Source organism: Sphaerodactylus townsendi, linkage group LG11 (genome assembly GCF_021028975.2).
Source record: "Sphaerodactylus townsendi isolate TG3544 linkage group LG11, MPM_Stown_v2.3, whole genome shotgun sequence".
NCBI classification, from domain to species: Eukaryota; Metazoa; Chordata; class Lepidosauria; order Squamata; family Sphaerodactylidae; genus Sphaerodactylus; species Sphaerodactylus townsendi.
The window spans coordinates 11,515,311-11,587,399 of NC_059435.1; the positions used below are offsets into that span (position 1 = coordinate 11,515,311).

Sequence of the window (72,089 nt, forward strand, 5' to 3'; positions counted from 1 at the left end):
CCTAACATTTTTCCTTTCTCCATTTATTTTCTAAAGAATTCTAATTTGATGTGTTTTTTATGCACTTCCCCATCAATAGATACTAATACTGTGCCTAGTACCATGTGGGAAGGGTGGGTGCATTTCTCACATTAAAACTATTTGGGAACCAGAGTATTAGTTCCTAGGCAAAATAAAAAGTGGTATTAATCTCTGATTGTTTCATCATCTAGAAAAAAGGTTTTTAGCAACAAAGTGAAATTTACTTGTTCAAAAGGAGGGGGATATTATTCACACTCTTTTCAGCGTTTTGGAGTGAATCTTTTCTTTTCTTTGTCTTTTGTAGTGAAATGCAGTTTTACATCTCTGGTCCCTTCTGCACACGCAAAATAATGCATTTTCAAACCACTTTCACAACTGTTTGCAAGTGGATTTTGCCATTTTGCACAGCTTCAAAGAGCACTGAAAGCAGTTTGAAAGTGCATTATTCTTCATGTGCGGAATGAGCCTCTGTCTTTCTTCTGAAAAGTTGCTCTTTACCTTTCTTGTGATTTTCTGTTAAAGTGCAGAGTCTATTTCTAAAGAAGAGCAGACAGCTCATACATGTCCCATCACTTGCTGTAAACAGAAGAACAAGACTTGGGGAATCTGTTAACTGTTGAACTTAATATACTATGCAGAGCAGCTTAAAAGGGACCCATACAAAGTTGCTGGTTTTATATCAATGATTGTACTAGCTATTAGAGTGGGTTACATGGAAGAAAATAAAGAACAACTTAACTATTCTAACTAGCACTAACTTGGTTACATGCTTCTACCTTGTGGTCACATTGTGATGGAATAGGATCAAAGAAACAGACTTTATAACTTTCTGTCTATGTGACTAGTTCCATATAGGCAATGCCAGAGTTAACTGACCAATAGATTAATCAGTGGACTGGCCATAAAACCCTGACCTCAGTAACTAATTAGTATGCACACAGTTAATCCCTTCATGTCTCATGTGTGGCAGACTCTTGGAAAATACCACCAGAATCACTATTGCAAACTAAGGCTCATTCCGCACATGCAGAATAATGCACTTTCAAACTGCTTTCAGTGCTCTTTGAAGCTGTGCGGAATAGCAAAATCCACTTGCAAACAGTTGTGAAAGTGGTTTGAAAGCGCATTATTTTGCGTGTGTGGAAGGGGCCTAAGTGACTATTTTGTTGTGCTATGAGAGAGATCCAGCTGACTTTATAAGATGTCTTACATTTAAGAAGTTTTGGTCTTTTTCATAAAATAGAGTCTGTTCTAAAGTGTCTTATGCAATAAACATTCACTACAAGGAAATATAAATGTATCAATTAAATACAACATAATTCAGGACTAGGGTTGGAGATTCGGACAGTCCAAATCCGAATTTTTACCGAATCTGCACGGATTCGGATGGATTCGGACGAGCAGGGGCCGAATCTGAGCTGTCCGAATCCTAACAGATCCGAATCCATGGGATTCGGATTACCAGCCGAATTGCGTTTTTATTTTTTGGTGTTTTTTCACATTTCGGCCTGCAGAGGAGACATTTTTAAACATATCAGCACCACATTTTCAGGGTATCATCAGGAGACTGTCCTGATGATACCCTCCAAGTTTGGTGCATTTTGGTTTAGGGGGACCAAAGTTATGGACCCCCAAGAGTGGTGTCCCTATCCCCCATTCTTTCCAATGGGAACTAAGGAGATGAGGGCTACCCTTTTGAGGGTCCATAACTTTGGCCCCCCTAAACCAAACTGCACCAAACTTGGAGGGTATCATCAGGACAGTCTCCTGATGATACACTGAAATATTGGTACCGATCCATCTGATGCACCCCCTGCAGGCACTTTTAGAAATTTGCACAAGATTCTTTGTTCTGCAGTGACTTGGCTGCATTGCTGTCAATAGGGAATTTCTGAGGGGGCTGTGGAGTGCACATTTTTCATGGTAAACCCACAAAACTTTCGGGGGTATCTTCAGAAGAGTCTCTGGATGACACCATCCAGGTTTTGGGCAGTTTACATCAGGGGGGAGTGGTGGATGGACCCTAACCTTTTTGGATCCCATAGAATTAAACCCCCTCAAGCAAAATTCACCAAACCTGAATGGTGTCATCCAGAGACTCTCCTGAAGATACCACAAGTTTTGTGACCATACCTTCAGAAATGTGCACCTCACGGCCCTCTACCAGAAATTCCCCATTGACAGCAATACAGCTAAGAAGTCACTGCAGAACAAATGAGCTTGGGCAGAAACCCTGGAAGTGCACCTACAGAGGACGCATTTTGAGATGTATTGGCACCAAATTATCGGGGGGGTAATCATCAGGTGACTGTTCTGATATTTGCCCACCTGGTTTGATGCAGTTTGGTTCGAGTATGGACCCTCAAAAGGGGTGCAACTATCCACCATTGTTTCCAATGGGAGCTGATAGAGGGATGGGGGCTACACCTTTGAGGGTCCATACCTTTGCCTCCCCTGAAGCAAACTGCACCAAACGTTGGGGGTATCATCAAGACAGTCTCCTGATGTTACCCTGAAAGTTTGGTGTCACTAGCTTTAAAAATGCTGGTTTGCGTGTTTCACCGCTCACTCACTCCAGCTTGAGCTTTATGTGCAGGAGGCGATTGAAACATGAAAACCGGAATTTTTAAAGCGAGTGGCACCAGAATTCAGAGGTATCATCGGGAGACTGTCCTGATGACACCCCCAAAGTTTGATGCAGTTTGGTTCGGGGGGGCCAAAGATATGGACCCTCAAAGAGAGGCCTCTATCCCCCATTGTTTCCAATGACAACTAAGGAGAGATGGTGGCTACCATTTTGAGGGTCCATAACTTTGGCCCAACTAAACCAAACTGCGCAAGCGTGGGGGTGTCATCGAGGATAGTCTACTGATGATACCCTGATATTTTGGTACTGAAATGAATAAAAATGTGCCACTGCAGGAACCCACAAAAATTTGCCCAAAGATCTTTTTTCTGCAGTGACATCTCCATTGCTGTCAATGTGGAATTTCTGGAGTGGAGGGCTGTGGGGTGCACATTTATCAAGGTACAGTCACAAAATGTTCGGGGTATCTTCAGGAGAGTCTTTGGATGACACCAGCCAGGTTTGAGGAACTTTGCTTATGGGGGGCAATGGGGAGATGGACCCTACCCATAACATTGAACCCCTTGAAGCAGCGGTCGCAAACCTGGATGGTGTTATGAAGAAGACTCTCCTACGAAGACACCCTGAAAGTTTTGTGGGTTTACCATGAGAAATGTGCTCCCCAACTCCCTCCCACAGAGAGCTCCCATTAATACAATGGAGACTTCCAGCTTACTACAGAGCACAGGAATCTGGGGAAATTTCTTTTGAATTGACCTATTGAGGGGTGCAGTTTTAGAGCTACTGTCACCAAAATTTCGGGGTATCATAAATGTACTGTCCCTATGATACTCCCCAAGTTTGGTGAAGTTTGGTTCAGTGGTCCAACGTTATGGACCTTCAAAAGTGTAGCCCCCATCTCCTGTTAGCTTCCATTGGAAACAATAGGGGAAGGGTCACCCCTTTTGAGGGTCAATAACTTTGCCCCCCCTGAACCAAACTGCACCAAACTTGGGGAGAATCATCAGGACAGTCTCCAGATGATATCCTGAAATTTTGGTGCCGCTAGCTTCAAAATTGCGTCCCCTGCAGGCCAAAACGTGTAAAAACACCCAAAATTCAAAAAAATAATAAAACGGACCCAAATTTTTCGGATTTACCCGAATTTTCGGGTATATCCGAATTGGCTATGATTCGGATTCGGGCATACAAATCATTTTATGCCCCAAAATACCCAAATCCGAATTTTACCGATTTTTTTTAGTATTGACCAACCCTATTCAGGACTCAACAAAATGAATTCGTCACAATAGAAGATGAATCATGCGTTATTTTGTTGAATCGATCAAATAAGCTTAGAGGTACTTTGCAACGTGGAGTTACAGGGAAAAAAACCCTCATTTATTCAGTGCCTTTCAATGGCTCATAGGCACAAGGCAGACTGCAAATGCATGGAACAAAACCAAGTAAAACAAAGAAACACACAAACTATGTATCTGAACCTGTTTGAAAACTGGCTGTCCTTATCTGAATGGTGATCCTTTGTCCATCCTCCTTCATGCCGATGACGCAGTCTTGCTATCGAGAACAAGGTTAGGTCTCAAAAAATCCCTGATCAAATGTGAAGAGTATTGCCGAAATAACAGGTTGGTTATAAATCCTGTGAAATCTAAAATAATGGTCTTTTCCAACATCCTTAGACCCATGAGATGGTCCATCCAAGGGGTTGACATAGAGCAAGTCAAATTGTTCAAATACCTTGGGATAACATTTCACCATAAGTTAAGCTGGACCACTCATAGGAGCAATACTATTAAAGGTTGCAAGAATCTGTCCACTGCAGTTCTGAAATTTGTTAACATCCATGGTGGGAGGTTTATTCCAGCAGCACTGAAGGTGTTTAATGCCAAGGTGGTCCAGTACCTATTGTGTGGTATTCCTGTCTGGATCCAAGCTTGGCACAAGAACCTGGAGCGTATCCAATCAAACTTCCTATATAAGATATCTGGCACCCCACATTGTGTCCCTTATGGTGTGCTCTGTCTGAAATCAGGGCAACATTTATTAGAAACTAGGGCATGGGCTGTAACATTTAAGTTTTGGGCTGCTGTATATTTAGAACAGCTTGTTAATTATAAGTGCAGATGGGTCATGACAAGAGCAAGGTGCAACTCATTCCCCTCTGTCTATCTTCAAGGTCGTTTCCTTAACATCCCACAAACCGAGCGTTGTTGTCGGTACTGTCCCAATGCTATGGACTCAATTCCTCATATCCTGCTTTACTGTTCGAGGTATAATGATATTAGAACCGATCTGGGAGCTTTACTAGAATTTATGTTTCTCTCAGACAAACTAAAAATGTCTAAGCTATTGAACAGCCCTAATGTAGAAATTTCTGAAGCAGCTGCTACATTTTTAATCCATGTTCTACATGATATATAACAATGATCCTGTTATTGTACTTGGAATGTAGGGTACTTCTGGTTTATGCCTAATAAAGGCTTTTGGATTGGATTGGATTGGAAAACTGGCTGCTGGTAATGCAGTGGTTTGGGGGGGGGGATTTAATGACTCCAGGTATTTTCCAGTGAAATTCCCCAATTCCCTTCATTGGGGACAAACATTGTCTTTTAGTCCAAAGTTCCTAGCAGGCATATATGAATTCGAAATTTAGCCAATGCCACACGTTTTGAAACACATTTATCAGTTTTACAATATATAATCTGATTACAGGGTCATGACTCAGAATTATCAGCACATCCTGGCCTTGGTATTTGCTGTTCAGGAGATCAATGAAAACCCCCAACTGTTACCTAACATCACGCTTGGCTTCAGCCTCTACAACAGCTACTTCAGCGCAAGTAGGACCTATCAGGCCTCCATGGAACTCCTCTCTGCACAGGGCAGATTCATCCCCAACTACAAGTGTAGCTCCCTCAGCAATCCAGTAGTTGCCATCGGGGGACCGAGGGCTACTTCTTGTCATGACATGGCAACCATTCTGAGCACCTACAAGATTCCACAGGTAACGAGTGTGCTTCAGTCATGGGCTGTTAATTCGCATTCCTTTAGATTTTTAGTTATGATGTTATGGTTTCCAGGTAGAAAGAGGCACAGCAGAAATAGAAGTATGTTGTGCTTGCCACTCAAAGGTTAATTCTTGTAGGAAGAAGTTTCTTCAGGAATCAGGATTGTTTTGGACCATGGAACAAAATGGTTCATGGTTTTTTTTTTTGAACTTCACATACATGCTACAAGGGTCAGTGCTACCAGTCACAGACCAGGAAAGGGATTTGGGCATCTTAGTTGATAGTTCCATGGGAATGTCAACTCAATGCATGGCAGCTGTGAAAAAGGCAAACTCTATCCTGTGGATCATTAGGAAAGGAATTGAGAATAAAACTGCAAAGATTGTCATGCCCTTATATAAAGCAGTGGTGCGACCGCACTTGGAGTACTGTGTTCAGTTCTGGTCGCCACATCTCAAAAAGGATATCGAAGAGATAGAAAAAGTGCAGAGAAGGGCAACGAGGATGATTGAGGGACTGGAGCACCTTCCTTATGAGGAGAGGCTGCAGCGTTTGGGACTCTTTAGTTTGGAGAGGAGACGTCTGAGGGGGGATATGATTGAAGTCTATAAAATTATGCATGGGGTAGAAAATGTTGACAGAGAGAAAGTTTTCTATCTTTCTCACAATACTAGAACCAGGGGGCATACATTGAAAATGCTGGGGGGGAGAATTAGGACTAATAAAAGGAAACACTTCTTCACGCAACGTGTGATTGGTGTTTGGAATATGCTGCCACAGGAGGTGGTGATGGCCACTAACCTGGATAGCTTTAAAAGGGGCTTGGACGGATTTATGGAGGAGAAGTTGATTTATGGCTACCAATCTTGATCCTCCTTGATCTGAGATTGCAAATGCCTTAGCAGACCAGGTGCTCGGGAGCAACAGCCGCAGAAGGCCATTGCTTTCACATCCTGCATGTGAGCTCCCAAAGGCACCTGGTGGGCCACTGCGAGTAGCAGAGAGCTGGACTAGATGGACTCTGGTCTGATCCAGCTGGCTAGTTCTTATGTTCTTATGTTCTTACCCAGGAAACCGCCTTATACTGTATCAGATCCTTTGTCAGTATTGTCTACTCTGACAGGCAGCTGCGTTTCAGGCTCCCAGGTAGAGATCATTCCCACCATATATCACTTCTTTGTTTGAAATAGAAATGCCAGAGATTAGGCAGAGATCAGTGCATTCAAAGCAGATGTTATGTTACTGAGCTGCAGCCCACCCAAAAATGTCCCTATTCTTTAATTTAAAGGATATCTCTGTTAGTGATGCAGGTGACGGTCTAATTAGGAGGCTATAAACCCTTAATAATGGGAAAAAAACTCTCTCCAATTAGATGTGATATGAAATCTAGTGGCTCTTATAGACCAGTAATGGGGTTTGCCCTCCTTTGCTCATTCTCTTGTGTGAATTTTGTGTGAGGAGTGTTGCCGTCCGAGAGTTGGAACCTCCTGGGCGAAGCCCTCTCCCAAGAACCACACAACACTTCTGCTGGAACAAATTGATTGGCCATAGCCACTTTATTAAACAAAACGGAAGCGTGAGGCCTTGCATGGGTCTTGGTCTGAGTGCGTCTGCATCATGGCGAAGCTCTCATGGGTGGATGCCCCGTACTGGAGCTCCGCTTCGCTGAGGGGCTCTGCTGGGCAGATGCTCCTAGCAAGAGGTGTTCCCCCTTTGCCTTGCTCAGCAGGGCAGTTGCCTCTTGCCGCCATTGGCTACTCAAAAGGGGGGGAAGAGATAGCTCCCCAGCTCCACTGAGATCAGCAAGCTAGCTTCACAGCAGGCAGAGAAAGGCTCCTCATGTGTAGAACACAAAAAAAATACGAGGAGACCCCATTGCAAACCCATTATGAACTGAAGAAACCCTGAAAAACCCCAAAGAAAGCATTCTGGGGGCAATTCCGCACACGAGTAAAATAGGTTCGACCCAGTTCCCTGAGAAGGGTACTGACCTATGTCGAAGCCATTGTTGTTCCCCACTGCAACCAGCTTGATCCCAGCTCGGAGGGTGGGATCATCCTGTGCCTCTTTGCCACTCCATTCCGATTGGCTACTGTTCTACGGTGGGAAACGTTTCCCTTTTTAAAAAAACCTATGTAGGAGCTACATAGAGGCCACGCGACAAAGCGCCGTACAGATGCGAATGAGATTTGCATAGCTCCCCCCTCTTGTCAGAAATTTGGTGCGATTTTCGCCGCTGCAGTTCTCTAGCTCTACGCAGGCCCGAAACACTCAGCTGTGATTGGATGAACGACAATTCCTGGCGCCAGAGATTCTGCACTTTACTGAATGAAGCTGCGTTCGAGCGTGGTTCCCCAAAAAAGTAGTAGTTCCCCACTGGATTCGGAACTTTGACCGTTACATGGGGCAAAGCTGGTACAAAACCACGTTGACCCCAGTGGTTGTGCGGAGCACTTAGGTCGAATGCACCCCGCATTGTGTCCCCTATGGTTTTCTTTGTTTGGAATCAGGGCAACATTTATTAGAAACAAGGGCATGGGTTGTAACTTTTAAGTTTTGGCTGCGTCTTTGTTTCTGCACTGACCCTAACAGTTTGTCCCAGTTAGAAATGAGAGAGCTTCAGCTTTCGAAATGGTGGCTACATATTGAAAAAAAAGATCTTTTCTTTGGGCTTCTCTTGGGAGGCCCTACAAATGCTCACCGCTCCGGAGATTTACCATCGCTTAAAGACTAGATTATTTAATCAAGAGTACCAATTTCTCCTGAGCAAAGCGCAAAGCTCTTCCTCTCCAATATTCTTTGGGATTATCCCTCAGAAATCTAGCCCTGCTATATACCTGCAACAACTTATTAATTACAATTGCAGATGGGTCATGACTAGAGTAAGGTGTAACTCTTTTCCATCAGTACATCTTCAAGGTCGCTTCTCTGGTATTCCACAAAATGAGCGTCGCTTTCGATTTTGTCCTGATGCAACTGATACACTTTCTCACATTCTGCTTCATTGTTCAAAGTACAACAACATCAGAACCGATTTGAGAACTTGTGTTACCAACAGGATTTATGCTCCTTTCTGATAAAATAAAAATGGCTGAGCTTCTAAATAGCTCTAGTGTTGAAATCTCTGAAGCTGTTGCTATGTTTTTGCTCTGGGTACTGCAAGTTGAGCAATAATGATCTTGGTATTGTATTTGCAATCCTTGGCACTGGTTTTATGCCTAATAAAGGTTTTGGATTTGGATTTGGCAGCTTGAACATAGGTCAATAACGCAAGTGCGGAATCGACCTAGGTGTAATGGGCCATCGAATACTGCTTGGAACTTTCAAGATCACCAGCATTAATGTCATGTCCTAGCTGTAGGTCCAGCTTTCATTCAGCTGCCTATTTTTCGTGCCATAAGAAAGCCATAGGAGAGCATTCATGTTATGCAGGTGTTACACCTTCCCTTTCACCATGCTGGAAAATCAATTCAAAAATTGCCCCAAGGGCAAAGAGAATCTGCCCTGTAAGTCCAGAGAAGTGGAAAGCCTTGAGTTTTCTTTTTTCAGGTTTCCCTTTTCTAAAGTCGCCTGCTCTAAGATTATTGCCCTTTTGCTGGACAACATCTCTGAAGGCTCACAAGAAGCCTCTCTGGTATTTCCTCTAGAGTAGTATTGTTCCCATAACTATCGTCCAATACTGCAAAGCGATTTGTAATTGGGACGTCATACTTTATAGTATCCTTGGGTTTCCACCCTGCTGTAAAATAGTCAGATATTTTTGTCTGTTTATCAGCTGATGAACAAACAACATCGTTTCTTTCCTTCTTTCTTTCCTTTCTTTTCTTATTATTATGGAGTAAGTAATCCGTACAATTGGCCATGCTGACAGAGGCTGATGGGAATTGTAGTTCCTGAACATCTGGAGAGCCGCAGGTTCCCTACCCCTGCACTATACCATGCTGGCTCTCCATAAATTCTTTTACAACCACCCATTGCAGTAAATCGCAATACTAGAGCTTTGGGCTAAAATGTTAAATCCGAGTTAGTCCCAGATTTGCCTTTAGCTTCTGTTATTGTTGATATGAACAATAGAAGAAGAAGAGGAAGAAGAGTTTGGATTTATATCCCCCCCCTTTCTCTCCTGCAGGAGACTCAAAGAGGCTTACAATCTCCTTTCCCTTCCCCCCTCACAACACACACCCTGTGATGTAGGTGGGGCCGAGAGAGCTCCGAGAAGCTGTGACTAGCCCAAGGTCACCCAGCTGGCGTGTGTGGGAGTGTACAGGCTAATCTGAATTCCCCAGATAAAGCCTCCACAGCTCAGGCGGCAGAGCCGGCAATCAACACTCAGTTCAAACAGCTTCTACAAAAGCCCTTAACCTCCTACGCCACTGCTGCCCCAAAAGATGAATGTATACCCTTGAGAAAGTTAGATTTTAATGGTTTCAGTACTTATAAATTCAGGATTAATGATAAGCAAATGGTTTCTCATGACAATGTTGTGATTAATAACAACTTCAAGGTTTCCGTAATAGAATATAATAATAATAATAATAATAAGCCTTTATTTGGCATAACAATACTCTGTATCAACTGTGTAGTAAAATCCTGAGGTAAAAAATATTTAGACATTAAGGTTTAAGATAAAAGGTATACAAATACAAAGGTTTAAGATAAAATATAAATTATTGATTGTGCATCACCTCCAGTAATAGTAATAGAATATTACCAAATCAGCAGTTATTTGAGCATTCAATTAAGAAAAGAAGCCCAAGACTACGCTCATCACCGAACGGCAACCCACACCCTTCAAAGGACTCCTCACAAGAAGATTAAAAGTGCAACCCGGTAAAAAAAACCCAGAACTCACCCATAAGGGAGAATAGAGATACACCACAAAAAGCGCGGCGGACCTCTACCAGTGCTTCTGCTGCCGTACAGAGTCCATTTGGGCACTGGAAGTGATCTAAGGTCAACCCCACCACTGACCTGCCCTCGGCCATGCCAGTGCAACATTTTGCGCCAGCCTGGGCAACAGAGGACACTTCCAGGTGAGTGCAGTGGTCAAGGATGTAGGTAAGGGGGGGGGGGGAGTGGCATATAAAAACAAAAAATAATGTGAGTCAAGCACACCAGCCTGAAAATTGCAATGCAATCATGAAATTGAAGCACTGCATAAGTATACCTGTATAGCAACCCAAATTTCATTTTTCAGACATGGATGACTGTTTCCAGTGCCCTGAAGATCATTATCCTAGCAGACACCAAGATTCATGCCTTCCCAAAGATGTCAGCTACCTGTCATACGAAGAGCCTTTAGGGACTAGTTTGGCTATTTTTGCTCTTTCCCTTTCTTTCATCACAGCTTGGGTCTTGGGAACTTTCGTGAAGCACCAGAACACGCCTATTGTGGCTGCCACAACCGGCATTCTCTCCTACATTCTCCTCGTCTCTTCCCAGGCTTCCCAGGTTTTGCTGTTCCTTGGAAGATCTGGAGAAAGGGACCTGCCTCATCCGGCCAAGGTTGCATTTGGCTGCATTTTCAGTGGTTGTTTCTTTGCGTGGTTGGCCAAAAACCATCACTGTAATTCTGAGCTTTCATGGCTACCGGGCGAGGGTGCAAGATTCGGAATCGTCTGGAGGAACTAATGGTCGATAGTGGTCTCCTGCCCTCTTTCTCAAGCCATTCTTTTTGCACTGTGTGTGGCTTGGTAACCTTTCCTCCTTCCATTTCCTTTGATATGCACTCAGAAACTAGAGAAATCATTGTGGAATGTAACGGCGTGGGTCAGTGGCCATGTTTTACTTCTCCTGAGCTTTGAGTTCCCAGCTCTGCCGCTTGAGCTGTGGGCTTCCTAGCCAGGAAGTTACCAGATAGTAACCATGTGCAACTCCCACACGTTCAGCATGCTGGTCTTCTGCAGCTGGATGACCTTGGGCTAGTGCGACTTCATCGGAGCTCAGGGGAAATATATGGTAGCTGTGGAAGTCTTCTCCATCTTGACCTCCAGTGCTGGTTTATTGGGATGTATCTTCTTCCCCAAATGCTACATCATTGTGCTGAGACCTGATCTGAACAAGAAGGAGCAACTTATAAAGCAAAAAAGGTGAAGAATACATTCATGTTTTTTGCTGTAGGATGGTATCTTAAAGTCATCGACATGCGAAGTGATTCTTTGCTCCAAATTCTGTTCCCTCACACAGATACCACCAGTGGGTCCTGAACCCAAATCACCTGTTCTGTTCAATGATAGGGCACTTTAGAATGGTCTTTCATTTTAGGGTCATCACTAAGGGATGTACCTCTAATTTATTCACTCCCACTATTATTGCTAGTCTTAGTAATTGCCTAGCCAAAATTCAGTGAGTTGAATTTTAATTGCCAAGATCAACCACCTCAGTAACAAGAAAAAAAATGAATTCCTCTTTGTAACTAACCTGAAACTGCCCCCCAAATGGCAGTTTGGCTGAGGAAGCAACACTATTTTCACACTTTCTATTGATGCATTCTTAACACTTCCTTAATACTGAAGATGTCACACTTTCCACAGTTGCAGAGCTTGAGGCAAAATATATACCCACCATTTTCTCCTGAGAATCAACAGTCAGAAGGAATTCAATTCTTGTTGACCCTTCAGTTCCAAAAACTGATGCCTAAGTTTGTGCTGACCCATGCCTGTCCACATCTTTCTTTACCAATGGAAGAGAAAGCAAGTCATCTCCTTTGGGGAGGTCATTGCAAATGGTAACCTTTAACAGAGGCCCCTTCTGCACATACAAAATAATGCGTTTTCAAACCACTTTCACCACTGTTTGCAAGGATTTAAGTATTCCTCAAGACAGCTTCAAAGAGCACTGAAAGCAGTTTGAAAGTGCATTAATCCGCATGTGCGAATGAGCCAGAGTGAGTGTAACTATTCTGGTTTTTGTTTTGGAAAGCATGGAAATCTCTCTATGAACACATGTTTGATGCACATGGGTCCACCTTGGTTAAAGCACTGTCCCTGTGACTCAAATAGAAAATGGTTGGGGCTTATGTCCACTTTTATCCCACCAAGTACCTCTTGAGTCTCCTGCAGGAGGGGATCTCATCCAAACATCCTTTTCTCCTCCTTGGCCTCCATTCTCCTCCTTTAAGGCCTTCCTGCACTCCTCAGCATCCCTTTCTTCTTCTTCTTCTTCTATCTGGCAGGTCTGACAAGGAATGATTTGTACTTTTCTCTTGTGGCATTTAAATTTACTGTCAGTTACACTCTGAAAAAAAGATATTTTAAAAAAATATTTGTCAAGTTCTTGTGTCTTGTCATTTTGCTTCACAGGTTTTATTTAGGAGATCAGATTCTGCTGCCTAACACACACACACGCATGTACCATCTATTTACAAGCAATAAACACACACACACACACACACAGAGAGAGAGAGAGAGAGAGAGAGAGAGAAATGTGTTCTGCTGAAGTTTAATTATATAGGCCCCAGATCGCTCTCAAGATTCTGCAGTGTTGTTAATGGAGTATATTATGTACACTGGCGTAATGCCCATTGGGCAAGGTGGGCAGCTGCCCAGGGCATCACCTTGTGGGGGGTATCAAAATGCTGGGTTCATTTTTGGGTATTTTAGTGGTTTTCCATTTTGGGCCTGCAGGGACCGCAGTTTTTAGGCTAGGTTCTGAGACTCGTTGCTCCTACACATGTCAGTGTTTTAGAGTGTTTTAGAGTGTAGCTTTTCTTCTTTGTCTTTTCTAATGAGACACAATTGGAAACCTCTGCCTTTCTTCCAAATAATTGCTCCCTTCTTGCGATCTGCAAAGATTGTCATGTCCTTATATAAAGCCGTGGTGCGACCGCACTTGGAGTACTGTGTTCAGTTCTGGTTGCTACATCTCAAAAAGGATATTGAAGAGATAGAAAAAGTGCAGAGAAGAGCAACGAGGATGATTGAAGGATTGGAGCACCTTCCTTATGAGGAGAGGCTGCAGCATTTGGGACTCTTTAGTTTGGAGAGGCAGCTGAGGGGGGATATGATTGAAGTCTATGAAATTATGCATGGGGTAGAAAATGTTGACAGAGAAATTTTTCTCTTTCTCACAATACTAGAACCAGGGGGCATTCATTGAAAATGCTGGGGGGAAGAATTAGGACTAATAAAAGGAAACACTCTTCACGCAACGTGTGATTGGTGTTTGGAATATGCTGCCACAGGAGGTGGTGATGGCCACTAACCTGGATAGCTTTAAAAAGGGCTTGGACAGATTTATGGAGGAGAAGTCAATCTCTGGCTACCAATCTTGATCCTCCTTGATCTCAGATTGCAAATGCCTTAGCAGACCAGGTGCCTCAGGAGCAGCAGCAGCAGCAGAAGGCTCCTTGCTTTCACATCCTGCACTTGAGCTCCCCAAAGGCACCTGGCATGCCTTCGCGTAGCTGGTGCTGGTCTAAAGAACTGGAATGAAACCACTTTAGGCTAAGGTTCTTATGATCTTATGAAATTGCTGGCGACTATTCACAGCAACCGTAGTGTTAATGCAGTTTTAATTCCGATATGCGCTGTTTTATATTGCGGTTTATCCTTATGCTCCCAGCCTGGTTTCCGCACTAAGGGGGCTATAATATTATTTCAAGGAACTAAGGAATCCTCATAACTGTTGATAATGGGTTAGTTTGTATTACAGTACAGCCAAGGGCTTGGAGTGAATGTCAGTATGATTATTTGAGGTTAGAAGGGGTCCTCATTCTAAAAAACTGGGTAGCGAAACGACAATCTACTCTCTTTCCTGCAATCCAGGAAAGCTACTCAAGAACTGCAGCTTACATAAAGGAACTAACGGTGGGAATTTTCGTGCTAGAATCTGCCTCTAGCAGCTAAAAGAACTAAGTTGCTCTAATTCACTGGTTATTGTAGCCCCATTTGGGTTTGTTTGTTTTTTTCTGTTGAGATGATCTCCTGCCTGAATTTCCTGTGGACTGACAGAAGCAGTCCCTTCCTTTACCACTCCAACTAACATCCTCTTGCAGTTGATTTGCAGACACTTAGGCCTCTTCCGCACGCAAAATAATGCATTTCGAACCACTTTCTACAACCATTTGTAAGTGGATTTTGCCATTCAACAGCTTCTAAAGATAATTGAAAGCAGTTTTGAAAGTGCATTATTCTGCATGTGCGAATGAGCCTTAAAATGGGTGGATGAGAGAGCTTCCTCCCTTCAACCCCGAAGCCTGCATTGTCTACTTCTAAAGAAGAAAAGACGGGCTCACACATGCCCCATCACTTCCTGTAAACAGGTGATCTTAGGCTGGGAGAAGCATCATTACAAAGAGACTATTCTGTTGTGATATGAGAGAGATCTGTCTCTTTATAAGGTTTCATAATGTTCAATCAGTTGTTGTCTTTGAAAAAACTTCTTTTTTTGAGTCTGTTCCAAATAATCCTACATAGTAAACAATAATTGTAAGTAAATATATAAATGTATACAGTAAATACAAAATATTTTCAGTCCAGGACTTAACCAACGAATTTGACACAACAGAGGATGAGTTATGCCTTTATTTTGCCAATGAATGGTGTGACCTTTTGTTGAACTTCAATCAAATAAGCTGGAGCACAGAGTTGCAGGAAAAAAACTCCAACATGTATTCAGTGTCTTCTGTAGCTCATAGGCACAAGGCAGACTGCAAACGAATGGAAGAAACTGCTAAAACAAAGAAGTACTAGCGTGAATATGTATCTGAACCTGATTCACAACTCACTGCTGGTAAAATGTTGGTTTTGGGGTGGGATTTTTAAAGTCTCCAGATATTTTCCAATGAAATTCTCACCTTCATTGTGGAACAAATCCATCTTTAGCTGCTGCTGGCAGGCATATATGACTTTAAATAAATAACAACAACCTTATTAGCCATTTAAAATAGGGCTCTAGAGCGTTGCCAGACATTTATGAAGTATAAATCAAGAGTACATTCAAAATGCAGACAGGAAGACTGTATATATAGTAGTATACATTACTTCTAGAAAGTTCTGTCACTTGTAAAATAAATCTTGCTACTTTTCCAAGAGCATCTGTGTTGTTTAACAGAAGCTCCACAAACAGAGCAGCTTCAGAGCCACTCTTCTAGATTTGTCTAGCCAGCCTGGGAGAGAAATTCCTAATGCCCCACATCTCGATACAGTCAAGAATAATGTGAGCAAGAGTCTCCACTTGGTTTACAGTGGACAAACCCATCCTGAGAGGGATGGATAAGTAAATTCACTCCCCTTTGTAATGGCTGATGGAAGGTATTGGATCTGGCCCCTTGTGATAATCCATCTCTGTTGGGGTTCAGTTAATAATTCAAGATATTTGCCATGTGCCCCTGTTCACAGAGGGGTGAGCATGATTTATTTGTTTGCCCCAACAGGATATAGTGCATTCCTGTTCTAAAGTCGGCTTTTAAGGTTTGGAAAATCTCTGGGTGACAGCATGAAGAGATCTTCTGCAATAAACTCCAGTTGTGAATTTTGATTTGAGAAGTTGATACCTGTAGAATTTGAAAACTAGCCAATGACACACAGTTTGAAACACACTTCTCAATTCCCACAATATATACTGTAATTGCAGGGTCCTGACTCAGAATTATCAGCACATCCTGGCTTTGGTATTTGCTGTTCAGGAGATCAATGAAAACCTCACTCTTACCTAACATCAATGCCGCTTCAGCCTCTACAACAGCCATTTTGTGCACAAGCAGGATCTACCAGGCCTCCATGGAACTCCCTCTCCCATCGGGCAGATTCATCCCCAACTGAGGTGCAGCTCCTCAGCAGAACCTACTTGTTGCCATTGGGGTCTGCTGGAGTAATTAGTTCTGCTCACCACATGGCAACCATTCTGAGCATCTACAAGATTCCATACAGGTAATGAGTGTGCTTCAGTCGTGGGCTGTCAATTCACACTTCGTATTTTCTTTTAGTGATGATGTTATGGTTTTAGGTAGAAAGAGGCATAGCAGAAACAGAAGCACATTCTGCTTTGCCTCGTGCTGCCAACTCTTGTCCAAAATGAAAATGTTTCTTCAGGAATCTGATTTTTGGACTATGGAACAAAATGGGATCATGGGTTTTGAGCAATGAATGTAACCTCCAAAAAAAAGCAATGTGAAATGCGAGAAGCTGCCTTATGGCTTAGTCGGATCTTTTGTCAGTATGGTCCACTCTGATAGGCAACTGCATTTCTGGCTCCCTGTAGAGGTCTTTCCCACCATATACCACCTCTTCATTTGAAATGGAAATGCTAGAGATAGGGCAGGAATCAGTGCATACAAAGCAGATGTTGTGCTACTTAGCTGCAGTTCACCCAAAGATGTCTCTATTCCCTTGGCCATTTAATTTTAGGCTCATTCCTCAAGACATGTAGAATAATGCACTCCAAACTGTTTTCAGTGCTCTTTGAAGTTAAAGCGGAATGGCAAAAAATCTACTGCGTAAACAGTTGTGAAAGTGGTTTGAAAATGCATTATTTTGTGTGTGTGCAGAAGGGCCTCATGATGCAGATGACATTCTCATAAGGGAAATATAAACACTCAACAATCAAACAAAGGCCCCTTCAATGTTTATAACGAGGAAATTGAAATGGCCAAGATTCTCTGTTCCTTGGCTTCCTCAACAACCACACGGGATGCTGCTAGCAATTTTAAAGTTCGTAGAAGTCTCCTTTGTTCTGTATGTGTTCAATACTGTCTTAGAAAGTGGAGGTCAGTGCCATCCCAATAGCTGCTTTGGGAGTCTGGGAAATGATCTTGGCTCTCTCTTCTTGCATTTGAAATAAAGAAGAGGGTCTTCACACCAGCGGGTCAATTTGACCACTTCTCCTAAGTAGCAAAGATGAAGTGAATTCCCCGTTACTAGGTATGGGAGTTGGTAATTGACCATGAAGAAAGCTGGAAAGGAAGACAATTGATGCTTTGTATACAGAAGGTGTCCATTTTGTACCCATCTCTCTTGTTTATGTTTATGGTAGAAATAATTGCTCAAATGCTAGATGGATCATGCTCTATCTTGCAGTTACTAGTATGATTAGATCTTTGTGTCTATAAGAGGAGTTGGATGGGCAGACTTAAGAGCATGAGGAGCTGCAAAGGCCCAAAGACCAGCAGCTTGGGGCTTTGGGCAGGTAGAGAATTGCACTTTGCGCACTAAAGAGCCCTGAGGTAAGAGTTCCATGCACAGTGGGCCATCAAATGCCAACTGAACTTTCTAAGATCACCAACAGTCAGAGTACCTCCTAGTTAGAGATAACATTTTTGCTTCCAGCTGCCTATTTTTCCTTTCTAGAAATAAAAGCACTTAAGGTGGAGAGCCTTCACAATTGCTAGGTGTTAAAACTTCTCCTCTGCCATGCCAGCTAATTCAAAAATACCGCAGGTACAAAGAGAGTATGCTCATGCAATTCCAGGGAAATAGGTGTCTTGAACTGGACAAAACTGGACATACATTCTATTTGAAAACACTGAAATTCTGACAATTCAGAAGGTTACCATGTCAGACTGCATTGTGGGAGGCTATTGGAAATTCACAAACATCAAGACAACTTCAACAAAAGAAGAGATTCGTGAAAATTAGCAAAGCTTGGCTACCAGTACTTAAAAAAATAGACTGATAACCCCACCTCGCTAATACAATGCACTCAACCACACCTTTGCATAGCAAGTTCCACCTAAACACTTAATGATTGGTTCCCACCCTGGGACATGGACAATATACCCTACTCAAATTTTCTCCCTTCCTCACTGTGACACAGTGTGAAATAGACTTTTCTCTGTGATACACCTCCTTGAAGATGCCAGCCACAGATGCAAAAATGTTAGGAACAAGATCTTCCAGGACGCATCGTTAATATTGCAGCCTGGGAAAAGCCCACCAACCAGTTGAATCCGCCATGAAAGTTTTGACAATGCAGAAATCCTTAGTTTTTTTTGTTTTGTTTATGTTTCCCTTTCCTAATGTCTTCTGGCTCCAAGAGTATTGCCCTTTTCCTGAACAGAATCTCTGAGGCCTCTGTGAAGAAGATTAAAATGTCTCTATCTGAGGACATGTTAAACTTTCTGTTTCTCAGATTGCTAAGTATTATGAAGAAGTTTGTAAGGTGTGGCAGCCTGTGGTTTGCCACAGGATCAAGTGGGAACCAGATACTTTTATGCTATAATTCCAAAATGACCCTTTGAGCTATTAAGAATGTTTTTTTAATTTTTTAAAAATTCACATTGTAAATTGTAAATTGTTATTGTTATATCGTATCATCTTCGCTATTTAATCATTGGTTTGTATTTCTGGCTGAGGTGATTTTTATGAATGTATCTATTTTCTGGTAAGAATTTGGCAATATGGCGCTCTGACCTTTAACAAACTGAACATGGCCATGGAGGAAACTGACCGGTATCCATATACATTTTGAATGCTTCATGAAAAGCTGGGTAAAGTCAGAAATGAACATGCTAAGAGGCAGATGTGGTATCCAGACAGTTCCTTGGCTTGGGAGAAAAATCTAAAATCTCCTTGGGTTGCCTTGTAGATCTCTGCTTAATTCAAGTGGATCTGCCCTGGCCAAACTCTGCGGCTCACCAGCTATTACATTGCACTAAATTTGCTAAAATTAGATCCAAATATGTCAATCTACGCCCTCTCTTCCAATCTGAGTTAACAGATTCGATTAGATTATTTCTCTTGTTGAATAATTCTGATTCTGTTTTTTGTGAAGGGGTTGCAAGCTTTGTTATGGAAATAATTCAGAGCCAGTAATAATATGTATATATCTGAGGTTATCCTTTTTGCCCTTTTAAAATTTCTATGTTTGCTGTGTTTTGTTGCTGTTGTTCTATGTATGCCAATAAAGGCTTTGCTTTGTAAGCATTTGGCTAGATCAGGGGTCGGGAACCTTTGCTACCCAAAGAGCCATTTGGACCCAGTGGTAGCAGCTGGGGAGCCTCACCCCAGCCCCGCGACGCTGCCCCACCCCACCCCACACCCAGCCAGCCCTAGCTCTGCAGCTCCAGCTGCCGCCGATGGCAAAGCATCTCCTCCCCCCTTCCAGAACAGGGGGAGGGTGCCTCCTCCCCAGCAGGCTCCTGCCCCCCACTCTTACCCCCCACCTTTACCCCCACCCTGCCCCCACCCCCGCCAACTGGCCAGCAAGCCATCATTCCCCTCCTCCCCTCACCCTCCCCACTCCATTGCTCCAGCTTCTGGCGAAAGCCAGCCTCTCTATGTGACTTTCTTAAAGTGGCACTTTCCCAAAGATTGATTAAAGACTGCTTTCCCCTTTGGGCAAACTTTTGGGGAATTGCCTCTTTAAGAAAGCTTCTATAGAGGGTTGGCCAGTTGCCTTGAACGGGCAAGTTTGAACCAGCCTGGAGTAAGAGTCAAGTGGCTGCAAGAGAGGGAGGCCACAGGGCTATGGGTAATGGCCGCTATGGCCACTTTCTAGCAAGCTGGGTTCCGCTAGGGGCTGCCCGGAGGGTTTTTTTGGTCTTGGGCACCATTTGGGACCCAAAATGCCTCTGCTGAAGGGCAGCCGCGCTAGCAGAGAGCCACAGTACAAAGCGGGAAGGGAGCTGCATGACAGGCTCGCGATGAGTTTGGTTCCCGACCCCTGGGCTCTGGTGCATTGACTTTAACTAACTGAACATGCCGTGGAGGAACAATCCTGTAGCCATACATTTTGAATTCTTCACGCAGGCTCAGTGAGATGAGAAATGGAAAGATGTATCCAGCCAGTTTTTTTCTGCTGGTGAGAAAGGTCGAAAAATTCCCCGTGGGCTGCCAAAAAGAACTCTGCTGGGCATTAGGGGTTCTGATACTAAAAAAATCTGAGGCCAGCCAAGCCTAAGAAACATGGACTGTACATATAGTGACACAAGGCAATGAACTAATTGGTATATGCAATTAGAGTATAAAGTCAATAGATAATTCATAAACCGTTCATAAAGATTATTCATAAAGATATATTGTGATTATATTATCAGTAATATTCAACTGGATATAAAGGTAATAACAAAAAATACAATGAGGGCAAATAGGCAACCTAAGAAATTGGCTTTATACTCAAACTAATTGCATATACCAATTAGTTCATTGCCTTGTGTCACTATATATACAGTCCATGTTTCGTAGGCTTGGCTGGCCTCAGATTTTTTTAGTATTGGTTTGATTGTATATATTTGCTGATCTGTTCATTAGGGATTCTGTACAGGCCCAAATTCTGTGCAAAGGTGTACAGAGAGAAATTAGGCAAGACAGAGGCGGAAAGCTGACTGCATCCAACTCAGAATTGGAATTCATTTGTTACAGGTTGGCAATTCAACCCCCTACCATCAGGGGCATAACGAGGCAGCCCTGGGCAAACTGTAGCCCTGGGCAAAACCTGAGTTGGATGCCCCCCCCCCATGGGCGGCCACTCCACCACGACCAAATTTTTTTTGCACCAGGACATTGGTGCCTGCAGGGGGTGAATTTTTAGACATATCAGCACCTAAATTTCAGCATATAATCAGGAGACTGTCCTTATGCTACTCCCCATGTTTGGTGAGGTTTGGTTCAAGGAGTCCAAAGTTATGGACTCCCAAAGGGGGTGCCCCATCCCCCCATTGTTTCCAATGGGAGCTAATAGGAGATGGGGGCTACAGTTTTGAGGGTCCATAACTTTGGCCCCCCTGAACCAAACCTGGGGGGTAGCATAAGGACAGTCTCCTGATGATACGCTGAAATTTTGGTGCTGCTAGCCTAAAAACTGCGCCCCCTGCAGGCCCAAAATGGAAAACCACTAAAATACCCAAAAACGAACCCAGCATTTTGATGCCCCCCAGAAGGTGATGCCCTGGGCAGCTGCCCACCTTGCCCAATGGGCATTACGCCAGTGCCTACCATACATTAATTTTTATTCTTGTAATGGTTCTTTGCATCTCCTTCTTTTCTTAGGTAACGTATGCTTCTACTCCACTTAAGAATGACCCAAGCCAACCTTCTTCTTTCCACCATATGTTTCCAAATTGGGCCCATCAATATATGGGGATTCTCCAATTACTGCTGCATTTCAGTTGGACATGGATTGGGGTGATGTATACGGATGATGACAATGGGGAAATTTTTGTACACAATGTGCTTCCCATGTTTTTCAAGAGAAACATCTGCTTTGATTTCATAGATAAATTTCCCTCCTTAACTTTTTCCACTGCGATTGCAGATATGATATCAGAAGGGAAGGAATTGTTTAGCTTTGCCATGAGAAGCTCAGCCAATGTAGTCGTTGTCTGTGGCGAAAGTCAAACCATGGCAGTTATGAGAACATTGCTGAACTTCTTAGTATTTTACAATGAACCTGTGCAGACAAAAGTCTGGATTATGACTGCTGAGATGGAGTTCACATCAATTGCCTCTCAAAGAGGATGGAGCATACACTTCATACATGGGGCAATCTCTCTCTCAATCCCTTCCAAGAAGTTGATCAGATTCCAAGAATTTTTGCAGATGAGAAACCCTACAGTGGACAATGAAGATGGCTTCCTAAAAGACTTCTGGGAAAATGCATTTGTCTGTTCTTTGTCTGAACCCATGGAGGAGGTGAATGAAGAGCAAATTTGCACTGGGTGGGAGAAACTGGAGGATCTTCCCAAGACCGTTTTTGAAATGAGCATGACTGGCCACAGCAGCAGTGTGTATGATGCTGTCTATGCTGTAGCCTATGCCTTACATGCCATGCAATTACATAGATTCAAGCAATCGGTAATGGGCAATAAAGGAAGGCAGAAGCTTCTGAATCAACAGCCATTTCTGGTAATACCCTGAGTAGAACAAGGCCAGAAACCTCATTGTATCCATCATCTCAAAGACAACATAGACAAAATAGCTTGAGCCAGTGGTGTACTTGCCTAGGGACAAGGAGTACCTCTTGCTCCAGTCCCCACTCTTCTGGTCATGTGGGGGGCACAAAATTGGCTTCCACGTGACCAGAAAGATGGCAGTGGGGGGGGGCAAAACAGGGTGCCCTCGACCCTGCCCATGCTGATGACACATGGGCAGGATCAAGGGCACTCAAAGACCAGGACTTCCTGCTGCCTTGTTATCTCCAAGCACCCCTGACAATGACACATGGGTGGGGTCAAGGGCGCTCGAAGACAAAGAGGCAGCAGGAGTTCCTACTGCCATTGTCTCTGAGCGCCCTCAACCCCGCCCATGTCATCATCAACATGGACATTGGCAGGGTCAAGGATGCCCGGCTCTGGCCCCCTTTTCCCCCCCTGCCAGCCCCTTCTGCCCTCACCTCTGGGCAGGCCAGGTGAGACTGACCTCAGAGAGCTGCTTTAATAAACACTGAGACCTGGAGTGGGCGATGGTGAGGTGTGCCCACACCCCCAGAGGTTGGGTGGGGGAGTGGCCCCACTCCCTGAGCCCCCTGGCTCAGTGCTTATAAAAGCAACTCTCCGAGGCTGGGGACTTTTGGTCTCTTTTGGTCTCCCTGGAGGGGAGGGCATAAGGGATTGTTGGCTGCCAGCTTGGGGTAGCCCTGCCCTGCAGGGGGTGGGCAGAGCAGCAGCGATGGGGGTGGAGTCTCACCCCCAGGCATGGGGGGGGTGTGCTTCTGGAAACAATTTGTCTCTGGTCACCATTTATCCCTGGTACGCCTCTGGCTTGAGCTTCCTTTTGATAGCCAGTTGCCTTGTGTTCTTGGGCAGATGAAGAGTGTGCTGATAGGGTTACAGAGAGAGGGAGAGGGAAGTTTCTGGATCAACAGCCATTTTAGTACATTCTGATTGATCTATAGGTAGAAAATTCTCCATACATGTAGGTACATCAATATGTACTAGACTGAAGAGTAAGATGAATCTTCACAAAATTGGTTTTATGAATGATGGTGTTCTAGGTCTCCCATAGTTTCTATTTCATGGCCACTGGATATGTCGAACATGCTTTCTGAAATTAGTTTGGTCAAGCACTGTGACTACAACTCACTGTAACCAGACATATGAAAACATACCACAATACAAAATAGAAAAGAACTAAGAAACATCCCCCCCCCCCATAGGCTTGAAAATCAGAGAGAAAATTCCCACCATGAAAATTGATACAGCGTCTTTGCAATGCTGTTGGGTGGAGGGCTGTTTTTCAAGATAGAGGCACCGGATCTGCAGCATAGCTGCTGTTGACCCTCCCAACAAGACTGCAAAGTCTGATTAAGTTTAGATCAGGAAGTCCAATTTTATGAGCCTTCATTTTTCCTCCATTGGGAACAATTGAGGTTGGATCGGGCTACTCTGTGGACCTCATAATCCAACCTTTACCAACCTTTCTTTGGATTTTCTGAAAAAAAATTGGGTCTAGTAAACACAACTCCAATAAAGTGCAACTGGGGGTGTACATCCCTAATAGGTCCAAGGGATTAACCTACTCCGTGCCAGCCATTTATTTGGTAATCATGTACTTCGAGCATGGTATTTAGCTCCTTCGTCTCTTTTGATTTTCATGCTATTTTCATTCCAGCGGTAACTGAAAGCACTTCTCTCAACTTGAGCATTTGATTCTCTTCATATTTGTCTTTAAGACAACATAGTCCTTGTTGTGTAGGCCCACGATTTGCTAAAGCCTAATGCTTGCTTTTCCCCTGCTTCCTTAGCTTCACCTCTTTTTGAGAGGCGTCTTGTTCAATAACAGCGCTGGGACACAGGTTGCCTTCAACCAAAATGGAGAGCTCGAAACTGGATTTGATATTATAAATTGGGTCACGTTTCCAAACCAGTCCTTCCTAAGGGTCAAAGTTGGGAAGATCAACCCTGGGGCTCCCTCACAAAAAGTGCTCACTGTCCACGAAGAGGCCATCATATGGCCCAGCAGGTTCAACCAGGTATGATCCACACACTTCAAGAACCATGGGCTATCATTTATTTTCTGAAGTATATCTCTTCCAACTAGGTTGCTAGCCTAGCTTCTCCCTCCGGTGGTAGACAAAAATCCCCCAGTCTCTATGCTAGGAATTGCCCCATCTCTGTGCTAAATTCCACAATTTCTACGCTAAAACTCAAGAAGATCAGGAGAATTCCTAGACCATTTCTAGAAAAGTAGTGAAACAACTTCTAGGTTTAGCTAGAAACGATGAGAAAGCATTGAACATGGTGACTTCGTACCACACATTTACTCCAGCTGGTGTAACTACTAGCCTGGGGGCATGTAGTCAGGGGTGGAAAATTGATTGCTATTGCAGGCAATCAGGTAAAGCTAATTCCAACAAAGTGTCAATGAGTTTCAGTCAAGGAATTCTGACTGAATAAACATAGGCCCCTTCTGCACATGCAAAATACTGCGTTTTCAAACTACTTTCACAACTGTTTGAAAGTGGATTTTGCTATTCCGCACAGCTTTAAAGAGCACTGAAAGCAGTTTGAAAGTGCATTATTCTGCGTGTGTGGAATGAGCCATAGCAAGGTATGAATAAATGTAGCACGTATAGGATTCCCTATCATTATGATTCTCATAAAAGCACCAGTGAAACAGAAAAACATTTAGATCCTCCAAGCAAAGAGGGAGTTATGAAAGCATAGGGCATGTGTACATATTGCTCTAGACTTGTAAGGTATGGGTAAAAGACTCCAAGAATGGTAGAAGTTGTTGATTTTGAATTGATACCAAGAGTATGGTAGCCAAGTGTTATCTTTCTACTTTGGTAGTGTGGCAGAATGAGCTTGCTTTGCCTGGCAGGTCCTAGCCTGCTTTCTGCACTCTCCCAGGAGTTGCCAACTTTTCCTGGGGAGGGCTAGCTTCCTCTCTGGGTTAACCACTGCACCACCTGATTATCTGAGGACAGCCCACTGGGGAAGATCAGGATTCCCCACCTTTCTTTCCAACCATGAGTCCTCTGTCTCAGTTTCCCCTTGGTTCCCCTCTCCTGGGTTCCAAAGGTTAGGCTGATTCCGCATGGGCCAAAAACAGCAGTTTGAAAACGATGTGAAAATGGTGTAAAAGGGTTTAAAACAGTGTAAAAGGGTTTATACTGTTTTCACACCGTTTTCACACTGCTGTTTTTGGCCCGTGCGGAATCAGCCTTAGATTAGAGGTCCTTCAGGAAAAGCTGCTCAGCCTTCCTCTCCCTCCTCTTTAGATAGGGCAATCAAGACAGCGGGGCATTTGTGGTACAGAGAACCATTCTCCACATCTAAGGTTTTAGAAGTATTTATTAAAAATAAAAGACCCAATGATCTTTTAGCAGAGCACCAGATTGAGAAGAAGAAGAAGAGAAGAAGAGTTTGGATTTATATCCTCCTTTTCTCTCCTGTAGGAGACTCAAAGGGGTTTACAATCTCCTTGCCCTTCCCCTCTCACAACAAACACCCTGTGAGGTAGGTGGGGCTGAGAGAGCTCCATAGAGCTGTGACTAGCCCAAGGTCACCCAGCTGGCATGTGTGGGAGTGCACAGGCTAATCTGAATTCCCCAGGTAAGCCTCCACAGCTCAGGCAGCAGAGCAGGGAATCAAACCTGGTTCCTCCAGATTAGAATGCACCTGCTCTTAACCACTAGGCCACTGCTGCTCCTGACCACTGAGCAAGGGGTTCCAAAGCAAAAGCAATATAAATCTCTTAACTCTATCTCTTAACATAGCCTAGCTAGGAGTTGTTGAACATAGGGTAGGCATGTAAAACTAAGAAGGTTGCAATTCTCAGAATTCACATGACTGAGCACATGGTCCAAAAATGGCTGTTGCTTTCACAGCCCAGGCAAGAGGCCTGCTCCCCAGCAGAAGGAAAGAGATAATAGACTTCGCCCCTTCACTCCCAGCAATTTATCAGATCCCAGACCCCACCCTCCTTTGACTTGGTTAGGCTGGGTCAAGATATCTTTTCCCTGTAGGTCAGGTAGCATTTCCTGATGGTTCATCTGGCATCTCTAAAGTCCTCCAAATCTATGATACCTGATGGGAGGAGAGGAGGAAAAAGGAAAAAAAGGGGGGGAGTGAAGGAGCCATTTCTCAACAGGTAGAAAGAGAACTCTTGGCTATTAAGCAATTAGTTCCAAAGTATGTTTTGAATGATTCAATGTTCTTCCTTTTCCTTGATGACAGACGCTGCCCCTTTCCGTGTGTAATGAGCCGTGCCTGTTGGGTCAGAGTAAGACAAAGAAAGAAGGGAAACCATTTTGCTGCTACGATTGTATTCCGTGTCCACAAGGGAAGATTACAGACCAGAAGGGTAAGACGAGTTGTATATACTTAATGGAATATATGAACTGTGATCTGGATCATGAATAGTATAATAGAAACACATTTCCATGATGTTATTCACTTTTATGCAAAGATACTGATAAAGTTGGACAGAATCCCTGAAGCACTGCTACGTACAGTATGGGCACTGTTACGTACAGTATTTGCTTTGATGGGGGGGCGGGAGGAACAAAATACAACATATCCGTCAAGGGCAGTGAGGGGAGTTATATTTAGGGGTAGAAGATCACCACTCATTTAGTAGGGATTCCCTTGCCCAGTTGACTACTAAAATTCCAGCAGCTTCGGTACCCAACTGGAGTATGACTTGCCACAAGTATAACTGGCTAAGTAGAGTCTAAACTCATCTGTGCATTTCAAAATCTCATTCCTCATTCCAGTCTCTTCTGATTGATTTGCACTCTATTTTGTTATGTATTGTATTTATTGGAACAGTTTATCCCACTTCTCACTTACAAAGTAAGATCCAAAGTGCTTACAAAAACAAAAATAATGCATACCAACCTCAAAATGCCAATTCAAACATAAAACAGAAGCAGCATACTTAAGTCTACCTTGTACAGCAACCAAAATTTTATTTTTCAGACATGGATTACTGTTTCCAGTGCCATGAAGATCATTACCCTAGCAGACACCAAGACTCATGCCTTCCAAAAGACGTCAGCTACCTGTCTTATGAAGAGCCTTTAGGGACTAGTTTGGCTATTTTTGCTCTTTCCCTTTCTTTCAGCACAGCTTGGGTCTTGGGAACTTTTGTGAAGCATCAGAACACACCTATTGTGAAGGCCAACAACCACAGCCTCTCCTACATTCTCCTCGTCTCTCTCTTCCTGTGCTTCCTTTGTGCTTTGCTCTTCATTGGAAGACCTGAGAAAGGGACCTGCCTCATCCGTCAAGCTGCGTTTGGCATCATTTTCTCAGTGGCTGTTTCTTGTGTGTTGGCCAAAACCATCACTGTGATTCTAGCCTTCGTGGCTACCAAGCCAGGGTCCAGGATGAGGAAATGGGTGGGGAGAAGACTGGCCAGCTCAATAGTAATTTCTTGCTCCCTCTTTCAAGCCACTCTTTGTTCTGTGTGGCTTGCAACCTTTCCTCCCTTCCCAGATTTTGATATGCACTCAGAAACTCGAGAAATCATTGTGGAATGTAACGAAGGGTCAGTGGCCATGTTTTACTGTGTCTTGGGCTTCATGGGGTTGCTGGCAGCTGTGAGCTTCACTGTGGCCTTCCTAGCCAGGAAGTTACCAGATAGTTTCCATGAAACCAAATCCATCACCTTCAGCATGCTGGTCTTCTGTAGTGTGTGGATGACCTTTGTCCCAACCTACTGGAGCACCAAGGGGAAATATATGGTGGCTGTGGAAGTCTTCTCCATCTTGACCTCCAGTGCCAGCTTATTGGGATGTATCTTCTTCCCCAAATGCTACATCATTGTGCTGAGACCTGATCTGAATAAGAAGGAACAACTCATAAAGAGAAACAAATGAAGAATATGTCTGCGCCTTCTGCTATAGGAAGTTCTCTTAAAGTAAAAGGCATACCAAGTGGTTCTAAGCTCCAAACTCTCTTCCCTCACACAGATACCACTGGTACGTCCTCAACCCAAATCACCTGTTCTGGTTAATGATGGGACACTTGAGAATGGTCCTTTATTTTAGATGTTCCAGTGTGATCACTAAACCTGTAGTTTATTCACTCCCACTATTATTGCTAGTCTTAGTAATTTCCTAGCCAATATTCATTAAGTTGAATTCTAATTGTCAAGATCAACCACCTCAGTAAAAAGGAAAAAAAATGAATTCCACTTTGTAACCAACCCGAACATGGCTCTCAAATGGCAGCTTGGCTGTGGATGCAACCCTATCTTCACACTTTCCATTGCTTCATTGTTAACACTTCCTCTATACTGAGGAGATAACAGTTTCCATTGCTGCAGAGCAAGAGGCACCAAATATACCCGCCATGTTCTCCAGAGAATCAAGTCAGAATGTCACTTCCTGTTGATCTTTCCGTTCCAAAAACTGATGCTTAGGTTTGTATTGACCCAAAATGTCTACATCTTACTGCCACAGATGAAAGAAAAACTGGTCACCTCCCTTTTGAAGTATCAACGAATGGTAAGCTTTAACTGAGCATGTGTAACTATTCTGGGTTTTTTTTGGTTCTTGAATGCATGGAAATCTGTCTAGGAATGTATTTTTCGTGCATAAGGTCCACCTTGGTTGAAGCATTGTCCCAAGCACTCAGATACAAATGGGTGCAATGACCACCCTATTCCACAACCTATCTTCTAGGTCTGGGCCCCTTCCACACGCGCAAAATAATGCGTTTTCAAACCACTTTCACAACTGTTTGCAAGTGGATTTTGCCATTCCGCACAGCTTCAAAGAGCACTGAAAGCAGTTTGAAAGTGCATTATTCTGCATGTGCGGAATGAGCCCTGGTCTTATGGAGTCTTTATGACCTCCTTGGTCACCATCCCTTTGCTTTTCAAAGGGCCTAGCAGTCCCTGAGGTATTCCTTTTTGAGAAGCCCCGCAGGAAATTGGCTTTAAAATGACCTCAGACAGTGGAAGGACCAGGTATCATCCATGAGCAGACCAGTGGATACATCATAAAAATGGTTTTCCAAAGATTCTTTGGGCTTGAGGCATGCCTAGTTTGGTGCTGCAGAATGCTGAGGGGGAAGTCTGGTGTGATCACCCCTAAACAAAGCCATTCACATATTTCTTTTGTTTTGCTATATTATAATAAAGAATGGTTTGTACTTTTTCTCTTGTAGCATTTTTCTTATATACTTGTCCAGTGTGGGTGTCTTATCACTTCACTTCAGTTGTTTTATTTAGGAGATCAGATTCTGTCCTCCTCACTCACACACACACTCACTTGCGCGCGTGTTCTGGCTGTTTAAATTTCTTCTTGCTGAAGTTTAATTATTTAGGCCCATGAGTACGCTGATGAATCTACAGTGTTCTTCATTGTTCTATTTCTGCAATGTTTCTATGAGTTGACGGTTGTGAGGAATTCATAATAAAAGGGAGTGGTATATGTGTGGTAAATCGTTAAACACTTCTCATGGACCATTAAAGTTTTTACCTACTCAGTGGCCGTTTCCAACCATGGTTACGCGGTGGGGTTGGGTCAGCTAATGCAATGACGCTGACTCCAACCCCCCCTGGAGACCATTACACGCATTTAACGTCTCCAGAAGAAACTACTGGGACGTATGGGCGCTGCCAAGGCCTGCCATGCCTGCCTGCCCGATTGACGACCTTTCCCTAGACCGCCCCTCAAGGTCGCAAGGCCGAGGCCAGGGGACACGCGATCTCCTGTCCTTATGCGGGACCGCCTGGAGTCGCGAGGGGCAGGGAGGCTGCAGTCCCCCAGCCTCGGCGATGTGCTGGACGGTAAGTTGCATGGGACAGGGGGGAGGGATGGCGCCTTCCAGCCGCTGCCGTTTGCACGAACAGCTCCCTGGGGGACGGCGTTTTTGCCTGTGCGGAAAGGGCCAGATTTTGAAAATTGGTCCACTTTGGTATATGTGAAGAATCATATGTTATACCATAGATCTGGCATAGTGATCCACCCCCCGTGTTATTCCCCTTCCCCCAAAACAAATGAACTTTGTGTCTCTTGATAATGTACCGTCCCTGACGAAGACCTCTTCTGAGCTGAAGTAAACATGTTTTCTTCTGAAATGTCACAGAGAAGTCATAATTCTGGGTTGCTGCCCACAGCCTCTGAGATTTTTCACCATCCGTGCTTTCTCCAATTCTGTGGGGAGATCCAGAAGATGAAAACAACATGAAAGGTGCTACTAATATCTTTTGCAGCTGGAGGCAGGCTGGCAATGGGCACTTTTCACTGAATGGGCCCTGTTATTGCAGCAACAAAGTCAGGGCCATTTAAGTGGCCATTTGATGCTAAGAGACACTTCTGTAACAATGTGGGAGGAATTGAACTGCTGTCCAGGAGGAAGGTTATCCGGCCAGATAGTGGGAATCTTGTATTTTGTATTAGTGATTCTGCCCTGGGCAGTGTGTGATGCTCCTGGTGCTCAATGCATCCTCTGTGACCCTCTTCCAATACTGCACAAATATCACCAGTCGGGGTTTTTTATCATCGGTGGAATTCTTTCCCAAATCTACATCTCTTATGATCCATTAACATTCAAGCACCATCCTTCCCAGGTTGAAACTGGTGAGCACATGTAAGTAGTTGGATTTAAAGATTAAATTAATGTCATTCCTGGAATTCTGCCTTTCTTCCAAAGGGCTGCTCTTCTCCCTTCTGGCGATTCATAGCCACCTTTCTGTCAATGGGCAGATTAATTTTATTTGCGCTTTGTGGGTGTTTAATCTGCCTTGGTTCAGAGGTTTTCAGCCTGGGAGGTCAGGGATTCTCTGGGAGACAGTGGAGTTATTGCAAGGGACCTAAGAATCCATGTGTGATCTAAGGATTCCTGTTTTGTTCTTTATATATTTCTCCATTGACAGATAACAATACTGTGACTAGTATATTGTGGGAAGGGAGCACGTATGGAATTTGTTCATGTTGAAATTGGTTCCTTATCCTCCAAATGTTTGGAAACCAGAGCATTAGTTCCTAGGTGAAGTTAAAAGTAGGATTAAGATCTGATTCTTTGGCTCATTCCGCACATGCAGAATAATGCACTTTCAAACTGCTTTCAGTGCTCTTTGAAGCTGTGCGGAATAGCAAAATCCACTTGCAAACAGTTGTGAAAGTGGTTTGAAAACGCATTATTCTGCATGTGCGGAAGGGGCCTTTCATCAGCTAGAAAGAGTTTCTAAGTATCCCAGTTAAACCTACCGTACGTGCACAAATTGGAATGGGAATTGTTCCCACTCATTTTCCTGTTTTAGGGTATAGCTTTTCTTTTCTTTTTCCTTTTTTGGGTCTTTTCTAAGGAGACACAATTTCACATCTCTGCATTTCTTCCAAAGGGCTGCTCCCCATCCTTCTTGAGATCCACTCTAATCAGTTTCACAATATTCTGTGATTGTAGGATCCTGACTCAGAATTATCAGCACATCCTGGCTTTGGCATTTGCCATTCAGGAGATCAATGAAACCCCCCGACTGTTACCCAACATCACGCTTGGCTTCAGCCTCTACAACAGCTATTTCAGCACAAGCAGGACCTATCAGGCCTCCATGGAACTCCTCTCCGCACGGGGCAGAGTCATCCCCAACTACAGGTGCAGCTCCCTCAGCAATCTGGTCGCTGCTATTGGGGGACCGAGTGCTAGTTTTTGTTATCACATGGCAACCATTCTGAGCACCTACAAGATTCCACAGGTAATGAGTGTGCTTCAGCCATGGGCTGTTAATTCACATTCCTTTACATTTTTAGTGATGATGTTATGGTTTCCAGGTAGAAAGAGGCATAGCAGAAACAGAAGTACATTCTGCTTGCCTCTCAAAAAGATTAACTCTTTGCCCTCACACAGAATTATTTTTCCACACTATTTTTCAGCACAGGCTCTCAAGCTCAGATCCCTTTTACACACAGAACTCTTATTCACAAAGCACTTTTTCCCACACAGAGTCGTAATCTCACTTAATCACACATCCTCTCAATCTATCACACAGAGTTCTCTCTCTGTGGCTCATTCCGCACATGCAGAATAATGCACTTTCAAACTGCTTTCAGTGCTCTTTGAAGCTGTGCGGAATGGCAAAATCCACTTGCAAACAGTTGTGAAAGTGGTTTGAAAACGCATAATTTTGCGTGTGCAGAAGGGGCCTCTGTGTTTCATCACAGGCCCTCGATCTCATCAAACTCTCAAACTAAACTCAAAACTCTGAACTGACTCCCTCTGTCTCCACGTCCCTTTTATAATCTCTCTCTTTTTATAATCTTCTCTCTTATAATCTCTCACAAAAACCAACCACAGCTCTACCACCTTATATGGCCGCACCTTCTCTCTCCCTCCTATTCAGCACTCAATTTAAAGATACTCGACATACAATAAATTCAATGCAATCTTAAAATCGTTACAGAAGGCCTTCAGATTTTTTTTCAGGTTTCCCTTTGTCAATGTTGTCTACTCTAACATTACTGCCCTTTTGCTGAACAACCTATGTGAAGGCTCAGAAGAAGATTAAAATGCTCCCATCTGCAGGACGTATTCATCTTATGTTCTTATCAGGTATTTTGGGACTGAGGTAAATTTTATGATGCATTTGGCTAGATGCCGCATTGACCTTGATTAATTAGTTAACTAACTGGACACGCCAATGGAGGAACAACCTGCAGCCATGCATTTTGAATTCTTCATACAGGCTCAGTGAAGTGAGAAATGGAAATATTAAGAGGCAGATGTAGCCAGCCAGTTTTTCAGCTGGTGAGAAAGGTCGAAAAATTCCCTGCGCGCTGCCAAAAAGAACTCTGCTGGGCATTAGGGATTCTGTACAGGCCAAAATTCCGTGCAGAGGTGCACAGAGAAAAATTGGTCAAGGTAGAGGGAGAAAGCTGGTTGCACCCAACTCAGAATTGGGATTCACATGTTCCAGTTGGGGAATTCAACCCCCTACCATACTGTAATGTTTATTTTTGTAATGGTTCTTTGCATCTCCTTCTTATCTTAGGTAACATATGCTTCTACTCCAGTAAAGAATGACCAAAGCCAACCTGCTTCTGTTCATCACATGTTTCCAAATGGGGCCCATCAATATATGGGAATTCTCCAATTACTGCTGCATTTCAGTTGGACGTGGATTGGAGTGATGTATACAGAGGAACTCTATGGGGAAAATTTTGTAAATGATGCGCTTCCCATGTTTTTCAAGAGAAACATCTGCTTTGATTTCATAGAAAAATTTCCCACTGTATCTGTTTCCACTGCAATTGCAGATATGATATCAGAAGGGAAGGAATTGTTTAGCTTTGCCATGAGAAGCTCAGCCAATGTGTTAGTTGTCTGTGGTGAAAGTCAAACCATGGCAGTTATGAGAACATTGCTGCACTTCTTAGCATTTGACAATGAACCTGTAGAGACAAAAGTCTGGATTATGACTGCTGAGATGGAGTTCACATCAGTTGCCTTTCAAAGAGGGTGGAGCATACAGTACATCCATGGGGCAATCTCTCTCTCAGTGCCTTCCAAGAAGTTGCTCGGATTCCAGAAATTCATTCAGACGAGGAATCCTATAGTGGACAATGAAGATGGCTTCATAAGAGTCTTCTGGGAAAATGCATTTGCCTGTTCTTTGTCTAAACATGTGGAGCAGCAGAAAGTGGAACCAATTTGCACTGGGTGGGAGAAACTGGAGGATCTTCCCAAGACCGTTTTTGAAATGAGCATGACTGGCCACAGCAGCAGTGTGTATGATGCTGTCTATGCTGTAGCCTATGCCTTACATGCCATGCAATTACATAGATTCAAGCAATCAGTAATGGACAATAAAGAAAAGGTGAAACTTCTGAATCAAAAGCCGTTTCTGGTATATCCTGAGTAGAAAAATGATAGAAACCTCATTGGACATCCATCATGTCCTAGACAACATACAAGTAATCTCTCTCAAGACAGGATAGCTTTAGCTTTTTTTAAATAGCCAGTTACCTTGTGTTCCTATGCAAATGAAGAGTGTGCTAGTAAAGGTTACACACAGAGAGGATCTTCTGGATCAACAGCCATTTCAATAAATTCTGAGTGATCTATGGGTAGAAACTTCTCCATACATATAGGTACATCAACCAGTACTAGACTGAAGAGTAAGATGTATCTTCACCAAGATTGATCTGATGAATGACGGTGTTCCAGGTCTGCCATAGTTCTGATTTTATGCCCAGTGGATACGTAGAACATGCTTTCTGAAATTAGTTTGGTCAAGAAAAATGACTACAACTCACTGTAACCAGACATATGAAGTCATATCACAATACAAATATAGAAAGGAACTAAGATTTTTTTTCATTGATCTGAAAATCAGAGGCCCTTTCCGCACAGTTAACAACCAAAGGCCCTTTAGGGATGGCATAAGTAAAACAGCTTGTCCCTAAGGGGAGCTGTTCGGGTCAGGGCGCGCAGCTGCATTGAAGCAAAGCACTGCTCTCGGCCTCCCCTCAGTGCATCGGTCAGGCAGCTGTTTCCCAACCTTGCTCCCCGAGCGAGGTTTTCTGGAAACAGCGGCTTCCAGCCGCTGCCATGTGAACAGCAGTGGCTGGAAGGCGCCATCCCCCCCTTTTCCAAACAACGTACCTTCCCTGCAACCTTCCGGCATGTTGCCCAGGCCTGGGGGCACGCCCCCTCTGCCCTGCGACTCCAGAGGATTGTATACGCTGATGCACCCCCCAGCTGTGCAGAAATGGCCAGAGAGAGAAAATTCCCACCATGAAAGCTGATACAGTGTCTTTGCAATGCTGTTGTGGAGGGTGGGGGGGGGTGTTTTTCAAGTTAGAGGCACCAGTTCTGCAGGATGGATGCTGTTGACCCTTCCAACAAGAACTGCAATGTTTGATTAAGTTTAGGTCAGGAAGTCCAATTGTATGAGCTTTCATTTTTCCTCCATTGGGAACAATAGAGGTTGGATGGGGACATTCTGTTTGTGGGCTAATCAAATTGTACCTCATAATCCAACCTTTGCCAACCATTCTTTGGATTTTTCTAAAAAACAATTGGGTCTAGTAAGCACAAATCCAATAAAATTCATCTGGGGGTGCACATCCATAATTGTTCCAAGGGATAAACCTACTGTGTGCCAGCCATTTATTTGGTAATCATGTACACAGAGTATGGTATGGACCTCCTTCATCTCATTTGATTTTCATGCTATTTGCATTCCTGGCCTAACTGAAAGCACTTTTCTCATCTTGAGCTCCGGTTTCTCTTTGCATTTGTCTTCCAGACAACACAGACCTTGTTGTGTAGGCCCACGATTTGCTAAAGCCTAATGCTTGCTTTCTCCCTTCTTGCTTAGCTCCACCTCTTTCTGAGAGGAGTCACATTCAATAACAGTGCTGGGACAAAGGTTGCCTTCAACCAAAATGGAGAGCTAGAAACTGGATTTGATATTATAAATTGGGTCACATTTCCAAACCAGTCTTTCCTTAGAATCAAAGTTGGGAAGATAGACCCTGGGGCTCCCTCACACGAAGTGCTCACTATTCATGAAGAGGCCATTATATGGCCCAGCAGGTTCAACCAGGTATGATCCAAGCACATTTCAAGAACCATGGTCCATTATTGATATTCTGAAGTATATCTCTTCTAACTAGGGTTCCTAGCCTAGCTTCTCCTTCCAGAGGTAAACAAAAATGGGGGATTGGACAACGTTCTGCAATCCCATAATCTATATTCTGATTTCTCAAATCTCTATTCTGAAACTCAAGAAGATCTGGAGAAAACATGTTTACTTCAGCTCAGAAGAGGTCTTCGTCAGTGACGGTAGATAATCAAGAGACACATCCATGTTTATTGGCCTGTGAGGAAGTGGCCTCACAGTGTCGAGGCTGCACATGTACAGTGTGAAAGGGTAACACACTGTTAAAACCCAAATTCATCATGAATCGATTAGCCAGAAACACCTAATTGAACCATTGAAGTAAAGAACCTCCCATACCATCTAACCAACTGAAGAAATATACAAAGCTCAAAGAAGGCCCTTTCTGCACGGGCCATAAACATGGCCCTGGGGATGGCAAAAACGGTGCCCTGGGGACGGCCAAAGCAGTCGCACAGGGCAGGGGGGCATGTCCCCTGGCCTCGGTGACGTGCCGAACTGCCGTAGAGACGGTAGGTCGACCGGGCGACGGCACAGTACGGCACCGTTGTCCCGGTAGTTTCATGCGAACGGTCCCAGAGGGGTTGGGTCAGCGTCATGTACACCAACCCAACCCCCACCGTGGCCATGCGGAAATGGCCTTAGAGTTGTGACTATGCGAAATACTGAAGTTTTTAAATAGTTATCTCTTGCTTGATTTCCATCCACAGAAATGCCTCCTGGTTTTATGTAGTTCTATAAAATTTAAAGGTAGGAATGAGCATAGCAAGTTTAGGATTCCCTATCATCATGATTCTATCTCACAAAAGCACCTTTGAAACAGAAATACATTTAGATCCACAAAGCTAAGGGGGAGTTATGAAAACATATGGGGATGTGTACATTTTGCTCTAGACTTGTAAGGTATGGGTAAAAGACTCCAACAATGATAGAAGTTGTGGATTTTGAATTGATACCAGGAGTACCATACCCACATGTTTTCTTCCTGATTTGGTAGAAAGAGAACTCTTGGCTATTAAGCAATTAGTCCCAAAGCATATGTTTTAAATGATTCAACGTTCTTCTTTTTCCTTGATGAAAGACGCTGCCCCTTTCCAGGTGTAACAAACCATGCCTGTTGGGTCAGAGTAAGACAAAGAAAGAAGGGAAACCATTTTGCTGCTACAATTGTATTCCGTGTCCACAAGGGAAGATTACAAACCAGATAGGTAAGAGGAGTTGTATACACTGTGTACACTTAATGGAATATGTAAACTATAATCTGGATCATAAATAATATAATAAAACACACATTTCCAGAATGCTGGCAAATATTACTCATTTTACTGTTATGATACTGATGAAGTTTGACTGAGTGCCTGGAGTGAGTGAACTGTTGTGTACAGCATTTACTTCGATGGGAAAAAAGGAACAAAATACAACATACCCATGAAGGCCAGTGCTAGGAGTGTTACTTAGGCTCATTCCGCACAGGCAGAATAACGCACTTTCAAACTGCTTCCAGTGCTCTTTGGAGCTGTGCGGAATGGCAAAATCCACTTGCAAACAGTGGTGAAAGTGGTTTGAAAAGGCATTATTTTGCGTGTGTGGAAAGGGGCCTTAGGGGTAGAAAACCACCTCATTTAGTAGGGATTCCCTTGCCCAGTTGACTACTAAAATTCCAGCAGCTTCTGTATTCAAGTGGAGTCTGACTTACTGCAAGTATGACTGGTTGAGCGGAGTCGAAACTCATCTTTCCACAATTCAAAGTCTCATTCCACATTCCAGTTTGTGCTGATTGCTTTGAGCTCTATTTTGCTATGTATTGTATTTATTGAAACAGTTTATCTCCCTTCTCACTTGCAAAGCAAGATTCAGAGTGGCATATAAAAACAAAAAATAATGTGAGTCAAGCACACCAGCCTGAAAATTGCAATGCAATCATGAAATTGAAGCACTGCATAAGTATACCTGTATAGCAACCCAAATTTCATTTTTCAGACATGGATGACTGTTTCCAGTGCCCTGAAGATCATTACCCTAGCAGACACCAAGATTCATGCCTTCCCAAAGACGTCAGCTACCTGTCATACGAAGAGCCTTTAGGGACTAGTTTACATGCTATTTTGGCTGTTTCCCTTTCTTTCATCACAGCTTGGGTCTTGGGAACTTTCGTGAAGCACCAGAACACGCCTATTGTGAAGGCCAACAACCGCAGCCTCTCCTACATTCTCCTCGTCTCTCTCTTCCTGTGCTTCCTTTGTGCTTTGCTCTTCCTTGGAAGACCTGAGAAAGGGACCTGCCTCATCCGTCAAGCTGCATTTGGCTGCATTTTCTCAGTGGCTGTTTCTTGCGTGTTGGCCAAAACCATCACTGTGGATTCTAGCCTTTGTGGCTACCAAGCCAGGGTCCAAGATGAGGAAATGGGTCGGGGGAAGACTGGCTTGGTCGATAGTGGTCTCCTGCTCCCTCTTTCAAGCCATTCTTTGCACTGTGTGGCTTGCAACCTTTCCTCCCTTCCCACATTTTGATATGCACTCAGAAACTAGAGAAATCATTGTGGAATGTAACGAAGGGTCAGTGGCCATGTTTTACTTTCTCCTGGGCTTTATGGGGTTCCTGGCAGCTGTGAGCTTCACTGTGGGCTTCCTAGCCAGGAAGTTACCAGATAGTTTCCATGAAACCAAATCCATCACTTTCAGCATGCTGGTCTTCTGCAGTGTTTGGATGACCTTTGTCCCAACCTATTGGAGCACCAAGGGGAAATATATGGTAGCTGTGGAAGTCTTCTCCATCTTGACCTCCAGTGCTGGTTTATTGGGATGTATCTTCTTCCCCAAATGCTACATCATTGTGCTGGAGAACCCGGGATCTCAACAAATGCAAGAAGGAGCAACTTATAAAGCAAAAAAGGTGAAGAATACATTCATGTTTTTTGCTGTAGGATGGTGTCTTAAAGTCATCGACATGCGAAGTGATTCTTTGCTCCAAATTCTGTTCCCTCACACAGATACCACCAGTGGGTCCTGAACCCAAATCACCTGTTCTGTTCAATGATAGGGCACTTTAGAATGGTCTTTCATTTTAGGGTCATCACTAAGGGATGTACCTCTAATTTATTCACTCCCACTATTATTGCTAGTCTTAGTAATTGCCTAGCCAAAATTCAGTGAGTTGAATTTTAATTGCCAAGATCAACCACCTCAGTAACAAGAAAAAAAAATGAATTCCTCTTTGTAACTAACCTGAAACTGCCCCCCAAATGGCAGCTTGGCTGAGGAGGCAACACTATTTTCACACTTTCTATTGATGCATTCTTAACACTTCCTTAATACTGAAGATGCCACACTTTCCACAGTTGCAGAGCTTGAGGCAAAATATATACCCACCACACACACACAAAGCCTTTATTGGCATCATACAGTAAAACAATTTGTAACCAAAAACGTTTTACAACCAGAATAACATAGGCCGTTTCCGCACGGGCGAAATATGACGTCGTGGCAACGGAAAAAGAACCGCCATAGCGAGAGCGTTCGCACGCGCAGCGGTGGAGGTGCGCATTCGCGCCGTCGCGAAAACGCTAAACCGGCGCGAAGACGCCGTATTCAGAAAACGCTTTAAACCACTCTTTTTCCCCATGTGACGCATCGACGGCGCACTCGTGCGAACAGCCGCCACGGAGCCGTCCTCCAACGGCGCCTGCCAAACGATCTCCCGCAGTAGCGGCGGCCATTTTGGGAGGGCTGAACTGCTCCAGCGGCCATGATGGTGAGGTCAGCAGCCGCTTTCGCAGCGCTTCCGTGCGAACCGACATTTATCTGCGGGGCTGCGGACGCCCGCAGTTCCGCCTGTCTGTGCGAACGCTTTTTTTCGGAGGCGTCGCAATTTGCGACGTCATCGCGTCGCTGCTTTTGGCCGTGCGGAAACGGCCCTAGTTACAACTCAAATAACCATCATTTAATATAAAAATCTCCCTTAGCAGATGTGCCAATAATATCCAACAGAAACTTGGCAACTATACCCACCATTTTCTCCTGAGAATCAACAGTCAGAAGGAATTCAGTTCTTGTTGACCCTTCAGTTCCAAGAACTGATGCCTAAGTTTGTGCTGACCTATGCCTGTCCACATCTTTCTTTACCAATGGAAGAGAAAGCAAGTCATCTCTTTTGGGGAGGTCATTGCAAATGGTAACCTTTAACAGAGGCCCCTTCTGCACATACAAAATAATGCGTTTTCAAACCACTTTTCACAACTGTTTGCAAGTGGATTTTGCCATTCCGCACAGCTTCAAAGAGCACTGAAAGCAGTTTGAAAGGGCATTAATCCGCATGTGCGAATGAGCCAGAGTGAGTGTAACTATTCTGGTTTTTGTTTTGGAAAGCATGGAAATCTCTCTATGAACACATGTTTGATGCACATGGGTCCACCTTGGTTAAAGCACTGTCCCTTGCACTCAAATAGAAATGGTTGGGGCTTATGTCCACTTTATCCTACCTGTTATCTTCTTGGTCTTCTCCAGTAGGGATTTTATGTCCTTCTTGGCCACTATTCTCCTGCTATTTAATGGGCCTACTGCACTCAGCAGCATCCCATTTTTGAGTAGCCCCACAGGAGAATGGCTTTAACAATGGCCTCATACAGTGAACACGCCAGGCGTCGTCCATCAGCAGACCAGCGGGTAGATAATTAGAGGATGTTTCCATGGATTACTTGGGCCTGAACCATATTTTGTTTGGTGCCCCAGAATGCTAGTATTGATAGGGAAGTCTGGTGTGGTCACCCCACATAATATACCCACCATTTTATCCTGAGAATCAACAGTCAGAAGGATTTCAGTTCTTGTTGACCCTTCAGTCCCAAGAACTGATGCCTAGGATTGTACTGACCCATGCTTGTCCACATCTTTCTTTACTGATGGAAGAGAACAAGTCGTCTCTTTTTTTTGAGGGCATACAAATGGTAACTATTCTATTTATTTATTTTTGTTCTTGAGTGCATGGAAATCTGTCTAAGAATGTATTTCTCACGCACAAGAGTCTACCTTGGTTAAAGCACTGTCCCTTGCACTCAAATAGAAATGGTTGGGGGTTTATGTCCACCTTATCCTACCTGTTAACTTCTAGGTCTTCTCCAATACATCCTTTTGTCCTTCTTGGCCCCCATTCTCCTGCTTTTTAAGGGGCCTACTGCACTCATCAGCATCCCTTTCTTGAGTAGCCCCACAGGAGAGTGGCTTTAACGATGGCCTCAGAGAGTGAAAGGGGCAGGCATCGTCCTTGAGCAGATACAAAATTAGAGTGGTTTTCTAACAACTTTGGGGGCCTGATACATGACTAATTCGGTGCCCCTGCTGAGCAGGAAGTCTTGTGTGGTCAACCCTGAAAAAATCCATATTCATGTTTCTTCTGTTTTATCATATTCTGACAAAGAATGGTTTGTACTTTTTCTCTTGTAGCATTTAAATTTACTGTCAGTTACACTCTGAAAAAAAGATATTTTAAAAAAATATTTGTCAAGTTCTTGTGTCTTGTCATTTTGCTTCACAGGTTTTATTTAGGAGATCAGATTCTGCTGCCTAACACACACACACGCATGCACGCACGCATGCATACACAAACACACACACACACACACACAGAGAGAGAGAGAGAGAGAGAGAGAGAGAGAAATGTGTTCTGCTGAAGTTTAATTATATAGGCCCATGATCGTTCTGATGAATCTACAGTGTTCTTCATTGGAGTATATTATGTACACTGGCGTAATGCCCATTGGGCAAGGTGGGCAGCTGCCCAGGGCATCACCTTGTGGGGGGTATCAAAATGCTGGGTTCATTTTTGGGTATTTTAGTGGTTTTCCATTTTGGGCCTGCAGGGACCGCAGTTTTTAGGCTAGGTTCTGAGACTCGTTGCTCCTACACATGTCAGTGTTTTAGAGTGTTTTAGAGTGTAGCTTTTCTTCTTTGTCTTTTCTAATGAGACACAATTGGAAACCTCTGCCTTTCTTCCAAATAATTGCTCCCTTCTTGCGATCTGCAAAGATTGTCATGTCCTTATATATATAAAGAAGCCATTAGTGCGTGACCGCACTTGGAGTTAACTGTGTTTCAGTTCTAGTTTGCTACATCTTCAAAAAAGGATATTGAGAGAGAGATAGAAAAAGTGCAGAGAAGAGCAACGAGGGATGATTGAAGGATTGGAGCACCTTCCCTTATGGAGGAGAGGCTGCAGCATTTGGGACTCTTTTTAGTTTGGAGAGGGAGGCAGCTGAGGGGGGGATATGATTGAAGTCTAGGAAATTATGCATGGGGTAGAAAATGTTGACAGAGAATTTTTCTCTCTTTCTCACAATACTAGAACCAGGGGGCATTCATTGAAAATGCTGGGAGGAAGAATTAGGACTAATAAAAGGAAACACTTCTTCACGCAACGTGTGATTGGTGTTTGGAATATGCTGCCACAGGAGGTGGTGATGGCCACTAACCTGGATAGCTTTAAAAAGGGCTTGGACAGATTTATGGAGGAGAAGTCAATCTCTGGCTACCAATCTTGATCCTCCTTGATCTCAGATTGCAAATGCCTTAGCAGACCAGGTGCTCAGGAGCAGCAGCAGCAGCAGAAGGCCCTTGCTTTCACATCCTGCACGTGAGCTCCCAAAGGCACCTGGTGGGCCACTGCGAGTAGCAGAGTGCTGGACTAGATGGACTCTGGTCTGATCCAACAGGCTAGTTCTTATGTTCTTATGTTCTTATGATCCACAGCAACCGTTGTGTCAATGTGCAGTTTTATTTTATATTCACTTTATGGGGGGTTTATTCTCCTTTAGCGGTTCCCAGCCTGGTTTCCGGCACGCTAAGGGGGCTATAATATTATTTCAAGGAATCCATGAATCCCCATGTGCACTTTGATCTTTTTGTTAGTATGTATTACAGTACAGCTACTATCGTGTTGGAGGGGGGGGGAGGTCAGTACAATTATTTGAGGTTAGAAGGGGTCCTCATTCTAAAAAACTGGCAGCAAACCACAATATTAGTTCTTTGGCAATCCAGAAAGTCATACTAAGAACTGATTCTTTCATCAGTTAAAAAAAATGGGGGGGGGTCATTATCAAAGCAAAATCTACCTGCACAAAGGGAAAAATTGTTGTTCCCACTGATTTCATTGTACCTGGATGTGGGTTTGTTTGTTTTTTCTGTTGAGATGATCTCCCCGTCTGAATTTCAGACTGACAGAAGCAGCCCCTCCTTACTCCTCTCCAACTAACATCCTCTCTTGCAGTTGATTTGCAGACACTTAGGCCCCTTCCGTACACGCAAAATAATGCATTTTCGAACCACTTTCACAACTGTTTGCAAGTGGATTTTGCCATTCCGAACAGCTTCAAAGAGCACTGAAAGCAGTTTGAAAGTGCATTATTCTGCATGTGCGGAATGAGCCTTAAAATGGGTGGATGAGAGAGCTTCTCCCTTCAACCCCGGAAGCCTGCATTGTCTACTTTTAAAGAAGAAAAGACGGCTCACACATGCCCCATCACTTCCTGTAAACAGGTGATCTAGGCTGGGAGAAGCACTATTACAAAGAGACTATTCTGTTGTGATATGAGAGAGATCTGTCTTTATAAGGTTTCATAATGTTCAATCAGTTGTTGTCTTTGAAAAACTTTTGAGTCTGTTCCAAATAATCCTACATAGTAAACAATAATTGTAAGTAAATATAAATGTATACAGTAAATACAAAATATTTTCAGTCCAGGACTTAACCAAATGAATTTGACACAACAGAGGATGAGTTATGCCTTATTTTGCCAATGAATGGTGTGACCCTTGTTGAATCAATCAAATAAGCTGAGCACAGAGTTGCAGGAAAAAAAAAAACCCAACATGTATTCAGTGTCTTTCTGTAGCTCATAGGCACAAGGCAGACTGCAAACGAATGGAAGAAAACCAAGCAAAACAAAGAAGCACACAGAATATGTATCTGAACCTGATTCACAACTCACTGCTGGTAAAATGCTGGTTTTGGGGGTGGGATTTTAAAGTCTCCAGATATTTTCCAATGAAATTCCTCAATTCCCTTCATTGGGAACAAATCCATCTTTTAGTGCCAAGTTGCTGGCAGGCATATATGACTTTAACAACAACAACAACCTTTATTAGCCATTTAAAAATAGGCTCTAGAGCGTTGCCAGACATTTATGAAGTATAAATCAAGAGTACATTCAAAACGCAGACAGGAAGACTGTATATAGCAGTATACATTACTTAGAAAGTTCTGTCACTTGTAAAATAAATCTTGCTACTTTTTCCAAGAGCATCTGTGTTGTTTAACAGAAGCTCCACAACAGAGCAGTCAGAGTCACTTTCAGATTTGTCTAGGGCCAGCCTGGGAGAGAAATTCCTAATGCCCCCATATCTCGGACAGTCAAGAATAATGTGAGCAAGAGTCTCCACTTGGTTTTTACAGTGTGGACAAACCCGATCCTGGAGAGGGATGGATAAGTAACGACCCTTTGTAATGGCCGATGGGAAGGTATTGGATCTGGCCCTTGTGATAATCCATCTCTGTTGGGGTTCAGTTAATAATTCAAGATATTTGGCTATGTGCCCCTGTTCCGACAGAGAGGGGTGAGCATGATTTATTTGCTTGCCCCAACAGGATATAGTATTCCTGTTCTAAAAGTCGGCTTTTTAAGGTTTGGAAAATCTCTCTGGGTGACAGCATGCAGAGATCTTCAAGTAATAAACCTAGCGAGTGAATTTTTGATTTGAGAAGTTGATACCAGAATTTGAAAACTAGCCAATGACACACAGTTTGAAACACACTTCTCAATTTCACAATATATACTGTAATTGCAGGGTCCTGACTCAGAATTATCAGCACATCCTGGCTTTGGTATTTGCTGTTCAGGAGATCAATGAAAACCCCCGACTCTTACCCAACATCACGCTCGGCTTCAGCCTCTACAACAGCTATTTCAGCACAAGCAGGATCTACCAGGCCTCCATGGAACTCCTCTCCGCACGGGGCAGATTCATCCCCAACTACAGGTGCAGCTCCCTCAGCAACCTACTTGTTGCCATTGGGGGTCTGAGTACTAGTTCTTGTCACCACATGGCAACCATTCTGAGCATCTACAAGATTCCACAGGTAATGAGTGTGCTTCAGTCGTGGGCTGTCAATTCACATTCCTTTGCATTTTTAGTGATGATGTTATGGTTTCCAGGTAGAAAGAGGCATAGCAGAAACAGAAGTACATTCTGCTTGCCTCTCAAAGGTTAACTCTTGTCCAAATGAAAATGTTTCTTCAGGAATCTGATTTTGGACTATGGAACAAAATGGATCATGGGTTTTTTGAGCAATGAATGTAACCTCCAAAAAAAAAAGCAATGTGAAATGCGCAGGAAGCTGCCTTATGGCGAGTCGGATCTTTTGTCAGTATGGTCCACTCTGATAGGCAACTGCATTTCTGGCTCCCTGTAGAGGTCTTTCCCACCATATACCACCTCTTCATTTGAAATGGAAATGCCAGAGATAGGGCAGGAATCAGTGCATACAAAGCAGATGTTGTGCTACTTAGCTGCAGTTCACCCAAAGATGTCTCTATTCCCTTGGCCATTTAATTTTAGGCTCATTCCGCACATGCAGAATAATGCACTTCCAAACTGTTTTCAGTGCTCTTTGAAGCTGTGCGGAATGGCAAAATCTACTTGCAAACAGTTGTGAAAGTGGTTTGAAAATGCATTATTTTGTGTGTGCAGAAGGGGCCTTAGTGATGCAGATGACATTCTCATAAGGGAAATATAAACACTCAACAATCAAACAAAGGCCCCTTCAATGTTTATAACGAGGAAATTGAAATGGCCAAGATTCTCTGGCTGATTCCGCATGGATCAAAAAAAGCAGTGTGAAAACGGTGTGAAAATGGTGTAAAAGGGTTTAAAATGGTGTAAAAGGGTTTATACTGTTTTCACAACGTTTTCACACTGCTGTTTTTGGTCCATGCGGAATCAGCCTCTGTTCCTTGGCTTCCTCAACAACCACACGGGATGCTGCTAGCAATTTTAAAGTTCGTAGAAGTCTCCTTTGTTCTGTATGTGTTCAATACTGTCTTAGAAAGTGGAGTGTCAGTACATCCCAATAGCTGCTTTGGAGTCTGGGAAATGCATCTTGCCTTCTCTTCTTGCATTTGAAATAAAGAAGAGGGTCTTCTACACCAAAGTGGGTCAATTTGGACCACTTCTCCTGGCAGCAAAGATGAAGTGAATTCCCTGTTACTAGGTATGGGAGTTATAATTGGACCATGAAGAAAGCTGAAAGGAAGACAATTGATGCTTTAGAAGTACAGAAGGTGTCCATTTTGTACCATCTCTCTTGTTTATGTTTATGGTGAAAATAATTGCTCAAATGCTAGATGGATCATGCTCTCTATCTTGCAGTTACTAGTATGATTAGATCTGTGTCTATAAGAGGAGTTGATGGGCAGACTTAAGAGCATGAGGAAAAGCTGCAAAGGCCCAAAGAGACCAGCAAGCTAGCTTTGGGGCAGGCAGAGAATTGCACTTTGTGCACTAAAGAGCCCTGAGGTAAGAGTTCCATGCACAGTGGGCCATCAAATGCCAACTGGAACTTTCAAGATCACCAACAGTCAGAGTACCTCCTAGTTAGAGATAACATTTTTGCTTCAGCTGCCTATTTTTCCTTTCAAGAAATAAAAGAGCCATAGGAGAGCATTCACATTAGCTAGGTGTTAAAACTTCTCCTCTGCCATGCTGGAAGGTCAATTCAAAAATACCGCAAAGGCAAAGAGAGTATGCTCATGCAATTCCAGGGAAATAGGAAGTCTTGAACTGGACAAAACTGGACATAACATTCTATTTGAAAACACTGAAATTCTGGACAATTCAGAAGGTTACCATGTCAGACTGCACAGGGAGGCTATTGAAATTCACAAACATCAAGACAACTTCAACAAAAAAGAAGAGACTGTGAAAATTAGCAAAGCTTGGCTACCAGTACTTAAAAAATAGACTGATAACCCCACCCGCAATACAATGCACTCAACCACACCTTTGCATAGCAAGTTCCACCCAAACACTTAATGATTGGTTCCCCACCCTGGGACATGGACAATATACCCCACTAAATTTTCCCTTCTCACTAGACACAGTGTGAAACAGACTTTTCTCTGTGATACACCTCTGAAGATGCCAGCCACAGATGCAGGCAAAATGTTAGGAACAAGATCTTCCAGACGACGAGCACACAGCCTGGGAAAGCCCACCACAACCAGTTGAATCCGGCCATGAAAGCCTTTGACAATGCAGAAATCCTTTAGTTTTTTGTTTTTGTTTATGTTTCCCTTTCCTAATGTCTTCTGCTCCAAGAGTATTGCCCTTTTCCTGAACAGAATCTCTGAGGCCTCAGAAGAAGATTAAAATGCTCCTATCTGGAGGACATGTTAAACTTTCTAGCCAGATTGCTAAGTATTATGAAGAAATTTGTAAGGTGTGGCAAGCTCAGGTTTGCCACAGGATCAAGTGGGAACCAGATACTTTTATGCTATAATTTCAAAATGACCCTTTGAGCTATTAAGAATGTTTTAATTTTTTAAAAATTCACATTGTAAATTGTAAATTGTTATTGTTATATCGTATCATCTGCTATTTAATCATTGGTTTGTATTTTTTGGCTGAGGTGATTTTTATGAATGTATCTATTTTCTGGTGTAAGTATTTGGCTAGATGCCACATTGACCTTAACAAACTGAACATGGCCATGGAGGAACCGACCGGCATCCATACATTTTGAATGCTTCATGAAAGCTGGGTAAAGTCAGAAATGAACATGTTAAGAGGCAGATGTATCCAGACAGTTTTTCCAGCTTGGGAGAAAGGTAGAAAAATTCCCCTTGGGCTGCCAGAAGATCTCTGCTGGGTATTAAGGGTTCTGCCCTGACCAAAACTCTGTAGAAAGGTGGGGTATCGCTGCACAGAGAGAAATTAGGCAAAAAAGATGGGGAAAGCTGCATGCATCCAACTCAGAATTGGGGTTACCATATTCCAGTTGGGGAATTTTACCTCCTATTATACATCACTTTTTACTTTTATAATGGTTCTTTGCATCTCCTTCTTTTCTTAGGTAACGTATGCTTCTACTCCAGTGAAGAGTGACCAAAGCCAACCTGCTTCCTTTCACCACATGTTTCCAAATGGAGCCCATCAATATATGGGGATTCTCCAATTACTGCTGCATTTCAGTTGGACATGGATTGGGGTGATGTACACAGAGGTTCTGTATGGGGAGAGTTTTGTACGTGATGTGCTTCCCATGTTTTCCAAGAGAAACATCTGCTTTGATTTCATAGAAAATTTTCCCTCTATAAAATTTTCCACTGCGATTGCAGATATGATATCAGAAGGGAGGGACTCGTTTCTTGTTGCCACGAGAAGCTCAGCCAATGTTGTAGTTGTCTATGGTAGAAGTCACACCATGGCCGTTATGAGAACATTGCTGCACTTCTTAGCATTTGATAACGTACCCGTGAAGACAAAAGTTTGGGTTATGACTGCTGAGATGGAGTTCACATCACTTGCCTTTCAAACAGGATGGAGCATACAGTACATCCACGGGGCAATCTCTCTCTCAATTCCTTCCAAGAAATCGATCAGATTCCAGGAATTTTTGCAGATGAGAAACCCTACAGCGGACAATGAAGATGGCTTCATAAAAGACTTCTGGGAAAATGCATTTGTTTGTTCTTTGTTCAAAACCGTGGAGGAGGAGGATGGAGATCAAATTTGCACTGGGAGGGAGAAACTGGAGAATCTTCCCAAGACCGTTTTTGAAATGAGCATGACTGGCCACAGCAACAGTGTGTATGATGCTGTCTATGCTGTAGCCTATGCCTTACATGCCATGCATTTACAAAGATTCAAGCAATCGGTAATGGGCAATAAAGGAAGGCAGAAGCTTCTGAATCAACAGCCATTTCTGGTAATACCCTGAGTAGAACAAGGCCAGAAACCTCATCATACATGTGGGTCCATCATGTCCTAGACAACAGAAAGATGTCTCTCTCAGGACAGGGTAGCTTGAGCTTCCGTTTGACTGCTTTGTGTTCCTGTGTAAATGAAGAGTGTGCTTATAAGGGTTACAGAGAAAGAAGCTTGTGATTAGCTTGTGTAAATTCTGAGTGATCTCTAGGTAGAAAGTTCACCATACATGTAGGTACAACAACAAGTACTAGACCAGTGTTGGTGAACCTTTGGCACTCCAGATGTCCATGGACTACAATTCCCATCAGCCCCTGCCAGCATGGCCAATTGGCCATGCTGGCAGGGGCTGATGGGAATTGTAGTCCATAATATCTGGAGTGCCAAAGGCTTGCCACCACGGTACTAGACTGAAGAGTGAGATATGCCCTCACCAAGATTGGTCTTATGAATGACTGTGTCCTAGGTGTGCCATAGTTTCTATTTTATGCCAAGCGGATATGTAGAATGTGCTTTCTGAAATTAGTTTGGTCAAGCACAACGACTCATTGTACAACTCACTGTAACCAGACATACCAGAGCATATCTCAACGCAAAGATGGAAACAAATTTTCATAGACCTGAACATTGCAGAGAGAAAATTCTCACCATAAAAATCTGATAGGGAATCTTTGCAATGCTTGACAGGGAGAGGGAGGAGTTTTTACGCAAAGGCATCCAATTTGCAGCATGGCTACTGTTTACCTTCCCAACAAAAATGGAAAACTTTGATTCATTTTAGGTGAGGGCATCTAATTTATGAACCCTCGTTTGTCAGCCATTGGGTACAACTGAGGATGGACGGGGATACTGTCTCTGTGGGCCCAAAAAATTGGACCCCAGGACCCAGTCCTTACCAAACTTGGGGGTCCTTGTAAAGAGAGTCACCTGTTGATAATTAGCAAACGTGGCTCTGATACATTTTAAATAAATCCTCCCAGTGCCCAAAACATTTTCCATTGATGGACCCAATTTTTTTCCAGATATTTAAAGAAAAGGTTGGGGAAGAAAACCATAGTGGTATGTCGATACAGCTTTTGATGGGTCTACTAAATCCAAATGCTTCCCCCCAAATAACCCCCATTTTTTTTGTGGGGAGGGGGTGCAGATCGCTAATTATTCCCAGAGATTCTATTAGCTACTACATACTAGCCATTTGCTAATCATGTACATGGAGAAATGCTATTTACCACCTTCTTCCCTTTTGGTTTTCATGATAATTCATTGCAGGCCCAACTGAAAGCTCTCAACTTGATCACTTGATTCCCTTCGTATTTGTCTTTAAGAAAACAGAGACCTTGTTGTGTATGCCTACCACTTGCTAATGCCTAATGCTTGCTTTCTACCTCCTTGATTAGCTCCACCTCTTTCTGAGAGGAGTCTCGTTCAACAACAGCGTTGGGGAGAAGGTGGCCTTCAATCAAAATGGAGAATTGATAGCTGGTTTTGATATTATCAATTGGGTCACATTCCCAAACCAGTCCTTCCTCAGAGTCAAAGTTGGGAAGATAGACCCTGGGGCTGCCCCACACAAAGTGCTCACTATCCACAAAGAGGCCATCATATGGCCTAGTAGGTTCAACCAGGTGAGATCCAAGCACATTTCAAGTCTTATACTCTGAATTAGATCTCCTCCAACCAGCATTGCTAGCTTAGCTTTTCCCGTCAGAGGTAGAAGAAAATGGGGAATGGGGAAGAACAGCATTGTGGCACTCTAAGAATTCCCCAATATCTTCGCTAAAACTCAAAAATTTTAGAATTTCTAGACAATTCCCAAGAAAGAAGTGAAATATCTTCTGGGTTTAGTCAAAAATGATGAAAGTTCATTGAACCTGGGGGTTTCATACCACACAAGTTTGATCCAGCTGGTGTGACTACCAGCCAAAGAGGCGCAGAGAAAGGGATGGGAGATTGACTGCCTTGATGGGCAATCTGGTAAAGCTAATGCCAAAAAAGTGTCAATGAGTTTCAATCTAAACATTTTATTTATTTATTTATTTATTTATTTATTTATTTATTTATTTATTATTTATTTATTAGGTCTCTATACCGCCCCATCCCCAGAGGGCTCTGGGCAGTGTACAGCATAAAATCCATACAATGTCAAGTAAAGGAGCGATCATACCAAATATAGTAAACAATTAACGTCGCTCCATCCAGTTAATAATCACTAAAATACATTAAAACTCCATATAAACAGCGGTTAATATAATCGAATAATTAAATAATTAAATAATTAAATAAGAGGCGTCCAAAGACCCACCATTAAACCTTCCCCAGAAAGGAAGAGCAGCGGGCCCCTCAATATGAGGGTCACCCTGATGTAAATAGCACAGGGAGCAGGAAGCAGGGGAACTTCAAATGTTCAAGTGGCAAACACCACGGAGCTAGGAGATGGTTTCAAAGCTGTTCTCCGTGATGTTCTGCACAAAAAAACCCTTGTTAATTTTTTTCTTGCCCCTGTGTGAAACGAGCAAGTCTTCATGTTCACACTATGTATGTTTCCTAATGTCTAATTATTCCTAGAGAATGCAAATATTTTAAGCAAGATTTGTGTTCCCGTGTCCTGCATATATAAGTTGTGTGCAATGAATACACTGTAAAATTCAGAACATGCATTACTGCTTCAGCTGCAATACCGACTGCAAAACAAAAAGAACAGCAAGAAAGTGAGCCAGAACTAATTCAAAGATCTAAATGAATGCAGCAAGTTTGGGATTCCTCATCGTCAGGATCAAATTTTCACAAAAGCATGATTTAAACAGAAATACATCTATATCTGCCAAGCTAAGAGTGACTTGCGCCCAGATGTGCAGAGATTCTTTCTGGTGAATAACCACAGGACATGTCTTGGAATTAAAATGGGACATAGCCAGAGGTGGGATCCAGCAGGTTCTCACCAGTTCCCGAGAGTGGGTTACTAATTATTTGTGTGTGCTGAGAGGGGGTTACTAATTGTGTCTGCTTTTCCTTTAGAAGTTACATTAGGTCCAAAAATAATAATAAGTCCTGTTGTTTCCTATGTGGCTGGTTAGCGAAGGTAGAAAACGGGATAATTCTTCTTGTTGGGCTGTTTTGAAAACATGTTTTAGAAATATGGTAAAGTTCCTTGTTTAAGGAAAGTATCCTTCTTTTGATTTCTAGAAACAAAATTAAGTATTTGAAAGTATTAAGTATTTGACAGGCAGTCAATTAGAGGAGAAGTAGTTGTTTCTATTGGCAGTAGATGATAGGACTTGCTATAATGAGTTTAAATTATGGACAGAAAGATACCAGCTGGAAATTAGGAACCTTTTTTTACAGTAAGAGTTTTTTACAGTAACAGAGAAATTATTAATGCCCCGCCCCCGGAATGCCTGGCCATGCCCCCCATTGTGCCCCACCCAGCCCCATTGGCGCTACGCCACTGTTTGAATCCCACCACCATGGGAACCTGTTACTAAAATCTTTGGATCCCACCACTGGACACAGCCCTTTTTTGAGGCAGAAGCTGGGCAAGCAAGAGGAGCCATCCATTTAGCAGCTGGTCAGCACCCCTGGCTGAACCCTGGCACCAACCCCAATCCATATTGGGGAGGACAGAAAAGGTACTGGACCACCTGGGCACCCGCCCACTGTGGCCCCCTTCCTGCTAGGGTGTCAGGCTCGATTTTCAGAGGCCTCCGCAGCATGCGCCATGAGCCCGCCCCGCCCCAAGCCTCTTATGGAGGCCCCCAACTGCAGGGAGGTCTGGCGTGCAAGCTCGGCCTCACCATAAGGATGTGCTCCTCTGCCCAAACCGCCTAGGCTGCGTCTAAGTGAGCAAGGCTATGACGGTAAAAGCAGGAAAAAAACCCTGCCCAGAATGGGGAGGGAGGGTGGGTCAGTTTGCTCCAGGCATTGAAGAAGGCTGGAGCAACTGCGTGCTACCTAATATATAGGGAACATGCTCCACCCCTTGAGCTCATGCATCACATGCGAACAAGCCAGGTACGGCTCAGCTGCCCAGTTGGCTCAGGGCACACATGCTCACTTCTCCATGTGCCCTTCCCCCTGTCGCAATTACAGCCTAGTTGATTCTAGTGCTGTTATTTATGGAAGCATATGGGATGTGTTACTTTTGCTGTAGATTGGAATGAGGTGAATAAAGGAGTCCATGAATGGTAGATTTGTCTGGTATGGTTAAAAGACTCCAATCAATGCGAACTGTACTGTACTGTACTGTAGACATGTTTGGCAGGAAAGAAACACTTGGCTGTTGAGTTATAGTCCTCAACAATATGTTTTGAATGGTTCAACATTCTTCTTTTTCCTTGATTACAGACGCTGCCCCTTTCCATGTGTAGTGAACCATGCCTGTTGGGTCATAGTAAGACAAAGAAAGAAGGGAAACAGTTTTGCTGCTATGATTGTGTTGCATGTCCAAAAGGGAAAATTACAAACCAAACAGGTAAGCGATGTAAACATTTTATAGAATTAATGGAGTATCTGAACTGTAATTGGGATCATGAATGTTATAGCAGATAGACAGAGTTTTCCCTTTGGTTCAAAAATATTTTTGCAACGATACAGACAATGGATAAGACAATGAAGTTTGACAATGAAGTCTGAAGTGGGTGCACTGTTGTGTACAGCATTTGATTTGATGGACAAAAGGAAACAAATGACAGCATACCCATAAAAGGCAGTGACAGGCACAGTACTCATGGTATTGTTACCCAGCTTTCACAGGTTGTGAACTTATTTTTAAGGAATCTCCATCAGCTGCTAAGAGTGTAACAGCACACAACTATTTTAAAGTAGCAATGGGGAAAATAGCTTAGCAATGCAGAGGCAGACTGGGTAGGGATCTTTTTAGACTATGTATACCAGAAATGGCTTGAAACGTATCTGCAGAGAATTCACAAAAGACCAAATTGCAGTTTAAATATTTTTATATAAATTTTGGTTGCAAACAATCACACAGTATGAAGTCAAGGCACATACACACAGTTCCTAGTATATAGATAGGAAGGAAAGATAGGTGGGAAGATAGAATGGGATTTGGGGAAGCAGGGGGTCATACGTTACCTAAATCAGCTGAAGAAAGTCTAGAAGAAGACAAGGATTCAAATGACCAGCATCTGAATCCAGGCGAAGGACAAATTTGTGTCTCGCACCAACAAGACCAAGGGAGGTTCAAGTTAGCAATGAGCACTGGAGTTGGGGTGCTCAGTACTTGTATACCCTTTTGCCCAGGTAGGGGCGGGAACAAGTGAGTTTTAAGTTTTGTTTTCCTAAATTCTCTGGAACTTCCCATGCTGGACTTGCTGGCTTGAGCTCTATCTAAAGCTCTTCTATTGTTCTAAGTACCCTGGACAATGTAGTCAATTGCTCTTAGATTAAGTCAGGAAGCACAGAATGGCTTTATGCAGAGTAACTCTGTAGAGACACTGCCCAGGTTATTCAGATTTTGCAGAGGCTTGTGATTAAGAGGGGATTGATTGGTTTTAGGAAAAATGTATCAATAGGTTGAGGAAATGCAAGGAAGCAACCATTTGTTGCAGAGTCATTTAGCATCAGAAACCAAGGAGGTTTTCAGTGTCTATTGTGTCAAAGTAGTTCAGTGAGGTGTGGTAATCAAGATCATGTCCATAGTTAATGAGGCTTCCAGATTCTCACTGGAGTAACTCATTCATTGATTTAATCTTGCTAAACAGACCTTTTGCCTGGGGCCTGCTTTCAGCTTGGACACTCCACTATCCACCCATACAAACAAGGAAACTGGCATTTTGCAGCACATAGCATAAGAAACAATATGAAATCCAATATTTCATAAGGCAGGGTACACAGAGCAGGGTTACAGTATTCACCTCCTCTCATTTAGTGGGGATTCCCTTGCCAAATTGACTACCAAAACTCCAGCATCTTCAGTACCCAACTGGGGTAGTGCAATTATAACTGAGTAATTAGAGTGTGAACTCATCTTCCCCATTTCAGATTCTTAGTTCTCACTCAAGCCTGATGCTTTGCACTGTATTTTGTTATGTATGTATTTATTAGAATAGTTTAGCTTACTTTTCTCTTGCAAAGCAAGATTCAAAGTAGCTTATAAATAATGAACACCAACCTCAAAATGTCAATAAAACTTTTACCCAAAATGGTGGGAGTCTCTCCCTTTTAGATTGGGAATTAGTGAGAGCAGACTCTTGGCTTAGCAAAAGGCTGTGCAAGCTCAAGATCTTGGTCGCCTATGTTTACAAACATCAGCTTTTGCAAGAAAATTCTGCAGGACAGCAAATAAAGTTTAACAATTTTATTAAGGAACAATTCGGTACACAAGCACACAATAATCAAAACAACAGAACACACACATAGTCCTAAGATATTAGCAGTGTTGAGTGGTTAGATCTGAAATACAGGAGAAAACTGGGAAGTATGGATTGTAGTCATTTGACCTTGAAACAGAGCTGAGTGACCTGTGCTTCGCTCTGGTAGAAGAATAACACGTTGTGGAACAATATCACAGACAGAGAGGTGTCCAGAGATATTGAAGAAGGGCTGTTGGAAGAAAGGGCTTCTTATAGGAAAAAAGGGACACTCAAGGTTGTGCAGAGTGGCCTTTAATCTCCCAGTGCAAAGAAGACTTCTGCCTTTCCAGTGAAAGACAAGAGACAAACAACAACCTTAATGGCTGGGTCATTAATCCAAAGGGTTAAGGCATTAGCTTGATAGACAAGTTTAGGAGGGCCAGCAAGGGGGAAGAAAGCTGATGGGATTAAAACTATAGAACAATGACAAAACAAATGAGGTTAGAGAGGTTAGTCAGAGGAAGAAGCATTTGGTTAATACAATACTGTGCAGGAAAACGTAGGGCGAACACATTAATATGACATTTGTCTTTGCAGGGATGTAAATTCCAAAGCTAGAGATGGGAACAGTCTCCAGGGAAACATCATTATGCTCTCTCCATCCTTTTTAGAAGAGTGAGGGATATATGCTTTTTATATCAGATGTGGGCGAGTGCAAGTCCAGACAAGTTTTTACTTAATGTGTGTCATTTTGGGCTCATTCTGCAGGACAGCAAATAAAGTTTAACAATTTTATTTTGGCACTGCACTGGAAGGCACTCTAAGGGTTGGGAAAATGGCTTCACATTCTTCAAACAGAGCATCCTGCCATCATGGGTTGGAATGAAAACAGAATCCTAAGATAGAAGCGAAGCACTATACATAAGTCTATGCCATGCAGCAATTAATATTTTAATTTTCAGACATGGATGACTGTTTCCAGTGTCCCGAAGATCATTATCCTAACAGACACCAAGATTCATGCCTTCCCAAAGACATCAGCTACCTGTCTTATGAAGAGCCTTTAGGGACTAGTTTGGCTATTTTGGCTGTTTCCCTTTCTTTCACCACAGCTTGGGTCTTGGGAACTTTCGTGAAGCACCAGAACACGGCTATTGTGAAGGCCAACAACCGCAGCCTCTCTCTTCCTGTGCTTCCTTTGTGTTTTGCTGTTCCTTGGAAGACCTGAGAAAGGGACCTGCCTCATCCGTCAAGCTGCATTTGGCATCATTTTCTCAGTGGCTGTTTCTTGTGTGTTGGCCAAAACCATCACTGTGATTCTAGCCTTCATGGCTACCAAGCCAGGATCCAGGATGCGGAAATGGGTCGGGGGAAGACTGGCTTGGTCGATAGTAGTCTCCTGCTCGCTCTTTCAAGCCACTCTTTGTTCTGTGTGGCTTGCAACCTTTCCTCCCTTCCCACATTTTGATATGCATTCAGATACTAGAGGAATCATTGTGGAATGTAACGAAGGGTCAGTGGCCATGTTTTACTGTGTCTTGGGCTTTATGGGGTTACTAGCAGCTGTGAGCTTCACTGTGGGCTTCCTAGCCAGGAAGTTACCAGATAGTTTCCATGAAACCAAATCCATCACCTTCAGCATGCTGGTCTTCTGCAGCATGTGGATAACCTTTGTGCCAACCTACTGGAGCACCAAGGGGAAATATATGGTGGCTGTGGAAGTCTTCTCCATCTTGACCTCCAGTGCCAGCTTATTGGGATGTATCTTCTTCCCAAAATGCTACATCATGGTGCTGAGACCTGACTTAAACAAGAAGGAGCAACTCATAAAGAGAACCAAATAAAGAATATATCTGTCTCTTCTGCTGTAGGAAGCTGTCTAGAGCAATAGGCATGCCCAGCAGTTCTAAGGTCCAAACTCTGGCTCATTTCGCACACGCAAAATAATGCACTTTCAAGCTGCTTTCACAACTGTTTTTGCCATTCTGCACAGCTTCAAAGAGCCCTGAAAGCAGCTTGAAAGTGCATTATTCTGCGTGTGCGGAATGAGCCTCTGTTCTCTCATGCAGATACCACCAGTGGTTACTTGCATCTAATCACCTGTTCCAGTCCATGATGGAGCACCTGAGAATGGCCTTCATCCCTGGATGATGATCACCAAGGGCCCTACCAGTAGTGCATTAACTCCAAGTATTTTTGCCAGTCTTAGTTAATTGCCTAGTCAATATTCATTAAGTCAATGAATTCTGATTGCAAAGATCAACCACCTCAGTAACTAACCTGAAAAATCCCTTCAAATGGCATCTTGGCTGAGGAGGAAACACTTTCTTAACACTTTGCATTAACATATTTTAAACACTTTTTTTAACACTAAGGAGGCTACCATTTCCATTGCTTCTACTGGATTGTCAGTGGATTCACTCTGCCCTTTGTCCTATTCAGAAGCTTATACAAAATTAATAGGTCAACCATTGGATAGAGAGTTCTGTTCCCAAATCACTGCAGCCAAGAAAATTTGCTTCCCCCTGTATTTTTCTATCCCATTTGAACAGGGCCACTTGGCACACTACTTGTATTGCTTAATAAACCCCATTCAGAGGAGAGCCATAATGCTCGCCAGGTTTAATATTATGCCTTCCGCCTTGTTACATGGCAGATTTAACAAGCAAGAAAAGTCTAAAAGATTGTGCCCATGTAATGGTGGTTCAGTTGTAACTTTGGCCCACCAATTATTACACTGTTTCAGATTCAAGGAAATCAGATCCAAGTATGTGAATCTTACTCCTTTACACTTACACAATCTCTGTGATTTATTTAGATTACAGTACTTGCAGGATAATCCTCATCCTTCTCTCTGTATGATAGTAGCAGACTATCTCCTGGAATTTACTGAATGCCAGTAGCAGGGGCGTACCTAGGCAAACCGGCGCCCGGGGACAAAACCTGAGTTTGGCGCCCCCCCCGGCGTATGGGCAGCCACCCTCCCCCACCATGACCAAACAATGATTTTTTGTACCAGCTCACAAAACACCTCCCACTTCCATCAAAATATACATGGCTCTCTCCCCACCAACTCTTTTCCTAATTTCCTAATCACAACAACCCTATGAGGTAGGTTGTTAGCCTGAGAAACAACTCCAAACCAGTGCAAGTGGGTTTCCGGGCTGTATGGCCGTGTTCTAGCAGCATTCTCTCCTGACGTTTCACCTGCATCTGTGACTGGCATCTTCGACAATACATTGAACATAGCCACAGTTTTCTCCTGGGAATCAACAGTCTGAATGATGTCAGTTCTTGTTGACCCCCCAGTTCCAAAACCTGTTGCCTAAGTTTGCACTCACCAGTTCTTGTCCATATCTTACCGCCACCTTCTTTGAGTGTTTTTGAATGATAACCTTTAACTGAGTGTTTGTAACTATTTTGTATTTTAATTCTGGAAAGCATGGAAATATATCCAACACAACTTTCATGCATAAGGGTCCACCTTCGTTGAAGGGCTTATGACCACCTTACTCCACTTCCTGTCTTCTAGGTCTGCTTTGATGGAGTCTTTATGTCCTCCTTGGCCCCCATCCTCCTGCTTCTTAAAGGGTCTAGTGGGCCCAGTGGCATCCCATTTTTGAGAAGCCCCACAGGAGAATGACTTTAACAATGGCTTCAGATAGTGAAAGGACCAGCTGTCATCCATCAGCAGACCAGTGGATAGATCATTAGTTGGGTTTTCCACAGACTCCGTGGGGCTGAGACCTGAGTCTGAGGGCCTGAGTTCAGCATCCCAGAATGTGAATGCTGAGGGGGAAGTCTGGTGCCGTCACCTCTAAACAAACCCATATTTGTTCTTTTTCACCATATTCTAACAAAGAACGGTTTGTACGTTTTCTCTTCTGAATTCTGTTCAATTCACGGTCTTTTCCACTCTGAAATGAATAAGAGATTTTCGTTTGTACCTTCCAGTTTGGTATCTTGTCATTTTACTTCTCTGGTCTTATTTAGGAGATCAGATTCCATCCCCCTCACCCCACCCCACACCCTGCCTCTCTCTCTCTCTCTCTCTCTCTCTCTCTCGCACACACACATGCACACATGCACACACACATAGAGAAATGTTCTTAGGGTGATTAAATTTCTTTTTGCTGAAGTGTAATTATTTAGGCCCATAATAGTGCTGATGAATCTACAGTGTTCTTAATTGGACTATAATATATAAGATTATGTAGTCAGTCAGTGCCTTTTTATTAGCATAAAACAACAACATAATATAAAATAATTAAGTGTAAGCCAACAGCAACTGTACAAGTAACGTCAAAAGAATGCTCCTGTAAAAGAAAACGTACAGCATATGAAGAATTTTGTACTTTCTTTGACAATAATAAAGGGTGAATTAAGCATGATGGTTAACAAGGGAGGTTGAGGAAATTATTAGGAAAAAAAAGATGTCTTTTAGAAAATGTCCAACTTAACTGATGAAGAATATCAGAGAGAACACAAATGGTGGCAAAAGAGAAGCAAGTTAGCTGTAAGGGAGGAAAAAAAGGATTATGAGGAACGCATGGCTGCGAACATCAAGACCAGCAACAAACAGTTCTTCAAGTACATCAAAAGCAGGAAGCCAGATAGGGAAGCAGTAGGCCCATTAGATGACGTAGGAACAAAAGGTGTGCTAAAAGATGACAGGGAGATTGCAGAGAAGCTGAATGAATTCTTAGCATCTGTCTTCACCCAAGAAGGGGTGAGGAAAATTCCTGCACCTGAACCAAGCTTCTTAGGAGGTGAATCCGAGGAACTAGCGAAGATAGTGGTAGACAAGGAAGAAGTTCTGGCAGCCATTGATAAACTAAACGCTACCAAATCCCCTGGCCCAGATTGCATTCATCCAAGAGTTCTTAAAGAGCTCAAGCATGAAATTGCTGATGTTCTCACTTTAATATGCAACTTATCCCTGAAATCAGGCTCCATCCCTGAAGACTGGAAGATGGCCAATGTCACACCAATCTTTAAGAAAGGGTCTAGGGGGGACCCAGGAAATTACAGGCCAGTCAGTTTGACATCTGTTCCTGGTAAATTAGTAGAATTTATCATTAAAGATAAAATTATAAAACATGTAGAAAAGCAAGACCTGCTGAGGAAGAGTCAGCGTGGCTTTTGCAGAGGCAAGTCCTGTCTTACAAACTTACTAGAGTTCTTTGAGGGTGTAAACAGGCATGTGGATAAGGGGGAACCAGTGGACATTGTGTACTTGGATTTCCTCACCAGAGACTATTGAGAAAACTCAGCAATGAAGGAATAAGAGGAAAAGTACTCCTATGGATTAAAAACTGGTTGAGGAACAGGAAACAAAGGGTGGGTATAAATGGGAAGTTCTCACAATGGAGAGATGTAGGGAGTGGTGACCCCCAAGGATCCGTTTTGGGACCAGTGCTCTTTAACCTATTCATAAATGACCTGGAAGTAGGGGTGGGTAGCGTGGTGGCCAAGTTTGCAGATGATACCAAATTATGTAGGGTAAGAACCACAACGGATTGCGAAGAGCTCCAAGCAGACCTTGATAAATTAGGTGAGTGGGCTAAGAAATGGCAAATGCAGTTCAATGTAGCAAAATGCAAAGTGATGCACATAGGGGCAAAAATCCAAACTTCACATACACGCTACAAGGGTCAGTGCTATCAGTCACAGACCAGGAAAGGGACTTGGCCTCTTAGTTGATAGTTCCATGGGAATGTCAACTCAATGCATGGCAGCTGTGAAAAACTCTATGCTGAGGATAATTAGGAAAGGAGTTGATAATAAAACTGCAAGGATTGTCATGCCCTTATATAAAGCCGTGGTGCGACCACACTTGGAGTACTGTGTTCAGTTCTGGTCGGCACATCTCAAAAAGGATATTGAAGAGATAGAAAAAGTGCAGAGAAGGGCAACAAGGATGATTGAAGGATTGGAGCACCTTCCTTATGAGGAGAGGCTGCAGCGTTTGGGACTCTTTAGTTTGGAGAGGAGACGTCTGAGGGAGGATATGATGCATGGGGTAGAAAATGTTGACAGAGAGAAATTTTTCTCTCTTTCTCACAATATTAGAACCAGGGGGCATTCATTGAAAATGCTGGGGGGAAGAATTAGGACTAATAAAAGGAAACACTTCTTCATACTACATGTGATTGGTGTTTGGAATGGGGAAGGCCCGATGCTGTCCAACAGATAGAGTAGAAACAAGATAATTGGCTGGAACTCCATGCTTAGGGGAAATTCCCAAAGCTCGAGGTGAACAGGCTGCGATCTTGGCTGAATAAAAGAAATGTCTCTCATGATCTCTCAGCCTATCGCTAATTTTGGTCAAAATAAGCTTTTCATTACTGTTTTGCAATGCGATTATGTCAATTCCTATATTCCTAATTTTTTGAATAATCAATTTAGACCACTGTGAGATATGGTCATCTTTAACAAGATAAGATATAATATCATCTTGTTTTGTTCTAAAATGAATCTTAAGCCAGTACGTTATTGTAGTAATCCAGGCCTTGGTCTCAATTAGGGATAAACCAGATTCAAGGCATAATGTAGTGAGAGTTACACTATTGGGAACGCCCACGACTCTTCTCAGAAAGCACGACTGAACTTGTTCAATTTCTGGAGTAAAGAGAAATGTTCTCTGGGTGATTAAATTTATTTTTGCAGAAGTTTAATTATTTAGGCCCATAATAGTGCTGAGGAATCTACAATGTTCTTGATTGGAGTTTAATATATCAGATTATGTCATTATTTATTTATTTATATATATATATATCTCAAATGTATAAACCACCCACCCCCAAAGGGTTTTTATTGTTTTATTGTTGCACTGTTTATATTAGTTGACCACTGCAAGAAATTCATAATACCATGGAGTGGTATATGTATGGTAAATATTAAAATTCTTCAATATCTTATGGACCATTAAAGCTTTTACGTACTCAGATTTGGAAAAATTGCCCCACTTTGGGATATATGAAGAATCTTATGCTGTATCATAGATCTGGCCCAGTGATTTTTCTCCTGTGTTTGTCCCCCTCCCCTAAGGCAATGAACTTGGTATCTCCTGATAATCTACTGTCCCAGCAGAAGGCATTTTCTGAGCTGAAGCAAACATGTTTTCTTCGGACATGTCACAGAGAAGTCATAATTCTGGGTTTCTGCCCACGGCCTCTGAAATCATTCACCACCTGTGCTTTCTCCAATTCTCTGCGGAGATTCAGAAGATGAAAAATAACATGAAAGGTGCTACTAGTATCTCCTCTAGCTGGCTGCAGTTTTCACTGGGTGGGCAAAGTGAGGAGCCATTTATGAGGGGATTTGATGCTAAGAGACACTCCCATAACGATGTGGGAGGAAGCGAACAGCTGTCCAGGAGGAAGGTTATCGAGCCAGATAGTGGGAGTCTTGTATTTTGTATTAGTGCTCCTGCCCTTGGCAGTCTGTGATGCTTCTGGTGCCCAATGCACCATCCATGACCCTCTCCCAATACTGCACAAATATTACCATTCGGGAGGGTTTATCATCGGTGGCATTCTTTCCCAAATCTATATCTCTTCCGATCCATTAACATTCAAGCACCATCCTTCCCAGGTTGAAACTGGTGAGCATGTGTAAGTAGTCCAATTTAAAGATTAAATGAATGCTATTCCTGGAGCTCTGCCTTTCTTCCAAAGGGCTGCTCTTCACCCTTCTTGTGATCCATAATCAGCATTGTGTCAATGTCCAGATTTATTTTATTTGCACTTTTGTGGTGTTTAATCTATCCTAGTTCCATGTTTCTTTGCCGGAGGGCCAGGAATTGTCTGGGACACAGCGGAATTATTGCAAGGGATCTGGGAATCCATTTATGTTCTAAAGAGTGCTAATTTGATTTGTTTTTAATGCACTTCTCCATCAATAGATACTAATACTGTGCCTAGTACCATGTGGGAAGAGTGGGTGCATTTTTCACATTACAACTATTTGGGAACCAGAGTAGAAGTCCCTGGGCAAAATAAAAAGTGGTATTGAGCTCTGATTGTTTCATCATCTAGGTCCCTTCCGCATATGCAAAATAATGCGTTTTCAAACCACTTTCACAACTGTTTGCAAGTGGATTTTGCTATTCCACACAGCTTCAAAGAGCACTGAAAGCAGTTTGAAAGTGCATTATTCTGCATGTGCGGAATGAGCCCTAGAAAAAGGTTTTTAGCAACAAAGTGAAATTTACTTGTTCAAAAGGAAGGGAATGTTATTCACACTCTTTTCGGCGTTTTGGAGTGAATCTTTTTGATTCCAAGACGGGCTAAAATAGCTGTGTGAAAAAAAAACGGGTGTGAAAAACAGTATAAACCCTTTTACACCGCTTAAACCCTTTTACACCATTTCCAAGACTGTTTTCACACTGCTGCTTTGACCCATGAATCAGCCTTTTGCCGGATTCCTGCACGGTTAAAAATAGCTGTGTGAAAAAGTGAAAACAGTATAAACCCTTTTACACCGTTTTAAACCCTTTTACACCATTTCCGCACTGTTTTCACACTGCTGTTTTTGACCCATGCGGAATCAGCCTTTGTCTTTTGTAGTGAAATGCAGTTTTATATCTGTGCCTTTCTTCTGAAAAGCTGCTCCTTACCCTTCTTGTGATCCACAGCACCTTTTGTGCTAAAGTGCAGATTTATTTTATTTGCACTTTATGCATGTTCAATCTGTTTCAGTTTAGTGCTTCTCAGCCTGGGTCCAGGCACCCTAAGGCTCATTCCACACATGCAGAATAATGCACTTTCAAACTGCTTTCAGTGCTCTTTGAAGCTGTGCGGAATGGCAAAATCCACTTGCAAACAGTTGTGAAAGTGGTTTGAAAATGCATTATTTTGCGTGTGCGGAAGGGGCCTAAGAGGGCTAATGGTGTTCTTCCGATCCACGAATCCACTTGTGCTCTAAGCATTGCCATTTTAATCTATTTTGTTAGTATGTATTTTTCAAGCAATGGATATTTACAGTAAAACTACTATCATATTGGGAGGTCTACAGAATTCTTTGAGGCTAGAAGGAGTCTTCATTCTAAAAATCTGTTAGCAAACAATATTGGTTCTTTGGCAATCCCGAAAGTCATATTAAGAACTGATACTTTCATCAGTTTAAAAAAATGGGGCGGGGGTGTTGCTATCAAATTGAAATCTACCTGCACAGTGGCAAAAACCGACGTTCCCACTGATTTCAGTGTATCTGGATGTAGCATTGCTTTTTGTTTTTCTATAGAGATGTACTCATGCAAATGATCTCCCCCTCTGAATTGGAGGCTGGCAAAAGAAGCCTTCCTTTCCCATAGCCAATTGACATCCTGTCATACAGTTGATTTGCAGATACTTAAAATGGGTGGGTAAGAAAGCTTCTCCCTTCGATCCTGGAAGCCTCCATTGTGGTTGGAGGAGTCAGTTTCTAAGGCTGATTCCGCATGGGCCAAAAACAGTGGTGTGAAAACGGTGTGAAAACAGTATAAACCTCTTTATTATCGTGTTTCTTCTCAAGACATCATAATCAGTAAGTTAAACTGATACCTTTTCAAGAATTAGTTGTGTTTCCGGTGACGCCGACAGTTAAAGAAAGAGCACTGAAAGCAGTTTGAAAGTGCATTACTCTGCATGTGCGGAATGAGCCTAAGGAAGAGCAGACAGCTCATACATGTCCTGTCACTTGCTGTAAAAAGAGGAACCAGACTGGGAAGAATCTGTTAACATTTGATCTTAATAAAAGGCTCATTCCGCACATGCAGAATAAGGCACTTTCAAACTGCTTTCAGTGCTCTCTTTGAAGTTAGCAGAATAGAAGCAAAAATCCACTTGCAAACAGTTGTGAAAGTGGTTTGAAAACGCATTGTTTTGTGTGTGCAGAAGGGGCCAAAGATGCAGAGCAGCATAAAAGAGACTCATACAAAATTGCTGGTTTTATATAAATGATTTTACTAGCTATTAGGAGGGTTATATGGAAGAAAATAAAGAACAACTTAACTATTCTAGCACTAACTTGGCTACATGCTTCTACCTTGTAGTCACATTGTGATGGAATAGGATCAAAGAAACAGACTTTATACATTTCTGTCTACGTTTCAAGTTCCACATAGGCGATGCTGGAGCTAACTGATCAATAGCTTAATCAATGGACTGGCCATAAAATAAATAATAAATTCTATTCTATTCTGACCTCAGTAACTAACTAGCATGCACACAGTTAACCCCTTCAGATCTGAAGTGTGGCAGACTCTTGCAAAATACCACCAGAAACACTATTGCAAACTAATGCCCTTCCGCATTACTCCAGCAAAATAATGCTTTTCAAACCACTTTCTTACAACTGTTTGCAGGAATTTTTTTGCCATTCAAGACAGCTTCAAAGAGCACTGAAAGCAGCTCTTGAAAGTGCATTATTCTGTATGCGAATGAGCCTCACTGCCCTTCCACACAAAATAATGCGTTTTCAAACCACTTTCACAACTGTTTGCAAGTGAATTTTGCCATTCCGCACAGCTTCAAAGAGCACTGAAAGCAGTTTGCGCGTATTGGCTCCGGCTAAAAGGGAATGAGCTCACGCGCACTATTCTGATGTGCTACGAGAGAGATCCAACTGACTTTACAAGAAGTTTAAGAAGTTTTTGTCTTTTTATTAAAATAGAGTCTGTTCCAAAGTATCGTATGCAATAAACACTCACTACAAGGAACTATAAATGTATCAATTAAATACAACATAATCTCCATTCAGGACTAAACCAAATGAATTCGTCACAATAGAAGATGAATCATGCCTTATTTTGCCAATGTAGGATGACCCTTGTTGAATCGATCAAATAAGCTGAGAGGTACTTTGGAGCTGTGGAGTTACAGGGGGGGAAAATCCAACATTTATTCAGTGCCTTTCAGTAGCTCATAGGCACAAGGCAGATTGCAAATGCATGGAATAACACCAAAAAACCCCCAAGGAAGCACACAAACTATGCATCTGAACCTGTTCGAAAACTAGCTGCTGGTAATGCAGTGGTTTTGTAGGGTGGGATTTAAAAGTCTCCAGATATTTTCCAGTAAAATTCCCCAATTCCCTTCATTGGGGACAAACATTGTCTTTTAGTCCAAAGTTCCTAGCAGCCTTATATTAATTTGAAGTTTAGCCAATGCCACACGTTTTGAAACACACTTATCAGTTTTACAATATATAATCTGATTGCAGGGTCATGACTCAGAATTATCAGCACATCCTGGCTTTGGTATTTGCCGTTCAGGAGATCAATGAAAACCCCCAACTGTTACTTAACATCACGCTTGGCTTCAGCCTCTTCAACAACTATTTCAGCACAAGCAGGACCTATCAGGCCTCCATGGAACTCCTCTCTGCACGGGGCAGATTCATCCCCAACTACAGGTGCAGCTCCCTCAGCAATCCAGTGGTTGCCATCGGGGGACCAAGAGCAAATTTTTGTCATGACATGGCAACCATTCTGAGCACCTACAAGATTCCACAGGTAACGAGTGTGCTTCAGTCATGGGCTGTTAATTCACATTTCTTTCGATTTTTAGTTATGATGTTATGGTTTCCAGGTAGAAAGAGGCACAACAGAAATAGAAGTATGTTCTGCTTGCCACTCAAAGGTCAATTCTGAAGAACAACAGGTATATTTAGAACAAATGATCCTGTCAAGCAGACTAACGAGCAGAAATGTAGACTGTGCGGCACATCAAATTAGAATAGTTATCTCTCAAAAGACCAGCAGTGTTACCTCAGAAGTTCATAAAACATAATTAGAACTTTACTTAACTGAAAGAGAAAATATATACAGTATATACATTAACAAAGTGTCACAAATTGAGGCCCTTTCAAGCCGACGTAAGCTCCATTACCAGCACCCTAGAGATGGCGAAAACGCCATCCCCAGGGAGTCTGTTCGCACAGGGCGCGGCTGCCATAGCAGCCCGCGCATTCACCCTCGTAAGCCTCCCAAAATGAGGTTTACAGGAAAACGGCGAAGCTTCGAAAGCCAAGCTACCGTGCAAACGGCAGCGGCTCGGCAAGGCTTATCCTCCCCTGACCGGGTTGGACCTACCATCTCTGGGCGGTAATTATCATCCGGTAAGCGCCACCAGGAGGCCTGGGACACGCCTGCCCTGCAACGAGCGTACCATGTATGCCGCACTCCAACCCCTTAGCAATAATGGCCATCGCGGAAAGCGTACCCAATGCTTCTAGCTCTTTTTTTTTTTTTTTTTTTTCATATAAAGAGAATGTAAGAGTTAACAAATATCTTATTCTGCATATCTTCAAAATTCACAACTCTATATACATGTAGAAGTGATCACTCATTCGCTGGGTCACTACCAGGCCAACAAAAAGAAGGAAAATTCACAGCAGTTATATTAATCACTTGATGGCCTGATGGAATTCTAGTTCCTGTCCAGGTACACCATGAACTGTTATGATCCATGATCTTCAGCTCACTGCTGATGAATGTTAAAACAGAAAGTGCCAAAGGAGGATTACTGAACATCAACAGATGTGGTTAATAACCACAGAAAATTATACAACTGTAACATGTATAATGAAAAACTTGAAAGTGTTCAAGATTTTCTGTTCCTTGGCTCCATCATCAACCAAAAGGGCTACCAAGATATCAGAAGTGTAGTGCTGAATTTTACATTATAGTTTGGAAGAAGTTATTTAAATATTGATCTATTGACCTGGAAGTAGGGGTGGGTAGCGTGGTGGCCAAGTTTGCAGATGATACCAAATTATGTAGGGTGGTGAGAACCACAAAGGATTGCGAAGAGCTCCAAGCGGACCTTGATAAATTAGGTGAGTGGGCTAAGAAATGGCAAATGCAGTTCAATGTAGCAAAATGTAAAGTGATGCACATAGGGGCAAAAAATCCAAACTTCACATACACGCTACAGGGGTCAGTGCTATCAGTCACAGACCAGGAAAGGGATTTAGGCGTCTTAGTTGATAGTTCCATGGGAATGTCAACTCAATGCATGGCAGCTGTAAAAAGGCAAACTCTATGCTGGGGATCATTAGAAAAGGAATTGATAATAAAACTGCAAAGATTGTCATGCCTTTATATAAAGCAGTGGTGCGACCGCACTTGGAGTACTGTGTCCAGTTCTGGTCGCGCATCTCAAAAAGGATATTGAGGAGATAGAAAAAGTGCAGAGAAGGACAACAAGGATGATTGAGGGACTGGAGCACCTTCCCTATGAGGAGAGGCTGCAGCGTTTGGGACTCTTTAGTTTGGAGAGGAGGCGGCTGAGGGGGGATATGATTGAAGTCTACAAAATTATGCATGGGGTAGAAAATGTTGAGAGAGATAAATTTTTCTCTCTTTCTCACAATACAACAACAAATACAACAAATACAAAACCTTTAATGGCATATAAAGAGTGGTAAAATACAGATTATGTTAAAACCAATTGACTAAAATTTACACAAAGGTTTCACTCTTGATCCAAGTGCCTTTGTTAAAAACCTGGCAACTGATTCAGTAGTGTGGGGATGATGGTCACTAAGCAGGTGTGAAACTATTTCCTTGTCTGATCTCACTGAAAATTTCTTCAAGATGGCCTCGAGAAAAAGCAACCGATAGACTGCCAAATCTTTGCAATGAAGGAGCACGTGTTCAGTTGTTTCGGGTAGGCCCGCTGCACAGGAACAAGTCCTGTTCTCCTGTGGGATGCCATGATATCTGCCTCTTGTTTGGGCAGTCGGTAACACATTTAGCCGAGCAAGCATAAAATATCTGCGGAGATGTGGATTGATTAAATTACTCATATATTTAGCCATAAAACCTGGCAATGGTGGTGAAATGCCATAAAATGTGGGAGAACAAGTTCTGCAGGCTCCAGCTGTGAGAAGCTGCCCTTCAATGTCAAGAGTACGTTGTTTCAAAACTCCGAAAGCCTGTCTTTCGTCCATCAGTAGGAGTTGGTCAAAAGATACACCTATGTTGTTTATTTGCTTGATAATTTTGGTGTGCCAGGTGGAGTGGAAGTGGTCGCTTAACAGAAAATATGTGAGACTGCCCGGGAGGGCTCTATAATGAAGGCTAAGCCAGTATTTAAACAAAGAGAGCCAAACCCGGGGAAAATTGTCTTGGCTCCGGTTTCCTAAACAAAGAACTTGATACGGACTGAGTTTGGAAGACCCAATAAATCCAGCGAAGAAACAAAGATTGAACACTCTCTAATTTCTCAGCGGTTTTGCTCCCCAGATTGGAGCTCCGTAAAGTAATTGTGGCAGTAGTTTTAACTGAAAACTTCCATTGCGGCAGGAAAAAATTGACCGCCTCTGGTGTGAAAAAATCTGGATATTGCCAACACTTTGATTTTACTTGTATTGAGAGTCTGGTGGATATGAGAGGTCCAGGTTAAGGAATGATGGAAGGTGATTCCTAAATATCTGTATGAATGGACCTGTTCAATCAATGTACCGTTTATTTTCCACGTGCTGAGTTTTTTGAATTCGAAAAGATCAGCACTTTGGATTTGTTATAATTAATCGACAGGGCACTGTTTGTGCAGTACGTCGCAAAGGCTTGAAGTAGTCTTTGCAGGCCCACCTTGGACCGAGACAGTAACACAGTGTCGTCTGCATAGAGAAGTGCACATGTGGGTCTTTGTCCCAAAATGGGTGCGTGACTTTCAGTCTGAGATAAATGAGGAGCAAGGTCATTTAAATAAAGATTGAACAGGAGAGGAGCAAGAATACAACCCTGCTTGACTCCCTTGTTAGAAACTATAGGTGAAGTTAGGCGGTCCGCACGATCACAACGAACTTGACAGGTAGTTGAGGAATACAACTGGCGAATAAGAAACAGTAATCTCTGGTCTATTCCCAACACAGTCAATTTTTTCCCACAGCTGATTCCTGGGGATAGAGTCGAATGCGCATTTCAAATCTAGGAAAGCCACAAGGAGTTTCCCACCCTTGGGGTGGCAATATTTCTCCGCCAAATGGTTTAAAACCAGACAATGGTCAAGGGTGGATTTACCTGTGGCATATCCTATCTGTTCCGGGCCTAGCACTGAAGAGGACCAGGCAGTGAGACGTATCATAAGGTACCTTGCGTAAAGCTTACTAGCCACTGAAAGCAAGCTTATGGGGCGATAGTTAGATGGATTTGATGGATCGCCTTTTTTATGTAGAGGTACAATGATAGCTTCAGTCCAATGCTTAGGGATACAGCCACTGTTGTTAATTTTGGTAAACAGGGTAGCCAAAATAGGGGCCCAGAACTCCGGGAATCTTCTAAAGAGTTCAGGTGGCAGGCCATCAGGGCCTGGCGCTTTCCCTTGTTTTAGGTCAGATATAAGTGATGGCCACTAACCTGGATAGCTTTAAAAGGGGCTTGGACAGATTGATGGAGGAGAAGTCGATCTACGGCTACCAATCTTGATCCTCCTTGATCTCAGATTGCAAATGCCTTAGCAGACCAGGTGCTCAGGAGCAGCAGCAGCAGCAGCAGAAGGCCATTGCTTTCACAGTCTGCATGTGAGCTCCCAAAGGCATCTGGCGGGCCACTGCGCGTAGCAGAGTGCTGGACTAGATGGACTCTGGTCTGATCCAGCAGGCTCTTTCTAATGTTCTTAACTCCTGTGCAAAGGTGTACAGAGAGAAATTAGCCAAGGCAGAGGCGGAAAGCTGACTGCATCCAACTCAGAATGGGAATTCATTTGTTACAGTTTGGGAATTCAACCACCTACCATACATTAATTTTTATTCTTGTAACGGGTCTTTGCATCTCCTTCATTTCTTAGGTAACATATGCTTCTACTCCACTTAAGAATGACCAAAGCCAACCTGCTTCTTTCCACCATATGTTTCCAAATGGAGCCCATCAATATATGGGGATTCTCCAATTACTGCTGCATTTCAGTTGGACATGGATTGGGGTGATGTATACAGATGATGACAATGGGGAAATTTTTGTACACGATGTGCTTCCCATGTTTTTCAAGAGAAACATCTGCTTTGATTTCATAGAAAATTTTCCCTCTGTAAAATTTTCCACTGCAATTGCAGATATGATATCAGAAGGGAGGGACTCGTTTATTGTTGCCATGAGAAGCTCAGCCAATGTAGTAGTTGTCTATGGTGAAAGTGAAACCATGGCAGTTGTGAGAACATTGCTGCACTTCTTAGCATTTGACGATGAACCCGTGAAGACAAAAGTCTGGATTATGACTGCTGAAATGGAGTTCACATCACTTGCTTTTCAAAGAGGGTGGAGCATACAGTACATCAATGGGGCAATCTCTCTTTCAGTTTCTTCCAAGAAGTCGGTTGGATTCGAAAAATTTATTCAGATGAGAAACCCTACAGTGGACAATGAAGATGGCTTTATAAAAGACTTCTGGGAAAAGGCATTTGCCTTTACTTTGTCTGAACCCATGGAGGAGGCGAATGGAGAGCAAATTTGCACTGGGTGGGAGAAACTGGAGAATCTTCCCAAGACCGTTTTTGAAATGAGCATGACTGACCACAGCAACAGTGTGTATGATGCTGTCTATGCTGTGGCCTATGCCTTACATGCTATGCATTTACATAGATTCAAACAGTCAGTCATGGGCAATAAAGAAAAGAATAAGCTTCTGAATCAACAGCCATTTCTGGTAATACCCTGAGTAGAGCAATGCAAGAAACCTCATTGTACTTGTAGGCCCATCATGTCACAGACAATGTAGAAATAATCTCTCTCAGGACAGGACAGCTTG

General features: G+C 43.0%; 2 protein-coding genes and 2 pseudogenes across 2 annotated transcripts in view; all 4 read left to right on the forward strand.

The window, feature by feature from the left end:
- The first annotated feature begins 5,453 nt into the window (after positions 1 to 5,453).
- Positions 5,454 to 28,317, forward strand: LOC125440569 (vomeronasal type-2 receptor 26-like). Its single transcript, XM_048510440.1, has 5 exons — positions 5,454 to 5,612; positions 21,543 to 22,397; positions 24,235 to 24,462; positions 26,672 to 26,798; positions 27,416 to 28,317. Exons 1-5 carry the CDS (start codon positions 5,469 to 5,471, stop codon positions 28,315 to 28,317), a joined length of 2,256 nt encoding a protein of 751 aa, XP_048366397.1. The 5' UTR covers positions 5,454 to 5,468.
- A 1,849-nt stretch (positions 28,318 to 30,166) lies between these two features.
- On the forward strand, positions 30,167 to 39,083 carry LOC125440570 (annotated as a pseudogene).
- A 2,303-nt stretch (positions 39,084 to 41,386) lies between these two features.
- LOC125440571 lies at positions 41,387 to 57,197 on the forward strand (annotated as a pseudogene).
- A 9,365-nt stretch (positions 57,198 to 66,562) lies between these two features.
- Positions 66,563 to 72,089, forward strand: part of LOC125440572 (vomeronasal type-2 receptor 26-like) — a 38,582-nt gene continuing 33,055 nt past the window's right edge. The window contains exons 1-2 of the mRNA XM_048510441.1: positions 66,563 to 66,850; positions 71,133 to 71,987. Coding sequence (XP_048366398.1) covers positions 66,563 to 66,850; positions 71,133 to 71,987 — 1,143 coding nt within the window. The remainder of the gene's footprint in view (positions 66,851 to 71,132; positions 71,988 to 72,089) is intronic.

Excerpts from the sequence above, each read along its gene's own strand:
- LOC125440569 (XM_048510440.1), top strand. The coding sequence starts at position 5,469 with ATGGAACTCCTCTCTGCACAGGGCAGATTCATCCCCAACTACAAGTGT. Across the intron at positions 22,398-24,234 it reads TGAATCAACAGCCATTTCTG|CTTCACCTCTTTTTGAGAGG; the intron begins GTAATACCCTGA and ends CTGCTTCCTTAG. Across the intron at positions 24,463-26,671 it reads GGCCCAGCAGGTTCAACCAG|ACGCTGCCCCTTTCCGTGTG; the intron begins GTATGATCCACA and ends CCTTGATGACAG.